The following is a 69,212-nucleotide window of genomic DNA, read 5'->3' as shown; positions in this document are numbered from 1 at the left end:
TGAGCCCCGGGTGGCCCCCACCCCGCCGCGCTCCTACCTGCGCCACCCGCGCGGCGCCCCGGGAGGCGGCGCGGGCCCTGGGAGCGCGGCGCCGGGTAGACGGCGCACGGCCGGGCACTGTCTCCTCCCGGCGCCGCGGCCGCGCCCCCCCCCCGACCGCGGGCGCCCCCTCTCCCCGCGGGCACCTCCGAGCCGGGCCGGGGGCGCGCATAGGCCGGCCGGACCGGCGACCCGGCCCCGACCCGGTTCCCGGCTGCTCCCCCGCAGGAGCCGCGAGCGCCCCGCCCCCTGCAGCCGTAACCCTCCCCTCCCCAGCACCCGCACCCAGGGATGCTCCCCCTCCTCCCCCTCCCCTCCTCCTGGCCCCCTCCCCGCCCAGTGGGACCGGGAAGGGGGGAAGGATGCAGTCACGGAGGGGACCCGGGCAGACGCCGCCTGGCACCCTGTGCCGTGGGGGTGGGGGTGGGGGTGGGGCGGGGGTGAGGTGGCGGCCCGGGGTCACCCGGAGGGGACGCGTCGAAGAGGGCCGGGCGGAACCAGCGCCCTGCGGGTCCCAGGGGGGTGGGGTGTGCGCTGCGGGACTTGATGTGGCCCAGAATACGTCCTTAAATTTTTAAAAACAGTCTCGCTGTATAGAGAACACTGGAACCTTTAAGTTCCCATCCCCTTGCCTGAGTCCAGAGTGAAACTCCAAACATACTTATTAAGAAACTGTTGCTTTATTTTGACTCGTTTACATAAATTTTCCACTTTGGGGGGGATGGTGGTGGGCTTGTGGAATCCCTAAAATAACTTTTAATGGAGCGAAGCCTTCCATTATGGGAAGCGCCTAGACGCAGGAGGCGTCTGGAGGCCTAGGTTCCCGTCACAGCCCTGCCACCAACTGGCTGAGTGACTGAGGCACATCCCCGCCCCTCCCGGCCAGTGTTAGGAAAGCGGATGCCACCCCCCCACACACACACACCTCCACCCCAAAGGAGAGACCAGAGAGCTGTCTGAACCATGAAGAGACTGGGGTTTCCTTCCTCAAAATGTTCTGGTACTATAGAGAGCCACCGTGGAGCTGAGAGTAAAAATAAAAGAAGTGAAGGCAGTTTGCTTTTGTCAACGGTGCCCTCGGTGCCTAACTCTGGTTATAGTAGTGGCTCGGTCAGGGTCACCTTCAGGATCTGTGCAGGTCCATTAATTATATACTGTCCTATCACCATGGGGGAACATCCCATCACTTCAGAACCTTCAGACCTTTGTACAGTTCTCCCGCAGCAGGACATGTGGGGAGGGGCACCAAGGGCCTGGCAGGAGGGACTTTTGCTAGAGGCAAAGAAGAATGAAGGTGGACAGGTGATGTCAGCTTGATGTGTCACATTTCAGGGAGCCATAACAGACCTGACCACGGAGGCCCTACCCACCCAACCACCAGGGCTCGGAGAGGCTGAGTAATGTGGAATGTGGACACCCGAGTGAAGCAGCCATGAAGCTTTACTACCTGGTCAGTCAGTGCTCTGGTAACCTGTCTGGCCCCTTTCCTCCTCTCCTCTGTTCTGCAGGTGTGGGGTTGGGGAGGCGCCAGTGAGAGAAAGCCCACAGTGATTCCATGTCCCCTTTGCCGCCGTCCCCCCCCCCCCCCCCCCAGTGACAAACACATGCATTTCTGTGATGGGCCAGATGTGGCAGTGGGAGAGAAGCAGAGTTTAATCTAAAATGGTGGAATGGAAAAAAAATAAAAATAAAATATAAATAAAATGGTAGAATGGTGGGAAGAATGAAGAGAAGGTGATTAGTGCTCAACTCAGAGAAGACAGGGGAACAATTACTTTAAAAGGTTTTAATTGGTCTTGTTCTGAAGAACTCACTTGTCCTGTGCTAAAATCCCAGGCCAGCTCAGACCTGCAGCTCCGGATTGCCCAAGTGCCTCCCTGTTTTCCCCTTTGAACACTAGCTCTCAGAGCAAATGCCTCTATCACCCGACCTCTGATGTTTTCTCCCTTTTGAGGTGTGTGTGTGTGTGTGTGTGTGTGTGCGCGTGTGTAGTTAGCTGGCTGCTTATCTATCTTTATATAGCAGGTCTCCAGGCTGGCAGGTCAGAGGCTTGGCCAGAGCAGGACCTCTCTAATTTACTCTCCCAGCCCTGCAGCCTGACTCACTTGGGGCGGGTCTACATCACAGTCTAAGTATACTGAATGAGGAAGGTGGCTTCAAGCAAACTGGAAACCATTTCGAAGACGAGAGTAGGCACACAAGTGAACACATAGCTACTCAAACCACAGCAGCCAACCAATGGGGGTTGGGGGGGTGTCCTCCACCAAACCCCAAACTAGTTTTAAAGTTGTTTACAGATGATTGGTTTGCACTAGGTAATAAAGCTAGGCTACTTCCCACCACGTGGACTGCTTGCATCTCGAAGGGAGAAGATGGGTTAGATCGACTCTTTGAACAAATGGCCAATTCTAGGGCTGGGGCAGGAAATACTGGAGCCTAGAGCATTTTGTAGTGCCAGGAATTAGGGAAGTGCTCCAAGATCACAAGGATGGGGATGGAAGAGGAACCAACCTGAAACAGCTCCTGGTAGCCAAAGCTGCAACAGTGTGAGCAAAAGTAAATAAATAATATATTGGGTTTTCATCCAAAGTATAATAAAATAAGTATCCATGAAGGAATTCATACTGATACCAAGAAATGATTGAGGCATAAATAAGTAAGTGAGGGAGAAGAGTCAAATCTCCTGTATTCCCTCAAGGAAGTGGAGCTTTATTCTCCGCCCCCCTGGAGTGTGGGCTGCACTTAGTGACTTCCTTCCAGAGCATACAGCAGAGAAAGGGTGGTAGGAGAGAATACCTGTGCAGTGGGGAGACCTGGTAAACACTACCCCAGTGAGGCCGCCCAGCGAGGAGGCCAAGGTCAACATCGTTGCGGGTAAGTCATACTATTAGCATGCCTCCCTGATCTGATGTGATGAGACCAGCACGTCACCCCTCCCCGAACCCTACTCTAACCGTGAGGAAAATCATCAGACACACCCAACTGAGGGACATCCTATCATTCATCTGACCGGTACTTCACAAAACCTTTAAGATGATCAAAAACAAGGAGAATTTGAGAAGTCATCATAGCCCAGCAGAGCCTAAGGAGACATGAAGATTAAATAGAAGCTGGTACCCTTGGTGGATCCTGGAAGAGGGAAGGATGTTAGGGAAAACTAGTGGAATCGGAATGAAGTATCAAGTTTAGTGAAAGGTAGTATACTGTTGCAAGTCCTGAGTTCTGGTGACAAATGGCACCATAGTAATATAAAATGTTAACAATAGGGGAGGGTGGCCCGCGTGGCTCAGCGGTTTAGCGCCGCCTTCAGCCCAGGGCGTGATCCTGGAGGCCCAGGATCGAGTCCCACGTCTTCGGGCTCCCTGCACAGAGCCTGCTTCTCCCTCAGCCTGTGTCTCTGCCTCTCTCTCTCTCTTTCTCTCTCTCTCTCTGTGTCTCTCATGAATGAAAAAGTAAAATCTTAAAAAAAAAAATAGGGGAAATTGAGTGCAGGATATATATATATATATATATATAAAATCTTTAAGAAAAAAATAAAAATTAAATTAAAAGAAAAATAAAAATTAAATTAAAAGAAAAAATAAAAAAATATTTTAAAAGAAAAAGTAAAACAAACAAATGGGTCTGGCATGGGTTTTGATACCACAGGACTTAGGGGTCCTAAGGAGAAGGAGATGGGCTGACAATGGAGCCCAGAGAACCTGAGGGAGACTTCGGAAACTCTGTGAGTTGACCAGGCAGGGTAAAATAACTTGGCTTTTAAATCATTTTGTGTGTTGTGTTTTTTTATTTATTCATGAGAGACACAGAGAGAGAGAGAGAGGCAGAGACACAGGCAGAGGGAGAAGCAGGCTCCATGCAGGGAGCCCGATACAGGACTCGATCCTGGGACTCCAGGATCATGCCCTGGGCCGAAGGCAGGCACTAAACCACTAAGCCACCCAGGGATCCCCCATTTTGTGGTTTTAAAGCAGCTTGCTGCATGTTGCCGAAACCAAAACATAATGCCATCTTGAAATTCTTCTACATGTAAACTTAAATTTTTAGTTGCTTAAAAAGAAAGTACATTAGGGGCACCTGGGAGGTGCAGTGGGTGGAGCTTGGGAATGGATCTCGGGGTTGTGGCTTATAGCTCCACGTTGGGTATAGAGGTTACTTGAAAATAAAATCTTGAAAAAATACATACATATATATAAAGTTCAAAGGCAAGCAAAAGTAATCTCAGGCGTGAGGTGTCAGAAAAGTGGTTATTGGTATTGGGGGTGGCTGGCCAGAAATGAATGACGGAGCTTTGAGGTATTAGTGATATTATGGGTTTTGACCTGGGAGCTGGTTATATGGATGTATTTAGTTTGTGAAAATTCATGAAGATGTTTGCTTATGGTCCATGCACTTTTCTGTGTGCAAGTTAGATATCAATAAAAGGATCATAAATGATAAAATCAACTTCTTATCAAACATTAAACTTTAGAGCTGGGAAAGACCACCGTCCCTCTCCCCCAGGAGGCAAAACCTAGAGTGGTCGCTAGTTGTGCCTGTCCCTGCTGACCGGGGTTTCCCACTGGACGCCTCTGTGGAGCAGTGGGAACCCTGCAGCCCGCCACCAGGTGGGGGAGAGGACCGTGGGGAGAGCAGCACCACCCCACCCCCGGGGGCGACCTTACACCATACTCCCACTCATCTCTGCCTCAGCTTGCCCCTGGTAAAGAGGATCCCCAACTACTGTGCTGTATCTGTAGATCCCCCAAAAATATCTCCCTGCCATTGATCAGACTAGTCTTTGTCTTTCGGACTCCTCAGATTTTTTAAAAAAGATTTTATTTATTTATTCATGAGATACACAGACAGGCAGAGACACAGGCAGAAGGAAGAGCAGGCTCCCTGCAGGGAGCCCAATGTGGGACTCCATCCCAGGACTCCAGGATCACCCCTGAGCCGAGGGCAGATGCTCAGCCGCTGAGCCCCCCAGAAGCCCCAGGAACTTCTCAGATTGTATTGTGTGCAATAGGTCCCTGGAAGTTTTACACCTGGAAAATCAGGGGTGAGGGAAATGTTGGTGACTCCAGCTCTACTACTGAGTGATGAAGGCTGACCTGGGGCTAAAAGGATGGAGTCTGACCCCAGCTCTGTCTTATCCAACTCTGACCTCCAGGGTTCTTCAGAGGACTGACTTGGGATCCAGCAAAGGGGACACAACTGACCCAGCATCACCAGGCTAATGCTCCCTCACTGTGCTTATCTCTGTAATGTCCTCTTAAGGGTCTGGCTAAACAGGCTGCTGCTGTGACCAGGAGTTTAATTGTTTCCTTAAATAAAGGTTTTTGTTTCCATAATTTCTTTTATTGAAGAAAAAAAAAATCTAGAAAAGTGAAGAGGCACGACACCCAGAATTTACTTGTCATTCCAGCACTCAAAAATGCAGCTACCTGAAAGTTTTCACATTTTGAAGGATCACCTATCATGGCACTACATTCTTGTGTTTTTTTTGTTTTGTTTTGTTTGTTTTTTTGTTCTTATATTTAATTTTTGTAGCTAAGTTAAGCAGGAGAATGGGAATTCTTGGTTTGCCATTGTTGGGAGTTGAATGGTTCTCCAGAGACTTCTCCGGAGGTCTGGAAGATGGGTGGAGTAGAGTCATGGGTAGGGTGGAGGAATGGGGGACAGGGCCTACACCCGGGACATCCCATGGAGGCTTTTAGAAGGGTTTTTCTCTCCCCGGATTATACTATCCAACTCACAAACCAATCCTTTGGGAACTGGGTTTGGCTGTAAGGTTGGGTTACCTTTTTTTTCTTTAAGTATTTTTATTCTTTTTTTTTTTTTTTAAGTAAACTCTACCCTCAACTTGGGGTTGAACTCACATCCCCAAGACCAAGAGTTGCACACGCTACCAAAGTCGCATGTTTTATAGACTTAGCCAGCCAGACACTCCCTAACTTTTTTTTTTTTTTTTTTTAGAGCAATGTAGGTTCACCTGCAGCTGAAAGAAGCGCTGTGGAGAGATCCTGCAGACTCTTCACTCAGTTTCCCCCAATGAGAACATCTTTCATTAAGTTTGTCTTTTGGGGGCACGTGGCTGGCTCAGTTGGTATAGGGTGCAACTCTTGATCTCAGGGTTGTGAGTTCTAGCCCCCCATTTGATAGAGTTTATTTAAAAATACAATCTTGTTAAAAATATCTTCTTTTGTGATCTGATGGACTTAAGAAGCTTAGCCCAAGGTCATCGAGCTAAATCATTCCCCTTCTTTTACTGGTAAGAAAACTGAGGGCAGCCCGGGTTTTAGCGCTGCTTTCAGCCCAGGGTGTGATCCTGGATTTCCAGGATGGAGTCCCGCGTTGGGCTCCCTGCATGGGGTCTGATTCTCCCTCTCCCTGTGTCTCTGCCTCAGTCTCTCTCTCTGTGTGTCTCATGAATTAAAAAAAAAAAAAAAAAAAAAGAAAGAAAAGAAACAAAGAAACTGAGGCCCAGGGTAGGCAAGTGACTTTCCTAGGCTCACAGCTGGGAATGGCAGGCTCTAGGCCCTCGCCCCTGGGCCTCTGGGGCTTTGTGCACAGGGGGTTTCATTTTCTGTTCTCCAGACTGCCTGAGCTGAGTCTGGCCTGGCAAGTAGAAGTTCTTCTTGCCCAGTGGTAAAGCTGTAAAGGTTTATTTTTCACCTGTACTCTGCATCCAGGATGGGCTGGCTGGAGCAGAGTGGGGGAGGGGGGCTCTGCTCTGCGAGGTCCCCACTAAGAGGGTTCCGTCTCTGTGTGTGCATGATTGCCCAAGTCCAGAAAGCAGGAGCACGGCGCCTGTAGGCTGGATCGGCCGCTCGCTTTGCACTCTCAGGTGGAGTGGCTGCAGGTGCTTTAAGGGGGCGAGGAGGGGCAGCCCGGGTGGCTCAGCGGTTTAACGCTGCCTTCAGCCCAGGGCGTGATCCTGGAGACCCGGAATCGAGTCCCACGTCAGGCTCCCTGCATGGAGCCTGCTTCTCCCTCTGCCTCTGTGTGTGTGTGTGTGTGTGTGTGTCTCCCTTTTTGTGTCTCTCATAAATAAATAAATAAAATTTTAAAAAGGGGGGGGCAAGGAAATGTGTTTCTTTCGCTTTTTTTTTAAGATTTTATTTATTTATTCATGAGAGATGCAGAGAGAGAGAGGCAGAGATACAAGCAGAGGGAGAGAGGCAGGTTCCCTGTGGGGAGCTGGATGCAGGACTCGATCCCAGGACCCCGGGATCACACCCTGGGCGAAAGGCAGACACTCAACCACTGAGACACCCAGGTGTCCCAAGGAAATGTGTTTCAATCTTTGTGAATGGAACCAGAAATATTTGTTGAGCACCACGAATGAATGGCCCAATAACCCTCCGTCTATCAGGAGAGACAGGCTTTTTGAATTGGTCACTGGCAGGCTTCTTTGCGATTAGAATGCTTCTTTTCTTTTTTCTTTTTTTAATTTTTATTTATTTATGATAGTCACAGAGAGAGAGAGAGAGAGAGAGGCAGAGACACAGGCAGAGGGAGAAGCAGGCTCCATGCACCGGGAGCCTGAAGTGGGATTTGATCCCGGGTCTCCAGGATCGCGCCCTGGGCCAAAGGCAGGCGCCAAACTGCTGCGCCACCCAGGGATCCTGTAGAATGCTTATTTTCTGATTTCACGTTTTTTGATTGTTGTACTGCCTTCTGAGGCCATCTCCCACAGGCCTGGGCCACAGTCCGTTGGTCCTACAGCTGTATGTCTCCGGGGAGAGAAAGCCTGGGGAGACATGCCTGCATCCCCCAGCCAATGAACTCTGGAAGCTTCTCTCTAAAATGCTAATATAATCTGAGGCTGTGTTAATAAAAGGGAGATGACGGTTCTGGAATATCATGTTAATACTTGGACTACTTTCTTTCTTTATTCATTTGACACTCGGGCCTAGGATACTCCAGACCCAAATCACTGCGATCTGGGTACCTTCCAACTTGCAGCTGGAGTGCTGACTAGGTGAGGATCCCCAGAGCAGGGTGACCTTGACGATGAGGGACCTGGGACAATCACCTGACGGAGTGGGCGTGCTCAGTTCCTACTTGGGGACTTGGAGGACATCAGTAAAGTCTTCAAGAGCTGACAGGTGGAAGTACATTATTTTTGCTGTGTGGCTGCTGAAGGCAGAAGGTCGGTGAATGGACGCGAGTGGTAAGCAGGCAAACTTCAGCTCCCTGTGGGGTCCTCCTTTTGACTAGAAAGTCCACCAAGGGAAGAGCAGTTTTCCTTGAAATGCAGGGAATTCACAGTCCCTGAAAGTCTTCAAACAGGCTGGATGATCCCTCTTATGGATCATTTTGAAAGATCTTCCCGATTCTGAGTCCATAATTCCCAAGGAAAAAGTTCCTCCCAGCATCTCTTTCAGGATCTAAAATCTCATCTTTAACTACAAATGAAGTCATCTCCCTCTTAGCCTAGAGTTGGGATTTTTCAGATACAGTTCAATTTAAATAATAATCAGATAGATGAGCCTTACCCCACAGCTAACACTCACAGAGCACAGACTATGTGTCAGGCACTTCTAAGTACTTTACATATATTAGTAAAATTATTAACCTCTTAAATCTCAGAACAACCCTACGAGGAAGGAGCCAGTCTTGTCAACCCAGTTGACAGATGTGAGTATGAGGCATGTCGCTAGTAAGGAGCAGAGCCAATATTGGAATCCAGGTAGTCTGACTCCAGAGCTTGTGCTTCTAACCACTGCTTCTCATAACACCCCTTTTTGATGGCTGAGGAGTGGAGGCCCATGGGGATTTAGGGATGTGTCTGTGGTCATGGGCTGGTTAAGTGGTGGCACCTAAATCTGGATGGAACCCAACCTCCTAGCTACCTGAATATGCTCAGTCTTCCCCCACCTATGACCCACACATCCAGTTCCAGGCCTGGACAATTTACTGCATTAATTTTTTTTTCTAAAAGATTTTATTTATGTATTCATTAGAAACAGAGACAGAGAGAGAGGCAGAGACACAGGCAGAGGGAGAAGCAGGCCCCATGCAGGGACCCTGATGTGGGACTTGATTGGGAGACTCCAGGATCACACCTTGAGCCGAAGGCAGGCACCTAACCCGCTGAGCCACCCAGGCGCCCCTTACTGCATTAATTGAGATGTCTGTGTCGGGAAGACCAAAGCACATGCTCCAGATCTCCCAGCAAGCTGGGGACAGTTATGATGATCCATATGCTTTTCCTTTTTTGTTTTTGTTTTTGTTTTTCATATGTTTGTTTGTTTGTTTAAAGATTTTACTTGGGCAGCCCGGGTGGCTCAGCGGTTTAGCGCCGCCTTTAGCCCAGGGTGTGATCCTGGAGACCCGGGATCGAATCCCACGTCGGGCTCCCTGCATGGAGCCCACTTCTCCCTCTGCCTGTGTCTCTGCCTCTCTCTCTCTCTCTGTCTCTCTCTCTGTATCACATGAATAAATAAATAAAATCTTAAAAAAAAAAAAGAGAAAACTGTTAAAAAATATAAAGATTTTACTTATTTATTTGAGAGAGAGACAGAGAGAAAGAGAGAAAGAGCTCATGAGCAGGGGTGAGGGGCAGAGGGAGAAGCAGGCTCCCTGTAGCGAGCCCCATGCAGGACTCTATCCCGGGCCCCCAGGATCACGACCTGAGCCTAAGGCAGATGCTTAACCACTAAGGCACACAGGTGCCTCTAAAATTTTTTTCTTAATTAAATAGAATAACCTGCAGCCAAATGGAAAGTAGAAAATATTTTTAATGAAATGACAATGAAAACCTAAACTGTCAAAACTTGTGGCTACAGCTAATGTCATTCTGAAAGACATGCATAGTCTTATGTATATGCTACAAAAGAAGAACAATGAAAAAACAGTGATCAAAGTATCCATTTCAATTAGTAAGGGGGAAAAAGAGCATATTAAGCACAAAGGAAAAAAGGAAGAAAACACTAAAAAAGGGTGAAAATTAACAAAATAGAAAATAGATTATCAAAGATGTAAGGGTTTTTTTAAAAAAAACTACATAGTTTTTTCAAAAGTTTTGAGAAATAATTGACTAAAACCACATACATATATATATTTTAAATATTTTATTTATTTGTTCATGAGAGTCACAGAGAGAGAAGCAGAGACACAGGCAGAGGGAAAAGCAGGCTCCCTGCGGGAAGTCGACTGACCCGGAGGCAGACGCTCAACTGCTGAGCCACGCAGGCGTCCCTGAAACCACATATATTTAAACCAATTTCTGCCCTCTCAATTCTGTCTCATGGATCACTCTGTTCATGCTGGTGTCAATAAAACATTATTTTAATTACTAAAGCTTTATAGGGTTTAAAAAAGTTTTTTAATTTAAATTCAATTTTGTTAACATATAGTGTATTATTAGATTCAGGAGTAGAATTTAGTGATTCATCAGTTGCTTGCAATACTCAGGCTTGGGACACCTGAGTGGCTCAGTGGTTGAGCATCTGCCTTCACCTCAGCATGTGATCTGGGGTCCCGGGATCGAGTCCCACATCAGGCTCTCCGCAAGGAGCCTGCTTCTCCCTCTGCCTGTGGTTCTGCCTCTCTCTCTGTGTCTTTCATGAATAAATAAGTAAAATTAAAAAAAAAATACTCTGCTCATTCCATCACGTGCCCTCCTTAATGCCCATCACCCAGTTACCCCATCCCCCCCACCAACCTCCCCTCCTACAACCCTCAGTTTGTTTCCTACAGTTAAGAGTCTCTTATGGTTTGCCTCCCTCTCTGTCTTTATCTCATTTTATTTTTCCTTCCCTTCCTCTATGTTCATCTTCTTGTTTCTTAAATTCCATATATGAGTGAGATCACAGGGTATTTGTCTTTCTCTGACTGACTTATTTCACTTAGCATGATACCCTCTAGTTCACGCACATCGTGGCAAATGGCAGCAATTGCACTACTAGGTATTTATCCAAAGGATACAAAAATAGTGATTTGAAGGGGCACCTGCATCCCCATGTTGAGAGCAGCAATGTGCACAATAGCCAAAATATGGAAAGAACCTAGATGTCCATGGATGGACGAAGAGATAAATGTGGTACACATATACAAGGGAATATTACTCACCTTTATGTTTTTTTTTAAAGATTTATTTATTTATTTTATGATAGACATAGAGAGAGAGAGAGAGGCAGAGACACAGGAAGAGAGAGAGGCAGGCTCCATGCCAGGAGCCTGACGTGGGACTTGATCCCGGGACTCCAGGATCGTGCCCTGGGCCAAAGGCAGGCGCTAAACCGCTGAGCCACCCAGGGATCCCCAGCTTTATGTTTTGTAACATTTGATTGGACTCCTCCCTGTCCCTCACTCTGCTTTTTCAATTTCTTTTTTAAAGGTTTATTTATTTATTTGAGAGAGAGAGAGAAAGAAAGAGACAGCACGACAGTGTGTATGTAAGAGGGCAGAGGGAGAGAAATTCAAGCAGACTCCCCGCTCAGTGCAGAGCCCGAGGTTAGGGGTGGGGTGCTGGATCTCACACCCATGAGGTCATGACCTGAGTGAAAACCAGGAGTCAGACACTCAACCGACTGAGCCACCGAGGCGCCCCTGCCTTTTCAATGTTTCCCTGGCATTTGTGTCTTGTTTAAACACTACACTTAGTCTACCAGCCTGGTCTGCTTCCCTGCACATCCCTTGCTTAAATCCTCCTGCATTTCCATTGGGATCCACTTAAATTATACATTAATTTGAGAAGGATTCACAACTTTATACCACTGAATCTTCCTATCCAATAACAGGATGTGTCTTTTCATTTACTCAAGACTTCTTTCGTGGGCAGCCCCAGTGGCGCAGTGGTTTAGCGCTGCCTGCAGCCCGGGGTGTGATCCTGGAAGCCCAGGATCGAGTCCCACATCAGGCTCCTTGCATGGAACCTGCTTCTCCCTCTGCCTGTGTCTCTGCCTCTCTGTGTGTGTGTGTCTCTCATGAATAAATAAATAAAATATTTAAAAAAAAAGACTTTTTTCATGTTTGAAAATTTTCTTCATATAGATCACACATATTTTTGGAATGGTTTCCCTAAGTATTTTATCTTTTTGGTTGCCATCGAAAATGGAAGCTTTTCTTCAAATATATTTTATAGTTTCAGTTGGTCAACTTCCAATACCTCTATTTAACATGTAACGAAGACTGTTTTGGACATTTTAGCTAAACCCGTATGAATCATACTTGTCAACCACATCCTCTTCAAGCATGAAATACACATCCGACCTTATGTTTCTTTCCTACTTCTGACAAATAATCTTTAGGCAATTGCTGATATAAATATCCCCAAGGCTGCAGCAAAACTGCCGCCGATGCCCCAAGGGCCAGTATGTAGGGCCACAGTTACCGAATCACAAATATTTATCACAAATACCCAACGTTGTGCCCTGGGTACTTTGCAGGCAGACAATGTACATCGTGGCTCTGATTCATCTGCAAGAGAGCTTGCTGGAATCATACCCTGTGCCTGCGCCAACCACTTCCTCAGCATATCCAGATCCAGCAGGGATCCAGAGACTCTCCCGTAGGCTCTCAAGTCTTTTTCATACTAATTTATCATTTTCCCCATGTAAAAGTAATTAACACATGCTCATCCCAGAACCTTAGGAAACATATAAAGAAGAACATAAAAATGCATCTCCACTCCCCACCACCCAGAGATAACCACTGGTTTGTTTTCTTATGATCTTTTTCCCATGCAAATATCCCAGTATGCGTAGTCCAAAATTGAGCTCACTCTGGGTAGATGGTTTTGAATCTTCTTTCTATGAATATTTTGCCATGTTGTCATACATTCTTCTAAAGCAAGCTTTTTAATGACTGCATGGTGTTTCCTAGCAGATATCCTATAATCTATTTACCCGTTCTACTATTATTTTGCTCTGAGGCTTCTAATTTTCCAAAAACAAGACTTAGATTGGTCTTGTACAATCATCTCTGCCGTCTTTTCTGATTATGTCCTTCAGATACATTCCTGGATGGATTACTGGGCCATAACTTAGGAAAATTTTTTAAAATTGTGGTGAAATATGGGAGGATTGGGTGGCTTAGTGGTTGAGCGTCTGCCTTGGGCTCAGGGCGTGACCCCAAGGTCCCGGGATCCAGTCCCTCATCGGGCTCCCTGCAGGGAGCCTGCCTCTCCCTCTGCCTGTGTCTCTGCCTCTCTGTGTGTCTCTCATAAATAAATAAAATCTTTTTAAAAATTGTGGTGAAATATATATAAAATAAAATTTACCATCTTGACCACGTTTAAGTGTATGGTTCAGTGACATCAAGTACATTCGCACTGTTGTGCAACCATTGTCACAGTCCACCTCCAGAACTTTTCTCATTTTGCAAAACTGAAACTCTGTACCCATTAAACACTAACTCCCCATATGCTTCTCTCCCCAGCCCCTGGTACTTCTGTTCGACTTTCCGTTTCTATGAATTTGACTACTCTGAGTACTTCAGATAAGTGAAGTCACAGAGTATTTGTACTTGTGTGACTGGCCGATTTCACATAGCGTATGTGTGCAAGGTTCATCAGCGTTGTAGCATGTGTCAGAAAATGTCCCCCCTTTTTATGGCTGAATAATATCTCATTGTGTGTATGGGCCACATTTTGTTTATTGATAGGAATATTTTTTTTAATTGTTAAAAGGATTTTACTTATTTATTTATTCATGAGAGACACACACACATAGAGGCAGAGACACAGGCAGGAGGGAGAAGCAGGCTCCATGCAGTGAGCCCAAAGTGGAACTCAATCCCAGGACCCCAGGGTCACGCCCTGACCCTGAGCCCAAGGCAGACAGTCAATCCTTGAGCCACCCAGGAGTCCTGATAGGAACATTTTTTTTTTAAGATTTTATTTATGTAGTTATTTATTTGAAGGGAGTGGGAGAGGGAGAATCCCAAGCTCCCCACGGAGCACAGAACCCGACGTGGGCCGATCACCCCGCCCCCCATCACCACCCAAGCCACCACCAAGAGTTGGATGCCCAACTGACTGAGCCACCCAGGCGCCCCTATTGATGGGAACATTTTTAAGGCTCTTGATTCGAATTATTTACTGCTGTCCAGAAAGATCATACCAATTTACAAGTCTGCCAGGATCATATGAAATTAAAATTCTGCAAAAAAAAAAAAAAAAAAAGAAATTAAAATTCTGAAGTTTGCACACCTAAGTCTGTACTATGGTAACTCATGGTATAATTTATTCATATTGTACCTACATGGAGTTTTCTGCATTTGCAGATATGTGGCATCCAGTTTTTGCAAAGGGACCTCCAAAGGACTCCCCTTCCTCCAAATGTGTGTGGTGGAGAGGGGGGTGTAATACACATATACATAAATATAACTGAAGATAAACATATTTAGTATTTTTCAAAGAATAAAGGAGTTCTTTCATACTTTGGATCAGAGCTTCAGCATCTAAGATGATGCCCAAACTGGCACTTGTGAGATTTTGATCCCTTTGGGTTCCATTCTTTTAAACCTGATTCAATCTTTGTGTCTACCCAGAAAGGCACGAAGGATTTTATTGGGGAGAAAACATCTGGAACTCATACAGAGTATTAAACTTTTCAAAAGTCATCACTTACATGATACCGCCTAGTTTCCACAAGATGCCTAGGATGGAGACAGGGTGATATGACCAATCACACTACCCGCTGAGTGTCCCATGGCTGGTTTGTGACCCGAGGACTTGAGCTCCTATCTCCTGACCTCTGTGCCCTGCTTCTGTCCCCTCGCTGACTCTCCACTCAGTTTCACTGTTGTTAGAGAGTGCCGCTCCTTTACTTGGCATGTCAACGTTCCTGGGTTGTCCCGGAATGTACTTTCTTGGAGAGGAAAGGAAATAGATATTTTAGTTACATACTGTGCTTGCCAGGCACCTAATAGGGACACTCAATAAATATTAATTAAAGAATGCGGCCACATTGGCTTATGTGCTGGCCAGATCCTTTAAAGTGTCAAGAATACTCCATGAGAGACTGAGTGTTGGGTTGGAAAGCTGTGTGGAGGCAGAGAGGACAGTGGAGTTCTGGAGTAATGGAGTGTATTCTCTTGAAAGATGAAAATACACCCCCCCCCCCCCCCCCGCCGGGGGGTCCCCATCCATCACTTGGAGAGAAGGAGAATGAGAATGCATATTTGTTGAATGCCTTCTGGGGCCTGGATTTTCCCAGCTGGGCTGGGGTTTAATCTGCTCTTCTACTTCTGCATTTCTCAAGCCAGTGGAGGATGTTGGGAGACAGCTGGCTAAGGGTTAAGGGTGAGTGGGATTCGTGGCAGGGTGGAGGGAGGTGGGTGGGAAATGGAATGGGTGTGCCCACCCTCCTCTGGCATCCTGGGGGATTTAGTGCTCAGAGAGTAGGTGCCTGTTCAGTGTCTCTGGCTTGACAGAGAACCAGCAGAAGACTGATGTGCCAGGAGGAGGTCTTCCTTGTCGGCCTGACAAGGGCCAGAAGAAGAGATGGGGGTCTCTAGCCCCACCCACTGCCCAAGACGTCCTCCCTTTGCATCAGGATCTGTTAGATGCAAAAGCACATGCAAGGAACATGGTGCTCCTCTGGAAAGGCCAAAACCCTGCCAACAGCTTAGGATCCTGGGGCTTTTACATGTGAGCCTGTGTCTCTTTTCCTAGGCCTCTTTGGTCAGTTTCTCTTTCTCTTTCCTTTTTTTTTTTTTTTTTTTAAAGTAAGATTTGCGTGTTTGCTCAATTTTAAACACAGGATCCATTTCGGATTATTTTGGGGTCAGAGAGTTTCTTTACCATCTTCATCATGAGATTGTACTTAATATGCTCTTGTTAGTTCAAGGGGGAAAAGAGGAAGGGACCTGAGCTGTACATTTGTATATACAGCCATGAAATAATAACAAATTTACTATACTCATGCATCCAGTAGCGATTCCACAAATGGGGCATTAACTGGTCAAGCAGCTTGTATAAGCAGATGCTATTCAAAGCCGGCCTTGGAAACACCCAATTGGAGTCTCTTCCTGATGTCATGATTCTGCAGCTCTGTCTCTACCATCTCTACATGCACTCACTTCTTTTTTTTTAAAGATGGTATGTATGTATGTATGTATTTATTTTTAAATTTTTATTTATTTATTCATGAGAGACACAGAGAGAGAGAGAGAGGGAGAGAGAGAGAGAGGCAGAGACACAGGCAGAGGGAGAAGCAGAGGGAGAAGCAGGCTCCATGCAGGGAGCTCGACCTGGGACTCAATCCCAGGACTCTAGGATCATGCCCTGAGCTGAAGGCGGCACTAAACAGATGAGCCACCCTGGCTGCCCTACGTGCACTCATTTAATCTCAAGACAATTCTGTGTTGGTACTATTAACTCCATTTCATCTACGGGGAAATTGAGGTCTTAGGTGACACAGCCAACGGTGACAACTCTGTGTCCTTGAACACAGCATTTGCGGCTCCAGGCTTGGGGTGCTTTGTGCCTCCCCTGATAGCATAATTGTCTCCTTTATCTTGGCTTGGCCAGAACATTCCATTTAACAAGCCTGATGTCTACCTGGGTGGCTCAGCATGAACCAGCCCCTCAAGAGCTCTATTTTCTGCAATTCCAATCTCTCCCCATGCTGTCACCCCCTGAACCACGCTGGCCCCCTCCCTGCTCCTCTGACATGTTGGCTCACCTGTCTCAGGGTCTGGGCCCATGCTGTAATCCTGTCCTAGAAGCACCTTACCCGATCTTTAGTCCTGCCTGGACATAGGTCTGAAGCAGCCACTCCCAGCCCCACACTAGCCCTCCTCCCTCAGTCTGATTCACGTTTTCTAGAACTCTCGTAACTGAGATTATGTTTTTTTTATGCATTCGTTTACTTATTATCAGTCTCCCCCAAAATTCCCCGAGGAAGAGACTGTGTGCCTGGACCAATGTTTGGCAACAGCTGGGATCCAGGAGAAGGGGGAGCCGTCTCTGCTCGTGTGGCCCATAGTGTAGCCAAGGCAACGGGATCCTGGGGACTGTGAAGTGTGATCCTGTGAACTATGGGGTACAGATCGTGAGTACCATTATAGCCCCTGAAGGGAAGCCAGAATAGCAATCACTCATTCCTTCATTCATTCACTCATAGAGCGCCTACTCTGTGCACAACGGCCAGGCTCTGCCAGCCAGGGACAGCTGAGCTCTTGTCGTTTTTTTTTTCCTGTTTCTTTTTACCTGTACATCAGGTATTGTAATTGCTACAAAATGGAGATGCCTGGGGCTCTGAAGGTGCATAGTGAGGGGGTGGGTGAGCTGATCTGAAAGCCTGGGAGAGAGGAAGAGCCTTAGGAGAGGAGAGCAGAGCATTTCAGGCTGAGAGACAGCATGTGCAGAGGCCCTGGGGTGGAAGGAAGGCACTGAAGTGAGGTGAGGGGAAGGAGGGCCACCGTGTCAAGGCTTGTAGGCCAAGGAAGAGAATTTTTCTTTGTTTCCAGGGTTGTAGGAAGACCGTTGCATGGTGGTGTGGTCAGGCCAGCACTGAGGCCCACCTCAGCAGTGGAGCTGAGGGAGGAGCGAAGTGAGGAGGTGCTGTGTGGGCCAGTCATTGGAGGATGTTGGTGGCCCTTGGCGCAGGTTGCTGTGGGAGGACCTGGGGAAGAGCTGGAGGGGTTAAGGGGCATCTCGAAGGTCAAATTGATGGGGCATTGAAGGCTGCTGTGGATATGAATTGAGGAAGATGGGCCCGCTCCCTCTCCTGGATGGAGGCTCTGCGGGGCTGTCTTCAAGGCACAGGTGAGTCTTGTCACCTGACTCTGTTTCTGCACCTTCGGCTGTAAGGAGGGCAGCCTCCCGAGCAAGGGGGCGTGTAGGAGGAGGCCTTACTCTTCTCTTTGTGCCCTTTGGAGCTCTCTGAATGGTGTCCATGCGGCCTACGCTGCCTACTCAGAGATCAATAAAATAGAAGAGAACTAAAAAATAGAGTAAGCATTTGAACAAACTGACTGCTTGATGCAAATTTGACTCCCGGCCACAAGAGCTGGTGTTCGGCCTGGGGACGAGGACTCTGGGCCTTGTCACCCTGAAGCCACTGCCAGCTCCCCCCTCACATTGCTGCAGCTTTCTGATCTTCATCATATCCCCCCCACACACACACACCTTGAAACCTTGGCAACAAACGTTCATGGGGTTCCTTGATGGATCAGGGACCCCCGCAGGGTGGCGTCCCTGCCCGCTGGGCGTCTCCTTGCCTGGGAAGGTGGCCCTTTTCTTATTTCCTCCTTGGCCATCATGATCACCAGCAAAGTTATTTCGAGGACATAGGAAAATATTTCTGACTCACAGTCTTGCTAGAAAAGGAGAAATGCTTTTTATTGTGTTCTCTCTCTCATTCTAGGAAAACGATTTCCCAGGCTTCTTCGGTTGGTTGTTTTTAAGCTCCGAGGTTGGCCCTTCCTTCTTTGACACTGTCCCAGCCGGGCCCAGGGAAACCCACACAAAGTCCTGACACTAGGAAAATGGCTTCCTTCTTCATGACCCTATCCCTAGGACACTTATCTCCAGTAAAACCTCATTTCCTACCGGGAAGGTTAGGCCAAACGAGCTTACTGGGCGGCCCCGACCTCAGGATCCATGATAATCGTGGTCATTAGCATCTGTATACGACTCCATTTACACAGGGCCCTTGCAGGTGGAGCGGCCCAGCCTTCCCCAGCCACCCCGCGGTGAGGGCTTTGTGCCTGGAGCCTCACACCAGGTCTGGCACACACAAGATGTTGTGAATTCGGTGTTTGTTGTATGGGGAAAGCAGACAGACTATGGAAACAGGCTTTCCTGAGGCCTCGAAGCTAGTCATGGCAGAAAAGTGTATTCAATCCTAGAACCAGACTGAGAATCCCAGTGGGCATGCCTTCACCATCACTCATGGGGCCGGGCTCCTTTGCTGGGTCCCACAACGTGCCAGGGCCAGCGTGTGTGGTCACCGTGACTCTTCTGCTTTACTACAGACATCATTCACCCCTCCTGCATGCTGCCGGTGCTGATTCACCATTACCAGATGTCTAGTTACTTGGCTCCTACCCACCACTTACGAGGCAGAAATGAGCATCAAATTCATCTCCTAGTGACTTCTGGAGTGGGAGAGATAAAAATGGGATGGGGGTGAGGGGGGAATCAGAGAACAGCTAAGGCTAATCTGGTAAAATCGCATTCGACCAGGATCTGAGAAATCTGGATTTTTTTTTTGTTCTTCGTTTCTGTGGTTTTTTTTTTTTTTTTTTTTTTGGTGAGAGAGGGAATTTGTTTCGAGTGTGGTTTTGTAGCCAGGGCACAGGGGTGCAAGAGGACCTGGCTCTGGGGATCCCAGACGGATCATGTTCAGCTACTCCCCACAGTCAAAAACCCAAAGGCAGAGACACGAGGGGTGAAACCCAGAGGCCAAACCTTCAAAGACAGCAGATGAGTATCTCAAAGACTATCTCCAAGGGGCTGAAAATACTTCCAGGTTTCTTCAAGGACAAGGTGGGGCTGAGGTGGGTGGGCCTGCAGGTAGGCAGGGAAGGTCAAATCCATCAAGGTCTTGGAGCCAGGTCTTGCTGGCCCAGGGCAGTCCTTACTGCTTGAGGGGGTAGTTTTGGCTCCCATCTGGGGATTCTTTGCCCTCAGGCCTGCCTGAGAGGAGACAGCGGCTGGAAAGAAGAACCCAGCTGGAAAGAAGGACCTAGCTAGAAAGTCCAAGGTCAAAATGGAGGCCGGAATGAACACCCCCATCTGAGGCACAGCCTCGAGGAATAACTCCAGGGCTCATCAGGGTGTGTCTGAGTTAGGCCCAATGTTTATTTCTCTACTCCGCTGTCTTTAAACTCAATTTTTGGGGGCACCTAGGTGGCTCAGTCCGTTAGGGATCTGCCTTTGACTCAGGTCATCATCGCAGTGTCCCAGGTTCGAGTCCTGGGTCCGGGTCCCTGCTCAGGGGGGCACCTCTTCCCCCTCTGCCCCGACCGCACTCATGCTCTTGCTCTCTCTCTCAAATAAATACAATCTCTAAAAAAATAGAATAAACCAATTTTTTTAGTGCCTGTGGGAATCATCCAGATCGCAGGTCTGCCTATACTGCAGTAGGGAATAGTAATTCTTGGCTTTGGCATTTGGGGTGCTTATCTAAGTACTGGGTCACTGAGCAGCCGGGGGGGGGGGGGGGGGGGGGGGGCCGCTTCACTGCGGAAGTTCCCTTCCCCCTGCCATTGAAACCCTCATCGTTTCCTGACGCCAGCAGCCCGACACACATGAGGCCCCACCATTGCTCTGAGGAGGGGGAATCAGGGATATTTTTCCAGTTATTTCAGGAGAAGCTCTTCTGTAACTACAGGCCCCTCCGTGTCGGTCCTGCACTTTCTTTCTATGAAGAAAGCTTTATTCTGAGGGAACCGATCCCAGCACCCGAGGCAGAGGCCTGGGCCTCACCTCCATCACGGACTTCCCGAGGCTCAGGGGTGTTTTCCTTATTTTTATTGTTTTATTTTTTAGAGATCTTCTTCTTTATTTATTTGAGAGAGAGAGTACAGGTGTGCATGCAAGAGAGCACAAGGGGGGCGGGCAGGCAGAGGGAGAAGCCGGCTCCCCGGTGAGCAGGGAGCCTGGCACAGGACTCGATCTGGGACCCTGGGCTCATGACCCCAGCTGAAGGCAGACGCCTAACCACTGAGCTCCCCAGGTGCCCCCAGATTATGCACCTCTTGAGGGCAGAGGCTCCTGGTGTCACCCTCCCGCTCCTGGTGCCGGCACTGCCTCCTGAATCCATGCTGCCTGAATGGACAGACAGGCCTGTGAACACATTCCTGTTCCAGAAGCAAAGCTCTCCTGTTCTCCATCGGGCAGGCTCCTTCCTGTGCCTCTGGTTGTCGCGACATCAGTATTTATGAGGCTGTCGTCCCGGGTTAGGACTTGCACCTGACCGATATCTAGAATGACTTTTGATTAGGACTGGCGTGCTTCCTGGCTGACTCTTGCCAGGGTCATGACGAGGCAGCCTCCACCCATGCCGTCTGGGATGACACATTGGCCTCTGTTGTCATCGGCCTTCCTGTAGTAACTGCCCCACAGAGAGAGAAGCTGTCTCCAGCCTCACTTCCACATGGGACCTTGCCAACTAGTCTTTTCTACAAGGACATCAGAACAGCAAATTTCAGGAAATGAGAAAAGCAGGCAGGGTTTTTTTTTTTTAATCATGAAATCTGTATATATATATATATATATATATATATTTTTTTTTTTTTTAAATAAGTAACACGTTCACAGGGTGTAACACTCATAAAGGCACAAAAAGTTCTATGCGATGGTCTCCCACACTGCTCTGTTCTTCGGCCATCCCGTGGCCCTCCCTGGAGGAGGCCGGATCCATATGTGACTGTGCATCTGGACATGGCTGGTGTCCCCCTCTGTCTTTACTTTTTCTGGACATCTCTCGGGTTCCTCCCTAACAATGTTCTTCTCACCCTGGGCCCTCCCCCCGGCACCCCACACTAAGTGGAGGGCCCTGGACAGCCACCTGGCACATGTTCTGAATCGGCTGACAGTGTGTCCGTGCTACCAGAATATTTGATGAGTCGGGCTTAATAGCATCTCTAGCCTCTCTATTCGATTGTGAATTAGATGCATTTTCATTCACTTGCATTCTCGTTCTTCTAAGATGAGCCAAGAAGTGCTGATTGTCGTCGCCTCGGCAGCACTCATGCGGTCTTCTGTTCCCGAACCACTGCTTCCATCTGTCCTGCTGCCAGCGCAGGATGGTTTAGAGCTCACTCACACATTTTTCAGGGGACAGTTGTACAAGAAACATTGATATTTTCCAATATACATATATATTTTTGGCCTCTTCAATGGTTTCTTCTTTCGGCTTCTGCCAGAAGAGAATCCTCATCCCTGCCTCACCCCTGCCCTCCGCCCTACCAGCACACACCCACCCACATGTGCTTTGGGGCCTCTCTGCCTCTCTCTTCCCAGAACCGCTGGAAAGGAGAAAAGAACTGGAAGGAAGAAGGTGGTCTTCCGCAGGCAGGAGTCTCCTGGCTTCATTTATTTATTTTTTACAAAAAGATTTATTTATTTATTTGAGAGAGACAGAGAGAGAGAGTGAGAGCACAAGCAGGAAGGAAGGGCAGAGGGAGAGGGAGAAGCAGGCTCCCCACCGGCACGGGGCTGCATCCTAGGACTCTGGGATCAGGACCCAAGCTGTAGGCAGACCCTTAACCGACTGAGCCCCCCAGGCGCCCCTGTCTGTCTTCTGGCTTTGGCGGAGGGTTGCTTGTAGGTGCGGAGTTCGCAGATCCTCTCTCGCTCTCTCTTTCCCTCCCTGACTGTTGCGGAAGGTTCACCTGTTTCTCCTCTGCGTCCTGGTGTCCTTGGTGGCGCTGGGCTGCTGTCCTGCACTGGGGAACCCCGGGGCGCTGGAGCAGTTTCCCCTCTGGCTTCTTCCCTTCGTGGAGATGCTTAGCCGGCTGTCAGGCAGGAGGCAGCCCCCACAGCCCTGGGGTGGGGGGGGCAGTAGCCAGTGATTAAGTAGCCAGGTCTTTAGCTGACTCCATCCTTGTTTGTCATAACTGTGCTGCAAGTTATTTTGGTCTCTGTGACTTGTGGCCGCACCATGATTAGGGTTTGATTACTATCACCAAAGTGACTAAAAGGCGAAAATAGAAGCCACAACAGGAAATAAACAACTGCAAATGAGAGCTTTTATTCCATATTCCCTGCCAGCAAATCATTAGAATCAAACTCATTCACAATACTTTGGTGAACTCCTAAAGTTTTTTTTTTTTTTTTTTTAAGGATCAGGATAGTTTGAAACGGGGTGCTTGTCAGTCTCATTTGCACCCGTGGAAGGGAAAGGAACTCCCTTTCTAGGCACATCAGCAGGCCAGGAGTTCTTCTGTCGCCTGCCTGGCTTCTTTCTTGGAAAGGAAAAGGAACAAGAATGCAGCAGGGTGGGGCTGGCTCTCAGGAAGGCTGGGGAGGTTAACTGATTCAGGGGATGCCAGGGAACCATAAAGCAGCACCAATCGTTGTAGCTACTTGCCCAGCATCCCACCCATCATCTACCTAGGGTAGTAAAATGGAGGAAAGCCGGGTACAGAGGGTAAGATAGAGGTGACGCCTGAATTAAAACACCCCAATTACACTATATGGGAACACAGCTCTGCAAGTATATGCATGTTCTCCTCAGACAAGCCGTGACGTCAGGTTCAGCTCCTGAAACACCCACTAACCTTACCTGCCATGTGTGTGCGCGTTCTGGCCTCTCATCACAGAGTATTAGCACCACTGGCCAGATTTCTAAAAGAGTTTTCAGATTCTCCATTTACCGGAGATGCTGAATTAGAATTATGAGATTTGTGTTCTCTGTTTATTTATGTCACTTTGCAGCTGTGTCTAACCTCTTGAAAAGCAAAGGTCTTCTAGCGAGGCCCAGAGCAGAGAGAGGGAATGGGACCCCAGGAGGGCAGGAGACTTGCCCAGAAAGCTTTCTCATCCCTGTCCAGTGAGCCTGCATCGGGTGAGGATCACCACTGGTGCAAGTTATTTAGCCAGCTTGTAGGTGGCTGTGGGAATCAGGTTTTCTGACTTCCAGTCTGGAATTCTTAAACAGCCTTTCTAAGGTGAGTATATTATCCATTTCCCAGAAATCCTATTTCCGTCTCCTTTGTCTTTCCCACCTGTGATGATGGGATCACCCACAGCCAAACCTCTCCTTCAACCATTTCCTCCTTCAGCCGTCTCCCTGTTGTCTTTGCAAGGTGCTTGGGTTACAAAGTTACTTGCACACACACACACACACACACACAGTCTCAATGCCATTTTCAATAGGCAACATATTTATTTACAATAAAATTATGACCTTGTACAATTGAAGGTACATGGCCTTACAAAGTAAATGTTTAGAACTTCCGCCCTGTCTTACCCACATTTCCGCATCACTTGGCACCCCGGGTCTTACCACCAATAAGCTAATGGGCTCCCGAGCCGGATTTTCTCTCTGTTTTACCTCCAAAGGTGCATTTGTTAGATTTGGGGGGAAGCGATCCAAGCGCCCCTTTGCCTCCTTGGCTGTTGCTTCCTAAATGTTTATTCAGCACCTATGGGCAAGTCAGACACCTCTGAAGTTGCGGGAGGGAAGGAGGCTGTAAAGCTAAGATTCATCCGTCCCTTTTCCTTCAAAGAATGCGTAATTTAGCCGGGATAATGAAAATAGCACATTTCGCCGTCGTTCATCTCATCCCCCAATGAGCTTCATTATTGTCCTGAGATCACAGTTGTCAATCACTTTAAAAATTTTTGTGAGTAATTTGTGAGGTTAGATCACCATGCCGACTAGTGGCCTCGTCAGGAGTGATGTGAATATATTTAAATCGTCTCGTTTCTTAGTACCACCAGCTTTCATGAAATAAACGCATTTTGGTCTTGTGCCCTGCGCAGGCCTGAGCCATTCCCTTGCAGGAGCCTGCCAGCTGGGTCTCCGCTTCTCTCGAACCCAGGGTCAGAGGATAAACTCCTCGACCCTACAAAGCACCTTGAAGCTACGGGGCCGAGAGGGCGCCCAAACAGGCCGCGCGTGCATATGCATGCCCTGGGCTGGGCAGGTCTGCTCGGAAAGGTACGCTCCCCGCGCCGGGAGGCGGGGTGCCGAGGTCTTCCGGGCTCGGGGCCGGAGAGCGCCCCCCGTCGCCCCCCGTCGCCCCCGCCCCTCCTCCCGCGGGGATGCTGCCCTCGCGGCTCGTCCGCCGGCCACAGGCATTCCAGGGCTGTGCACAGGACGCGCTTCTCCAGGCAGCCCTGGAAACCCGAGCCCGGAGCGGGAGGGGAGCGGGAGGGGAGCGGGAGGGGAGCGGGAGGGGAGCGGGAGGGGAGCCGGAGGGCGGGGGAGCGCGCGGCCGCCGCTGAGGTCACATTCGCGCCGCCCCCGCCCCGCGGCCCGGCTGTTCCTCCGGCGCACACTTCCCGGGCCCGGGTCCAGTCCGGTGTAAACGTCTTTCGGACGGAGACGGCGCTGTCCTCCCCCTTCCCTCCCGCGCCGCAGGGGATCCGCCGCCAGGGCCTGTAGGACCGAGCGAATGAATGAAGCGCCGGGCGAGCGCGCGGGCCGGGCCCCCCCCGCTGCGGGCGGCGTCTGAACCGGGCCGGGGCCGCCCGGGGCCTGCGGGGCTTCCCGTTCCTCCCCCGGCGCGGCCGGTCTCCGCCCCGCATCTCTGCCGCGCCCCCGCCGGGGGACCCCCCTGCAGACCCGGGCGGGGGCGCGGGCGCGCGGGGGCGCGGGGGGAGAAATAGCTTTTAGAAACCCGATCTGTTGTTTGCGAAACACAATCGCTTTTTTTTTTTTTTTAAAGCGACAGGGTGTCTAGACGGCCACGTGACGAGGCCGGAGCCGGGCGCGCCACTGCGCAGTGGAACCAGCCGAGCAGAGGGCCCGAGGGGGGAGCGGGGGGCGGGGAGGAGGCGGCGGCGGCGGCGGCGGCGGCGGCGGCCGGGGCGGGGGAGCGGAGGGGAGGGGAGGGGAGGGGAGGGGGCGGGGGCGGGAGGCCTTGCGGGAGGCGGCGAGCCGCGGGCACACTCGCTGCCCGGCTCGGCGCACGGAGCACCCTGCCCCCGAGCCGCGCCAGCCGCGCCAGCCGCGCCAGCCGGGCGCCCTGCTCGGTCCGCTCGCCCGCGGGAGAGAGCTGCGGACACCGAGCCAGCCCGCCGGCGCCGAGCGGCCGAGCTGCCGAGCTGCCGAGCTGCCGAGCGGCCGAGCTGCCGAGCGGCCGAGCTGCCGAGCGCCCGGCCCCGGAGACCCTGCGCGCGGCGCGGCGAGCCCCCGGCGGCGGCAGGAGGACCGAGCGCCAGGAGAGGGCGGCCGGGGGACAAGGAGGCTCCGGGCGCGACGAGGAGAGTCTCGAGGAGGAGGCGGCGCGAGGACACCGGGCCTGCTCGCGGCCGCAGCCGGGTGGCGGCGAGCAGCTCCTGGGGGGCGTCCCGGCGGCCAGCCGCGGCCGGGGGGGGGGCGCCGGCGGCCCCCGAGTTAGCGAGCAGCAGCCTGCGCCCAGGAGGGCGAGAGCGCGCGACCCGCCGGGGCCCGCCGCCGCCGCCGCCGCCGCCGCCGCCGCGCCGCCCTCCCCCGCGCTGTCAGCCCCGCCGGGCGCAGCCGCCGCCGCCGCCGCAGCATCTTCTGCCCCTGCGCCCCCGCCAGCCCCGAGGAAGTCCCCGCCGAGGACCGGGGCCCCCGGGAGCGCGGGAGGAAAGACCAGACTCCCCTAAGACACCCAGATGCCGAGGATCGAAGCCGCCCAGCCGGAGCTCTCTGTGGATTAAAAAATATATACGATTTTTTTTTTTTTTTCCCCCTTGGCAGAAGAAAAGGAGAGGAAGACCAGCGGGGCTCTGCGAGGAAAAAAAGGGGGATGTAACTCGTGGATACGTTTCTCTTCCCACCCCTCGAACGTCTTGTCCTACTTTGTAAACATTTTCTTTTTTTGAGCCCCAGCTCCAGCCGGACGCCCCCAGAGCTCCGGGGGCGCGAGGAGGCGGCGGCTTTTCCTTTCGGGCTTTGTACGTCTGGCTCGTAGACCTGGGAGAGCCGCCCCGTTCCGCCAGGCATCTCATGCGGGGTGAAGTCCGCGCGGCCCCCTCCCCCGAGTCTTCGTGTGCACGGAATCCGAGGAGATCCGGTTACTAAGGATATAGAGGAAAAAAATAAATCGCGTGCTTGCTCCTTTTTTTTTTTTTTTTTTTTTTTGTAATTGCCCGTTTCTCCCCACCCCCAAATTAAGTTGCTTAGCAAGGGGGAAAGCGGCTTTTTCCTCTCCCCAGCGGCCCGGGCGCACGCCTCTCGCGTCCTGCCCCCGCGGGTCTCCCATGTAGGAAGCCGAGGCTGGCGAGCCCGACACCCGGGAGCCGCCGCGGGGGGGCCCCTCTTCTGGGAGGCGCCGACCAGGGCAGGCCCCGCCGCCCGCAGGCAAGCGGCGGCCGCGCTCGTCCGGGGGGCGCCGGGGCCCGAGAGCCGCGCTCGGCGCGGGCCGCGCGGGGTGGGGCAGCCGGAGCGCGGGCCCCCGAGCCCCGGCGGGCGCCCCCGGGCCCCCGTGCGCGCCGCGGCCTCCGGGAGACTGGCGCATGCCACGGAGCGCCCCTCGGGCCGCCGCCGCTCCTGCCCGGGCCCCTGCTGCTGCTGCTGTCGCCTGCGCCTGCTGCCCCAACTCGGCGCCCGACTTCTTCATGGTGTGCGGAGGTCATGTTCGCTCCTTAGCCGCCAAACGACTTTTCTCCTCGCCTCCTCGCCCCGCATGTTCAGGACCAAACGATCTGCGCTCGTCCGGCGTCTCTGGAGGAGCCGTGCGCCCGGCGGCGAGGACGAGGAGGAGGGCGCGGGGGGCGGCGGAGGCGAGCTGCGGGGAGAGGGGGCGACGGACGGCCGGGCGCATGGGGCCGGCGGCGGCGGCGGGGGCGGCGGCGGCGGGGGCGCGGGCAGGGCTGGCTGCTGCCTGGGCAAGGCGGCCCGGGGCGCCAAAGGCCACCACCATCCCCACCCCGCGGCCGCGGGCGCCGGCGGGGCCGGGGGCGCCGAGGCGGATCTGAAGGCGCTCACGCACTCGGTGCTCAAGAAACTGAAGGAGCGGCAGTTGGAGCTGCTGCTCCAGGCCGTGGAGTCCCGCGGCGGGACGCGCACCGCGTGCCTCCTGCTGCCCGGCCGCCTGGACTGCAGGCTGGGCCCGGGGGCGCCCGCCGGCTCGCAGCCCGCGCAGCCGCCCTCGGCCTACTCGCTCCCCCTCCTGCTGTGCAAAGTGTTCAGGTGGCCGGATCTCAGGCATTCCTCGGAAGTCAAGAGGCTGTGTTGCTGTGAATCTTACGGGAAGATCAACCCGGAGCTGGTGTGCTGCAACCCCCATCACCTTAGCCGACTCTGCGAACTAGGTAAGAAGTTGCTCTGCGCCCACACTCTCCCTTCCCCTTCCCCTGGCGCTGGGGAGCTGCGACAACCCCCTCTGCACCCCCTCCCACCCCAGGCCGTGTGCGCGGCCTCCTCGAGGTGGGGTGGGGTGGGGTGGGGTGGGGTGAGGTGGGGGGGCTGTACATCCCCTCCTGGGAAGACGCTCTGGTGGCAAAAGTAGAGAAAGGACGAGGGGAAACTGCAAGGGCATTCCCTGGGGGTTCCCTTCCAGCCTCTTCTCCTCTGCTGCCCCTAGGTGGGCTGTGGGCACTGCTCAGGCACACACGCAACGCAGACACGGGGCTGAAAGTGAGATGCATTCGTTTCCACATCAGCTGGGGGGGGGGGTGCGGAGAGAAGCGGGGGGTCACGCCTCCTCTGCACCCGGAAAAGCGTTGAGGTGTGTGGCCGAGCTGGATTCGGTCCAAGCCCGCCGACGAAGGTTGGGAGGCACGAGTTGTGGAGGCTGGAAGTCTGTGTCTGGGTAAATAGGGAGAGCACGTCGGGATCCTCCCTGGCCCCGCGGCCCTGGGGTCTTGGGGCAGAGAGGGTTAGGATGGGGGGGGGGGTGTCCATCTGGCTGGCTGGGCCTCCTCAAGTCTGCAAGCCCGGGTGGGAGAAAGCCAGGGTCAGAGGCTGGGTGTCCCCAACGTAATTTCTTGCAGTGCAGTGAAGCACACAGCTGACTCCTGGATGGTCTGTGCCCTTGCCTTCGGTGCCTTGGGGGACCCCCGTCTCCCTGGGTTTATCGCCCCCTCTCAGCCCGCTCCCCGTCTGGGCACGGGGCGGGGGCACGGGTCCTCCCAAGTTCACCCGGCAGCTTGGGGCGCGTGTCCCGGGTGGGCTGGGGCAGGGGCTCCCTGGGGTGCTCGGCCGCGTGGCTCCCCGCCCCGTGAGCGGGTGCGCGGCCCGGGCCCAGCCGGTGCTTTCCAGCGGGGCTGGCGGAGCGCGGCGGCGGCGGCTGCAGACGTGGAGGAGCGCAGCGCCGAGCCTGGCGCCAGGCGGCCTCTTTTGTTTATCTGACAGCTAAATATCAAGGCAATCACCGCCTCGCGGCCCTGCCTCCAACCCCCACAGCTAAGACAAACAGTTGGGCTGAAAGAATGCCTCTGTTATCGTAAGTTTCTATCTCTCTTTCTCATGGCTCGGCCTTTATTTTGCTCTTACTTTTTTGATTCCAGAGTCTCCCCCTCCTCCTTACTCCAGATACCCGATGGATTTTCTCAAACCAACTGGTGAGTGGATGATTTTAAAAATATCCTTCCTATCTTGAAGTCAGAAATGGAGCCTCTAGAAGGAGGATCTTTTCCATCGAGGCAGCGAGCGGCCCCCTTCGGGCACCGGGCTTGCCTCGAGGTGCTTCCTCTGTGGGAAGTTTGGTGGATTTTTGTTGTTGTTGTGGCTGGAGACCGGGGTGTGTGTGCCTGCGTGGATCTACCTAGATTTTCTTTCTCTGCAGAGTTGTTTCCAGATACACTTTTCGTTTTGTTCCCTTGTGTGTGTGTGTGTGTGTGTGTGTGTGTTTCCACTCTGAACCCGAGTTGGCTCAGCTTTAACACGTGGAATTTGATCCACGCAGAGTGTCTCCAGCGCCAAATAGGACAGGTTGATGGGAAAATTCAAGAGACTTTGTGAGTGCCAGAAGAGTCAGTGAGGAGAATGGATAATTTGAGAGGGAAGGCAGTTCAGAAGGTGCAGAGAAGGCCTTGGTTTGAAGTTAAGAGGTCAGAAAGTTTTAACAAGTACAGGCCACAGGGCCCTGGCGAGGGTGGGAGGCCGAGGACACCTGCAGGTCTGCTCTGTCCTGGGTTTTCTCAGAATTCATGGTAGGGGCTATACAAGTTTTTAGCATAGCTGTGCCTGCCTGTTGCTTTGTCACTGGGTGGCATGGAGCCAGAGCAAAAGCCCATTTGAGACTGGCACCAGCCCTGTTGGCGGTTGTCTGCATTCAGCCTCTGGCTGGCAGTGCAAGGGCTCACCCTATGGAACAGACAGTGCCAGGGGGCAGAGGGTCAGCAGAACTGGGGCTTGGGAGTGCCAACAGGGATGGGCCCCGGTGTGCCAGAGCCCCTTCTCAAACGGTTGGGTTGGGATCCACCAGCTGCAAAGGACGGATTGCAACTTTGGTCTTCAGGCCTTTGGTCTTTCAGTACCTGAAAAATGCAACCCTTGTGACATTTTTGTTTTGCCAAGGTCCTGGGAGAAGTGAAGGGTTGGGCCCCATTTCTCTCCTGGAATTCCACAAGTCCTTCCGCCTCATGAGTTTTGGCTGTTGGGCCTTTCCCCCCACTAATTAAAAGTTTTGCTGGGGCGTTGTCATAAATTAAATACTTTAATGAACGGTGTAAACGAAGCCCATGCTCTGCAGCCAGCCCTCCCGGGACTCCACCGCTCCCTGAAGTCGGGAGGCGTTGCTGCCTGCCTGGTGCCTGTCTAATAAATGGCCTGCAAAGCATGTGATATTTTGCTTTCGATTTACAAAACACCAGATAAATGGTCATTAATGAGGAGATAACTGGCTCTCTGTATTTGTAACAAATACAGAACTGAAGTTACCAAGGTCTGTTTTCTCAAAGAATGTAACTTGACTGGGCTCTGGCATCGAAAACCAGAATTCTTTCAGGAGGTTCCTTCTACAAGGGGCCGTCTCTTGTCTGTCCTGTTCTTGTGTTTCCTTCTGTATCCTTCGCATTTGGAAGGATTCTGTAAAAGAAAGACCAGTCACCTTGGCCCCAGGAGCGAAAAGTGCTAGGAGTAAATAAATGCTCCCAGAAACCTCTTAAAAGCATAGAAAAGAAAGGGCCACGTTGTCTTGGGTTTCCTGCAGAGATACCAGGACAGATCTGTTCGCGGGAGTCAGGCAGTCTTTCTGCCAGGCCAGGACCTCATTTTCAGTGAGTGGAGTGATAGATTTATTCATTAGCAAGTGTTGACATTAGGTAGCAAAATGTGTGTAAACAGAGAAGCCACAAAGACAGGAATGTGCCATTTCCAAGGGGGAGAAAAGTTTTCCAGATCAGCCAATAGGAAGTGATTAACCTGCCAATCGGAAACTCAAACAGCTGGTTACTCACCCAAAACGTTTTGTTTAAAACAAAACAGAACAAAAAAAGGAATGAATAAAGTGCGCCACGGTGTCAGGACAGGAGGTGGTAACAGGCGAAGCCCCCTGTGGAGGGAGCTGTCCTGTGACGCCCTTGGAGGGCAGCCAGGTCTGGAAATGGTGGGGCTGGGGACCCGGCTGGGGGGGGGGGGGCGTTGAGGTCACACACACAGATGGGACGCTGCCCTGGGTTTTCATCTTCACCTCGCACGTGGGAGGAGAGGCCTTGGCTGGGGAACTTAGATCAGCTGCTCACATTCTTAAGTGTCTGAGCTGTAGGTTGGATTTTTGGTCTTGGGTGATTAGGTGAGAACCAGGAGTGAGGTTTTACAATGGGCAACTGTTAAAATCTTAACCAGTTGTACAACTAAGGGAATCCTTCCTTCCTTCCTTTCTTTTTCTTTCTTTCTTTCTTTCTTTCTTTCTTTCTTTCTTTCTTTTCTTTTCTTTTCTTTTCTTTTCTTTTCTTTTCTTTTCTTTTCTTTTCTCTTTTCTTTTCTTTTCTTTTCTTTTCTTTTCTTTTCTTTTCTTTTCTTTTCTTTTCTTTTCTTATCCTTTTTGCGGAGTCTCCGGCTCCCGAAGGGGGTTGGGGGCCTGGTACCCCTGCAGTCTTTGGAGGAACTCCAGGGCTTGTTTTGCTGTGGGTCAAGCCGTCCCGCTGCTGTAGCCTCTCGTCCCAAACCAGCAGCATCTTCCCGGAAGGATTTGAGACATAATTCAGCCTAGGGGCAACGTGGCTGTGACCTGTAGCTATCTGAAGTCAAGGAGACTCCCTCCCTTCCCATAAGGGACAAGGATGTGCTGTTGGGAAGTAGAAGTGCGTGTATGGAGTGGGGATGCTGAGAGGATCGCTCTGTGGGCTCTGCTCCCTGTGTCCTCCAGATCTGAAGGTGTCAGTTGAAGAATGACTGACTGGTGGAGGGGCATTGCTGGAGACACTGCTTGATTAGGCTGGGGACCCAGGTGACCAGTACCTATTTGGTGGATCAAGCCTCCAAAGTGTAGTTGAGAAGTCTGGGATCTAGCCCTGTTTTTACATCTTAACGCAGCCTCTTAACTTTTCTGCACCTCTTTAAATCTAGATGATCAAAGGGTTAAGAATTAGATGATTCATTCATTTGCTCACTAATTGGTTCTTTCTTTTCTTTTCTTTTCTTTTCTTTTCTTTTCTTTCTTTTCTTTTCTTTCTTTCTTTCTTTCCTTTCTTTCCTTTCTCCGGGCCTGATGATGTGCCTCCCTAAAAATGTGTGAAGGATTCCAGTGCAGTGGATTGTGCTGTACCCAGGGTTCCGAGTTGTGGTTGGGGGCAGACCTGGGAGGTGGAGAGGGGATGGCTGTGGTTGGGGGAGTGGGGAATTGGGCTCCTTCCTCCAGCCCTGGTGGCACTTAGGGAGCTCAGAACTAAGTTGACAAGAATATCCGAGCTTTCCTGGAACCATCCTCTTGGTGAGAGAAGACAGCTCCGTCACCTTTTCCCCCTCTCAACAGCTCATTCCTTGGCTGGTCCCCAGACTTGTGTCTTCAAGGACTGTCTTTTCCTCCCAGAGAACCCAGAACTTACTGGGTGCTTGGTATTATCTAACAATGGATGGGAGCCAGGAATGGCCTAGAACTTGGGAGCGTGTGCAGCCCGGGCTCTGGAGACCAGAGGCTGAGACACTAACTTTGGAGGTCTATCTTGCTGGAGCTTTTGAGTGGGTGAGGGATGGATGTGTGGCCTCTTTGACCTTTCCGAGGCTGGCGGTAGCCCGAGGCCAGTCTACTGCGATGATACTGCGATGACGGTCTGGGTCTGACTGCCTGTGGGGACGAGTGAGGACTGGGATGCCTGGGATGGGGCGGAGAGCTGTGGGGTGGGCAGGATGAGCGCCCAGTTCTTGGGCATGGCCCAGCTCACTGGGTGGCCCCTTGGGCTGTCAGTGACGCCTCAGTTTCCCCGGGTACGGGTCGAACAGGTATACTTTGCTACTTCACAGGGGTGGTAGAGAGGCCTAATTAATGTTTGTAAATCCCTCCTGAGATCAAAGGCTCTGCAGAAGGGCAGAGCACCATTTCATAAAAACGCTTGTGGTTGCCGGTGCGGAGCTGGCTTACCTTTGATCTGAGCCGGGCTGACACCCTGAATGTGGTCCCAGCTCTGCCCTGAGATGCTGGGCTCTTCCTTTGAAACACACTCTGCCCCTGGGATGCAGCCAGCCAGAGCTGGAGGAAGGTGGGGGTGGGGGCGGGGGGCTGCGGCCGTGGGATCCGTCGTCGTGTTGGGTGTAGGGGTGTCTTCCGCTTGTGGGTAGGTAAGGCCTATCTCTAGAACACGGTGAAGGCCATCAAAGTAGTTTAGAAAGTGCAGGGTATACACCACTGAACAAGTGGCTCCACTTCCTGCCCCCCCCCCCCCATTGTTTTGCATTTGATTAAGTGTATCCTGTAAAACTGTATATTCCTGTTAGGAGTTACACTTTATCCTGGTAAAATGAGATTACATACAGTTTTTTCTCTCTCCCCTGCCCACCCCTCCCTTGGCAAGAATCCTTGAAAAGTTGTTCTTCCAGGCTGAGAGGGAATGCCAGGGAATGCGGGATGGGGACGGGGACAGGGACGGCGAGGAGGCGGTGTTCTGGGATTAGGGAGAGGCAGCAGAAACCCAGAGGTGGTTTTGGGGTTCTGTGTAGGCCACGCTCAGACCCCCATCTCCTTTGGGCATGGGGGGCGATGGAGACTGCTGGTGCACTCCTTGCCTCTGGATTGCTCCTGCTTTTGGTTTCCTTTTTGCCAAGTGTGGCCAAGTGGTTCTAGTGGGAAACTGGCAGGACACACCCCAGGGAACATCCTGCTGGTGACCTGGGGTGGTTGGGGGATTGGAATTGCACTATTTTAACCTAGTGTGCTTGTGGTGGAGCCAGGGAGCCCCTTTCTCGATGGCTCTCTGGAAGTTTGGCATTGGCAATGGTGCGTGACGAGCTTACAGGGTCTTGTGTATTTTCGTTTCGTGGGACTAATTAGTTGTGGTTCACAGGCATTATTTTTTGGTTTAGTTGCTTGGAGGGAGGTTGTCAAGCCATTTCTCAGCTAGAATTGCCATTCTCATACACATCTGGGTCACCGTGCTGAGCACCCGAGGGTGACAAAGCTGTGGAAGAGAAACTTCTAGTTTAGTTAGGGCAGACAGGATCTGAAGGTAAAAGATCAGCAAAGACCACAGAAGGGAACCCCACTTGCTGGGTGCCAGAAAGATTTTATAGGAACCAAGGGCAGGGAGCCTGCAGGTCTGGGACTGCCCAGGAAGGTCTCCAGAGAGGAGTTTGGGCCAGGCCTGGAAGGAGGTAGAACATTTCCCCTCGGGCTGGGAGCCTTGCTGAGAATGTTCTCTGTCCTGGTCTGGTGGTGGCTTTACGCAGGTGTATACACGAGTAGGAGTCATTGGGTTCTCGAGATTTGTGTGCTTTGCCATACTGAGTGGATGTCAGTTAAAAGGGAGAAGGAAGGCCTTTCAGCCCAAGGGCAGTCTTGAGAACAGCCTAAAGAACTGGGAAGTCCGTCTTTAACAAGATGGGGAAGACACTGGCGGGTGGGAGTGGCAGAGAGGGGCCACTGGATCTGAGCAAGGAGGCTTCACCCTTGATCAATCTCTGGGACGACAGTAGGGAGACAGCAGTGGGGGCTGAGAGCAGAACCCAGGCGTCCTTTGACCCTGTGAGCTACTTGGTTTCCTCAATGGGGGACTTGGTTGCAATAAAAGAAATTCCAGCCAGTCTGTGATCGAGCCTGACTTGACTAATGATTAACTGGCTGCCCAGAGCCCAGACGGGTGACAAGGTGCTGCGGTCTGTCTTACGGTGGGCAGCGAAGCCTGAGCAGACCATTAATAATCAGCATCGTGGTGGGAGTCAGTTGGCTGTTTGGAATGTGTGGTTTCTCTTAAATGCTCTTTAGTGTGTGCTTAAAAATTACTCTTGGTGGATGTATGTATGTATGTATTTATTTGTGTCTTTATTTTTCTCTCCCTTTTTAAATCCACAGCAGACTGTCCAGATGCTGTGCCTTCCTCCGCTGAAACAGGGGGAACGAATTTTCTGGCCCCTGGGGGGCTTTCAGGTGAGACATTTTATCTTATTTTCCTGGCAATTTCGAGACCTCTTGAAGTGGCTGGAGACTGGAGGAATGGGGGTGGCCTCCTGCCGCCCCAGCTGGTCTGGAATGAATTCTCACTTTTATGTACTTGCCCTGGATGCATCCACAGCAACTCAGGCTCATTCTGTGGTCCTGGAGGCATCAGGACCAGGGGCCTGCTCTGCGGATGAGGAAGTGGGGGCCAGCTGCGGACTGGGGGGGTGCTGTGTTTCCTGGTTATTTTGGAAGCCGCTCCCGGCTCGAGGGGCTTCCACTTGCCTACTTTGGTGTCACAGGTTTAAATTCTTTTTTTTTTTTTTTTCCCCATTTGTCCTTAGTGCATCAAGTGCCTTGAAAGGGGATGGATCCACCTTTTGGGAACTTGAAGAAAGATCTTGAGTGTAGGGTGGAAGTTCTGCATAGATGTTCTGGATGCTTCTGGGCAGGTTTTTTTTTTTTTTTTTTTTTTTAAGATTTTATTTATTTATTCATAGAGATGCAGAGACACAGGCAGAGGGAGAAGCAGGCACCATGCAGAGAGCCCGACATGGGACTTGATCCAGGGTCTCCAGGATCACGCCCCGGGCTGCAGGCAGCGCTAAACCGCTGCGCCACCAGGGCTGCCCTGGGCAGGTTTTAATTCCCAGTCTAGCTTAGTGCAGGATTCTGTAGGGCACGTCTGGGGGCCCTACAGGATGGAGGTGGTGCTACCCCGGTGGGAAGGTTTGCCTGGGGGCGCACGGGCACTGGAATGCCAGTGCTGGAGGGTTATGGGATTGAGGGAGGGGCATCGGGTAGCCTGAGCATCATTGTCCCTGGGGGGGGCAGGAGAAGAGAGGCAGAAACTTGGAGAAACTCTAGCAACGTAAGAGTGGGAAGCATTTCCCCCTTTTTCAAAAGATGCCCTAATTCCCCCTGACCTTCCCACCCCGTGTTGGCATCAGTAGATTTTCTGAGAGCTAGCTAAAGCAAGAGGGAAAGTGAACCGAGGGAGGGGGTGCGGGCGAAATTGCACAGAATTCCCTGCGTTCGTTGTTCTCGCTTTGCGACGCTGCCTAGGATCCTGGCTGCTCAGATGGAAGCAGTAAAGTTATCGCATCGGGGAGGGGGTGCGGACTGTGGTGTGCCCACTTTTGCGAGGTGACCTCTGATGGGTCAGGCCCTCCATGCCTGGTCCGTCGTGCTCAGCTCATCCTGGGCAGCCCCTCCCAGGCTCCCCCCTCCAGGAACTGAGCTCCCCGAGAACCTCTAGGAAGACCCCTGTTTGTTTTTATTTCAGTGCACTATACACTCTGTTGTCTGCGGGGAGGGTATCGTTTACACAAAGATCCTAATGAGGAGTGAGCAGGAAGAAGAGGACCTGGAGAGGGGTGGGAGCTTCTGGGGGGGAGACTCCCGCAGTGGGGGAGGAAGGGGAACCTGCAAGAACGGGATGGGGGAACACACACGGGACTGCGTTTTTTTCTGCTTTCTAAGGCTGAGAAAGTTCCTGAAAGAAGCAAGGCCCAGGAGAGAAGAGGGGTCTGGGCCGAGCAACGCACTCAGGATGTTGTTAGATGGGTTTATTTTTTAAATCCTGAACGTGTAGGGAGGAGGCCCAGCCCCTTCGAACCACATGAAATAAGCAAGGGAAGTGGTAGCTTTTGAAAGGGGGCTTTTCGGAAGGGTTGTCTTATTGTTATTGATAACATCTCATCTGTCTCCTCTGCTGGGGGAAACGATGACGACACCGGCCCGAGCATCTCCTCCCTTGGCCTGAGGGTGGCCCGAGAGCCACCGCACGCCCCAGTCGACGCCTTTGGACTTGGAGATGGGTGGGCTTTGCGTTTCCCAAAGCTCTCCCGGTCCTAGAAAGACACCAGGTGGGGGGTGGTGGCGTCAAACAATGATTCACTGCTCCCCGTCATCCCCACCCCCTCAGGTAATTGCAACCATTTAGATTACGAAGGAGCTGCTAGGGAGGCGTGGTTGTCTCTGAAGGGATCGAATGCTTTAACAAAACTGCAAAAGGAAAAAGACCAGGGGGCCTCCACATGAAAGAGCATTTGTTTTGAATTTTAGCTCTTAATTTACTAATTCCCAAGGCTTCAAAGTTTGAGCTCTTTCTTCTTTCTGTTCAGAGTTGGAACAGTTTATTAATAATGTACTGTGGGGGGAAATTGAAGAAACTTAGATTTTTGGGTTGGTGCCCAGTGGCTTGGGGGTATCAGGAGGGGAGATGATGGGCGTGGACAAAATCCAGGGCTACACCCTTTGTAGCGAGAGTGCCCCCTAAAAGATGAGTTAGTGGCCCAGGGCCAGGACGGGGGTTTTTGCAAATGGAGTGAGTCCAAACCTCCTTCCCAAGTTGATCTTCCTGTGGGCAGGGGAGGGGGGTGGCCTGGGTGTGTCTGCCTCGGAGGATGAGGCCGGTGGGGGCTGCCCAGGGAAGGGGTCAGCAGAAGCTGGACGCTGGGAGCTGGCTTCAGGAAGTGGGAGGGCAAGTGGGCATCAAGGTGGGGAGTGGTGAAGGCGCCCTGGCCCGCAAGGATCTGTCCTCCTCCCCCTTGCAATAACCTCTCTGAGTATCTCTTTCACAGGCCCTGTGTTCTGTGTTCCTTCCTGTCCTGCCCTGGCTGAGAGCGGGCTTAATGAATGGGGCTCAGTTTAGGGTGGGAGGAAGGTCGGGAGTGGGAGCCAGGGCTTGATTCTCTTGGCAAAGGAAGAAGGGAAAGAAAAAACAGCCAAATGTGAAAATGTGGTGCCTCGGAGGTGGGGGTGGGGGTATGCTCAAAGGCATTCCCCTCCTGAACTGCCGGGGTGACTCCGTGACTCCGTGGCTGGCCCGTCCCTCCCCTGCAGGGAAGGGGAGTGGGCGGGTGGGAGTCCTGGGAGCAGGCCCTCCGGCTGCATTTGGAATCTAGCCTTGCAGCTTGGGTCTGGCCGGGAGGCAATGGCCCAGGCCTGCGGTACTTGCAGCGAAACATACCCCACCCCTGCAAGTTTCCTCAGTCTGGGAAGACGGCACATTTTTAGAAGGTTGGGACTCGGTTCCAGGAGATTGTACTTTCATTTCTGACAGCCGGCTCTCTGAGACAGATGGATTGCTTGGTGCATGGTGTGTGTGTGTGTGTGTGTGTGTGTGTGTGTGCGCGCGCGCGCGCGCGCGCGCATGTGCAGCGCGTGTGTGTTGCAGACGGACAGATAGACGATCCCGTGCACAGATGCGCGAGCAGGCAGGTGCCCACAGGCAGGCTGTGAGACAAGCCTGGGGTAGGTGGGCAGAAAGGGTATGCACTTTGGGGGTGGGGGGGTTAGTGTATGAGTTCTGAACTCTGATTTAGGCGCCCCCCACTTAGGCTCTGTGTGTGTAGTGCCCTTCGAAAGGCATGCAACTCCAGGGTAGGCCCTTGCTCCTGGAATGTGTCCTGGCCCAGGAATACCCACATTGAAGGGGTCTGGTACAGGGGGGAAGCTTCTAGGCATGGCTAGCTGGTACAAGGTGGAAGGTTTTGCTCTCAGAGCCTTCACTGTATCATGGGTAATCAAAAGCATGTGCTAGAAGCTGCTATCTTTGCAGCCTCCACCTGGAGTTCTGGTGGGGCTTTCACTGAGTTCATCTGCTCTCCTGGTTTGGGCAGGCTGAGGGACACTGTCTTTCATCTGCAGGTTCTGGGGTGTTTGGCTACAGACCCCTCCTTCATCCTCCTCCTGTACACGTTAGCGTCTGGAGCTGGCTGGGCCTTAGCAGTAAGTGCCTCCCTGGGTTGAGGCAGGGATTGGAGGCCAGCAATTTGTAGTTATTTAAACTTCAAGAGCGATGCCACCATGAAATTCAAGGAAGGGTGGGAGGGAGTGGTGACATAGGTACGGACTGGACGTGTCCTGTGGGGTCGGGGGTGGGGGAGGGAGAGCCTCAACTCTGGCCGTGCAGTCCTGCTTACTGGAGAGACACCCGCCCAAGGGAGGGTCTTAAGATCCATGTATAGCTTCTGATTCCCACTTGTGGGTGATGGAAGTGTCCTTAGGTCAGCGGGCACTCCTGGAACTTGTCTCCTCCTTCTCTCTCTTTGGTCCCTGCTGGCATCTGTGATAGCCGCAGAGAAAGAAGAGTCTACAGAATTACCTAGTTAATCTGGAAATGTGCTCTGACTCAGTCCCATGGTCAATTTAGGCCCAAACCAAGTAGCTTAGGAAAGGTCGCTCCATCTTGTTAAGCAAAGTTCATGAGCTCCATGGGAACAATTACTTATTGTCTGGCTTGTAATGGTGATGGCACCCTGGGAATCTGGACCCGGGTGCCTGTTGCTATTTTTCATGTCTCCTTCTGCCTGGGAACACGCAGCGTGTGGGCTCCCTGAGGTCTCTAATGCCAGGGGTGGCCGTCGTGGTGGTGGTGAATTGAGCTCATCCAAGTGGCCGAGAGCACATGGGCTTTGGGGGGAGTCCGATGGACCAGCACGTGTGACCACGAGTGAGCTCCTTACCTACGCACTCCCTTCCCCCACCAGATCCAGACAGTCTGGATCTCTAGGGACCCAGCCCACATCTCACTAAATGCCAGGGTAATGACTCGGGCCTGGGCCAGCTCACCTGGTGCACACCCACCCCTGGTGAAGACCAGTCCTGGACTGGTGTCTGCTCAGGTGTCTGCGATGCTTGCGGCCATGCTCTCGGCCCCAGATGAGGGCTCACTCATGAAACCCCTTTTGTCCTTCCAAGAATGAAGTAGTCGGGCAGGGGTTAAGTACAGGGAGACCGCACTGAAAGTCTCTGCAGCAGATCCAGGCTGCTCTCCTGGCCCGACCAGAGGGGCTTCTGCCTCCTGCGTCCTGTCGCAGAGACAGGCAGAACAGGGCCTCCCAGCAGAGGGGCGGGGGTGGGGGGCCAGGTGAAGGCCAGGTTCCGGCTCAGCTTCGGGCTAAGATCTAGCACCTTACGTCTCACTGCCCCCCTTGGGCCTCCTTAGCAGAGCCTGGCCGCAGCCGGGCGGACTCGTGGGCCTGTGGGGCGTCTGCGGCAAGCTCGAGCCAGTAGGGCAGTGGAAAGCGAAGAAATGCCAGAGTCGTGCTCAAGTTTGGCTTCCTTTGCATGTTTATTGTTGCTGTTACTGTATTGAAGTACTGCTCTTGCCAGTTTGCTGTGATTGCCCTGCTGCTGTTCACTTCGGTCTGGGCTTGGAACCTGGAGTGGCAACTTCAGAGCAGGTGGGGGAGACCAGCCTGGGGTGGTGGTCCCAGACTTGCCTGTGCATGTGAACCCCTGGGATCTCCCGAATCACGGTGTGCGGATGGGGGCCCAGCATCAGTATTTTTTGAACCTCCCCCCAGGTGACTGCAAGCGTGCTGACACATTGAGGAACCCCCGGTGGAATGTGTGGAGGGGTGTGTGTCCCTGCGGGGACTGTCTGGTGGCTTCTCTTGGTGGCCGGGCTGGTTTTCTGTGATCCTGTGTATTCTCTCTCGTAGCGAAGGATTTGACTATCTTGGCTTAAGGAGCCTCTTCTCAAATAAGATTTCTGCTTGATTGGAGAAACTTGACGAGGTGCATTGACTTTGCACCTTCCTCCTGTCGACTTAGCTGTTGTTAATGACATTGTAAAGGTGACGGCAGGACGGAGTTTCTCTGGCAGTGGTAGCAGTGTTCTGGAACTCTGTAGTGGTGGTGGTTACGCGGCTGTGTGAACGCACTCCACCTCACTGGTGCTCAGTGTTACGTGTATTTTACCTCAATTTTTAAAAGCAGTGACCTGCGCTGGCTTTTTGTAAATGCACGCAGATACTTGGATGATCAAGAATGGTGATTCCAGAGAATGTAAGTGGAGAGACTTGGGTTAGGTGCCTGGGATCTACTGTTGACAGACACTTCTTCCCAAAGTACCGCAGAGGTTTCCTAGGTTGGGGGGGGGGCTCCCCTTGATAGTCCGGGAGCCTGTCTTCTCTGAGTCTTTAACTCCCTGAAGAAGCCGGCAGAAGCTGACCCTTCTCGGTGTGATTTTTTTTTTTTTTTTTTTTCCAACCTTCCCTTTTCCTTGTGGGTTGCAGAAACCAGAGGCAGGAAAGTTCCCTGTGGTTCTTTCCGAGCTTGACCTTTCTGCAGGGGAAGTGAGTGCACTTGTTCCTTCTCTGCCCCACATGCTGTTCCCCTCCTGGGCTCCCCGGCCTGGTTGCCTGCTGCCTGGTCAGCCCAGGGATGAGAAAGCAAGACCCATGCAGGAGCTGTCCTCTGAAGCCTGGGGCCCCTGGCCTTCTGGCCCCCCGCCCCCCCTCTTGGTCACCCAGACCCCTCCCCCACCTCTGCCGGGGCCCCTGGGCCGTGGGACAGCCCCACGGAGGTTTATAGGGCCGCTGAGGGAGGCGGGTGGCTTGCCCGGGAGCCCTCCCTCCGCAGGAGCGTCGTGAAAGGTTACTGTACAGCACGGCCACTGGGAGGTCACCACTGGTCCTACCATCTTCCTCCTCGGTGTTGAATGGCTAACCCAGAGTCTGGCCGGGTGCCTACTGTCACAGAGAGGCTTCCTCTCTGGGCTATTTTCAGCAGGAAGATATTATTAACTGCTGAGGCACAGTTCTCAATTTAGTGGCTAACACACCAAGAAAGCAACATTGACTTTGTCGGCCACGGCTCTACCCAAACACGCTGGGCTGCCCCCGGCCCCTTCCATGTCTCCCCGTGGGGTGTCCTTGGGGACCTGGGGTGGGGGACTTACCATCCGGGATACTGTCTGCCACACGGAGATGGAGGCTTTTTATACTCAAGCCGGTTCTTTAAAGAACACGATCGCAATCGCATTTATACGCTAAGGTGGGGAGATCTTATGCTGGGAATGGGGCGCTGGATGGAGAAAGGAACTTTCTGCGGAGTGGAGGACAGTTGTTTAAAACAGAGTGATAACTTTCACCTTGTAAGAGAACAGGAAATATTGGGATGAGACAGGAAATTGCATCATGCCTTTTATAAGAAGAACTCCAGAAAAAAGTTGTCCGTGAAAGGTAGCAGCTATGAGGACGCCAGCCCTGGCGGGGGAGTGGGGGGAAAGGGGGGGTTGGGGTTGTTTTGTTGGGTTTTCTCCCTCCTCCTTCCCTTCCACTCCCACGAGAACTTTTAGGCCATTTTCTTTAAGAAAGGGGCTGTTTGAGAACTTTATGTTATTTTTATTATTTAAAAAAATATTTGACCAGAAAGGTCACCTTCAGTTGAAATGTTAACTGCAGCCTTATTTCCTGGTTGACTAAAGAATCTTTCATGACTTTTTCGGCGTCCTTCCCCAAATGGTGAGGCCAAGCAGCCCTTGGCTGGAAGTGAATTTTGGTTTGGCTGCGTGAGGTCCTCCACACGGAGCCCCACCCAATGTCATTTGCTCACTTTTAACTTGCAAAAGGGGGAAAAAAAACCCTCTTATTATTTTTTTGGTCAGGGGGATGGATAAGAACTTGCTCGTGCCCTCAGTGTTCCACCCCAGCCTTGACTCCCCACCTGCCCATGCCGGGCACCCACGTTAGGAAACCTGGAAAACCCCACCTTTTCCGGTCTTGGAGCCGAGTCCTCCCCCGCCACCCCCAGAAATTCCTTACCTTCTGAGACTGTTTCTAGGGCGCTTTCATGAGGCGATGAAGGGAAGCAGGCTTCAGGGCTCCCCTGGTACAGCTGTGCTCTGCCCCGGGGCAAGGGGATAGATGGTGTGGCTCACACCCAGAAGCTTCCGCAGAAGGAGGGCTCGCCGCAGCCCCACGCGGCCCGGAGAAGTAGGTGTATATTGTCCTGAGTGTAAAAACACAGGTTTCCATTTACTTATCTCTGGGCTCCTGAGGCCTCTCTTCGATGATGTCACTGTTCTGGGGACATGGGCCAGTGCCCGGGCCCGTGCTGCCGAGGGCCCCTCGAGGATGGAGACCAGAAAGCCACGTCTGTGTGTGGCTCTCGCTTGCTCCCCCCTCACTCCTGCCCCCCGCCCGTCCTAGCTGTTTTTACCCTTAGCGTGCATTGTTTTGTTTTCATAACCCAACAAGAGCCCTGGGGTGTGTAAGAGCATTGTTGAACACTCGGAGAGCGGAACTTGTCCAAACAGAGCAGGACGCCAAGCAGAATGCTGTGGGCAGGTGGTGTGCCCACGGAGGTTGCCGGGCCGGCGCCGGGCTTGGAAACACCTCTTTGGGTCTGCCGCAGCTAGGCTAGCGGGGAAGGAGGTGCACCTGGGGGACCTGGGCTGCGGCCTGGGCTTTGCTGGACCCCTGCCTGGAAGCCATGGTCCCCTCCCAGCAGCCTTTCCTTGTTCTGCACCCCCCCGGGGTGGGGGGCAGGTGCAAAGCTGGGTGGGCCGGCTGCTTGGGGAGAAGCCAGCATAGCATGTGTCTGTCTGGTTCATTGGTTCACCGATGATTTATTGAGCACCTACTGTGTGCCAGGCTCTGCAAGGTGTGGAGCATGCAGATTTGGGCCCCCCCCCCTCCAGGGAAGGACGAATAGGTACATCTGGAGGTGTCACCGGGTCAGCGAGGTAGAGGGCTCTTGTGCAGGCCGTGGCTCTGTGGGGAGTCCAGAAGGAGGGCAGCTTCTCAGGCAGTTTCTCTACAGGCCTGAAGGAGCCAGGGCCCCTGGGCTCGGAGCTGGGCCATGGGGTGAGGTGTTGTCAGACGCGCAGAGGTGTAGGGATGGGCCCCTGGGGTGATTGTCTGAGCACGCAGGGCAGGCAGGGCTTTCCTGTCATCGGCTTCTGCCTCTGCCTCTGCTTTGGTTGTGTGGTCTGTTGAGAGTGGAGATAAAACAAAGCTGTGGATATGCACAGGTCTGTCTCCTCCGGCTCCACCCCCACCCCGGGCCGCCTTGATTGTTAAGATAATAGCAGTGACATTACGAGGGAGACTTCAGAATCCAGGCCCTGGTTGTACCGGGAGCCCAGTACGGAGTGGAGGTGACCCGCCAGAGTGGAGGTGACCCGCCGTGCACTGGCTGTGCTGTGGGACGAGCGCCTAGGCCCGTGGAGGGTGCCTGCAGGTGGGGGGGGGGGCGGTGAGGTCAGCACAGACACAGGCTCTGGAAGGATGCTCTTAGGATGTCTTGGCAGCCACAGGGCAGGTGGGCCACCTTTGAAGCCCTGGATCTTGACTTTCCTTTAGAACCCCAGAGGGCTTGATTCTCACGAAGACCCATTCTTGCTTTTTAACTTCCAGTGTGCTGGACAGGCCCACGTCTGCGGTGCCAGTGAGGTGAGGGAGGCCCCCGGCCCGTGGGCGGTTTTGGGCGAGGCCATCTAACCAGCAGCGACTGAAGTGTGTTCATTTCCACGCTCACCCTGCCCCCTGCACCGCCCCCCGTTCGTGGAGGTCACTGATTCAATGTGTCTTCTCGCCCTGCTGTGGTCCCCACCGGCCAGAACCACCAGGGAACTGGCCGGGCGTGGGGTTTGATCTGGGCAGAGAGGAGCGAACTCATGCCCGCTGCAGTTTCATCCTGTCAGGCCAGGAGTTGGTGTCGGAAGGCAGCTCGCATCGCTGGCTCCCTGGCCAGGGCCTGTGAGCGGCCCCCGGGTTTGTTCGTTTTCACTTTGAACTTGGGATGGTCGCTCAACAGGAACAGAAACCTTATGACGCGGGGCTGTGCTGCCCTGTGGACTCTCGCCTCTCCGCGTTTGCCACTGCGGGGGGGAGCGGTGGTCCCTGGCACCCTGTCCCTCTGCTTCCACGGCTCTCAAGCACCTGGTGACCTGGAAGCATCTCCTTCCCTAGGAGGCTAAGTGACCTTGTGGGGTGGGGGCAGGGGAAGGGTCTTGAGAGGGCACGGGGGAGAGACCCGGGCAGCCTCTCAGCCAGCACAGCCCCTCCCCCTCGTTAATCAGTAACCCAGAGCCGAGAGAACTGGGTCTTCCTGCAAGCTGGGTGCCCTGTACAGCCCTTCGAAGTAGATTGGCCCCATGGCCAGCTCCAGCTCAGGGGGACCACAGTTAAAACCCCATGGCGGGGGTGTTTCCTGGAGAAGAAGCCTGGGGTTGGGGGGCCTGCCTAGATTCAGAATCCAGTCCCTCCCCTCCCCAACTCCTGGGCTCTCTGGGGAGAGGACCCAGAGAATGACCGCCGAGGGGAGCACCCCCTACCAGCTGTCTCTCCCGAGGGGCTAGCCCACTTCTCTTGGGTGAAGGCCAGGCTTTTTGCCTTTCGCCGACCTGCTGGGCCTTACCTGCCCTAAAGCTCAGTTTCCTCATCCGCAGAATAAGAGGTTGGACCTGGTCCCACCTCAGACCCCTTGCGGTAATCTTGCAAGGCATCCTGTGACCTGTGCTCTTTGGTTCTTGGATTTGAGGGCGGATAGAAATGAGACCCCCTGTTGCTGAGGTGGTGGGTAGCTGATGGCCTCTTGCATTCTCGAATAAAAAGATTATAGTTCTTTGCATTTTTGGCTCACAGACTCTCCCAAGAATGAGTGAAAGTCGTGGAATCTTTCCCCATAAAAATACATATGCATACCAAAAATTTGCATACATTTCCAGGGGGCCTTTATCCTTGTGATGGGCGGAAGCCTTCCGGGTGGGTCTCCTGTACTGAAGGCCAGTAGGTTCAGGGGAGCACAGGAAAACATGAGGGAGAGGCAGGGCCTTCTCTTTACTGTTTTGTCTCTTTTTCCTTTCTCCCTTTCCACCTCCTTTCTTTTCCCTTCCAACTTCTTTCTGGGCAAAATATGCCCAACATTTCCCATCGGGTCCCATTTTGAGGCAGACAGCTCAGTGGCATAGGTCCATCACGTCGCCATGCAGCCTTCCTACCATCCCTCTCCAGGACCTCTTCGCTTTCCCAAAATGAGACTCTGTCCCCACAAAACCCTAACTGCCCCCCGCAGCCCGGGCTCCTGGCAGCCCCCGGTTTCCTTTCCATCTCTGAATTTGGCTGCTTTAGGTAGGTACCGCATAGGATGGTATGCGGTGGAATCATCCCGTATTTGACCTTCTGGGGCTGGCTTATTCACTCTGCGCAGTGGCCTCGCGGTTTATCCGTGTCATAGCCGCACCAGAGTGTCATTTCTTCCTGTGTGTGTGTCTGTCTTTATTCCTTCATCCTTCAGTGGACGCACTTGGGCTGCTTTCACTTTTTAGCTGTTGGTGAACGATGTTGCTGTGGCCATGGGTATGTAAATAATCTATTCCAGACTCTTCCTGGATATACATCCAGAAGTGGAATTTCTGGGTCACATGGTATCTCTAGGTTGAGTTTTTGAGGCCGCATCAGAGGGCAGAGCCATCTTGTCTTGTGTGTCTGTGGGCTGGTGGCCCAGGGCAGCACGGGGTGGGGGACTCAGACTGGCCATCCTACTTGTGGGTTGGAGGGGGAGCCCTGGCGGGGAGGGGTGTGGGGGCCGGGGTGCCCTGACTCTCTTACAAGCCCTACAAGCCAGATTGGAACCCAAATTGATGAGGCTCCCAGAGTCCTCTAAAATGTGGGGCACAGAGCAGCTGGCGATTTATGGTAGACTCCAGGGGCCTTCCCATGTAGTCCAGGGTGGGGGAGACTTCATTCTTCCTTCACAGGGAGGGCCCAGGGCGGGCCCGGGGCCTGGGAGGCCCTGGGTGCTTTGGGGGTGAAAGGGCTGAGATGGCTGAACAGCAAGTGTGTCAAAGCCAGAGAGATTAGATTACAGAGGTAGACAGAAGTAATGATTAACTTTTCCAGTCTGCACACTGTCTCCAGTCTGTCGTAGTGTTGTTTTTCCCTGAGTACAGTGTGGGCCTGGCCTGGCCAGGCCCTGGTGTTGGGTTGTAAAGAAAGAGAAGGAATGACGGGCTCTGGGAGCGAGCAGGGAGGGGGGTGGGGGAGCCAGGAGCTGGTCAGAGGAGGCTTTTCCATCAGATCCTGCACTGGAATGTATGGGCCCGGAATGCAGTAAATGTTCAAAATGCCATCCCATCCAACAGTTTTCATAATTGTTATGGAACAAGGGGAGCTGGGGGAGGGGAGGGATGAAAAGGACTTTTGTTTCTCCCTGTGTTTTTCCACGTCTTTGCCGGTTTTCCTACCCTCTAGAAAAGCTGGAGTGGAGCTGGAGCTGTGGGGGGGGGGGGGGGGCGGCAGGGGGGAAGGCAGGACTGGGCCTGTGTCTGGGTCCTGGAATATTGTCCTGCCAGTCAGGGCACTGGAGGTCAGTGTGCACAGGGTGTTATTAGAGCGGGGCCCACAGCCCGCTGCAGAGCCCCCAGACCGGCCCGACCAGGCGAGAACTGGTCTTTCTGTACCTCTGGGGGTCGCGTCCTTGACATTTGCATCCATTTTTATTAAGATTCTTACTGAGCTTGAACATGCAGTAGCCACATACCCAGAGAGGGTCAACACAGGTGAAAATGAGGGACCTTTGGGTGGCTTAAGAGATTTTTTTGTTGAATTTGTGTGTGCATTCCCCCTTGGGAGTCCACATGTGGAATTTGCAGGAGGAGTGGGGGTCGGTGTCTCCCCAGAAGGGAGGTGAGTGGGGGAGTTTCAGGCTTGGTCTTGGACATCTTCCTGTGGTGCGGTGGTCCCACCTCTTGTTGGGTCTTCCTGGGAGTGGCTAGGATCCTACCCAGTGGGGCAGATGCCGCCATGCAGGTCTGGGGGGCTGTATACGTATGCAGGTGTGTGAACCCCCTTTCTGAAGAGAGTTGCTGAGTTATTTCGGCGGGGGGCGGGGAGGTAACGGTGGGAACTTTATGATGCGTAATGGAGGGGAAGTGTCTTGAAATTCAAACTTGAAATGATGAGGCTGGGTGCACACCACCAACAGCCAGAGAGGCCCATTTACTGTAAATATTATGAATGGAGTTGGCCGGGCCGGGAGTCCCCACCCTTCCTCTGAGTCCTCTTGGAGCCGGGCAGAGCTGGCCTCCTCAGAAGGCAGGCAGCCGGGTACACGCTATAATTTGCATGGCGGAAGGCTGGGGCACAGGAAGCCGTGTCAGCCCGGCTGGCGAGACAGACGGGAGCTTTTGATTTGTGTGGCTTCCCTCCCCTGCCCGCCACTACCCTCAATTATATTCTCTGCTGGCCAAATACTGCTCTTAGGAGGGACCCCCTGGCGGGGAGCCATAGCCTTGGACATTTGAAGGGTCTTGGGAGCCGGGTGGGGCCCGTTTGGGGAGCAAGGGGGGTCCACTGTAGCTTTAGTAACCGATTACTCATCATAATTTGTCTGTAAGGCACAGTCACGAATCAGTCTTCTAGACCAGCAGGATCTGCCAAATCGGTAAGCTCCAGAGAGCTCGCGGGAGGCAGGGCGGTGATGGGGGAGAAGCTTGAGGGCGCCAGGCCTGGGTGGACTCTGGAAGCATGGTGGTGATGAGCAGACCGTCGCCTGGGGAATCCACCTTCTCCCCAGGGCTGGGAACGACGGGACAAAAAGAACACGGTTTTGGAACTCCCAAAGTTTAAAAAAGAAATCAATTGGTCTGTAGGTGGGTGCAGCAAAATCTGACTCAAATCTCTTTTCCCCTCTGGGTTTTTTTTTTTTTTTTTTTTTTTTTTTGCCTTATCGTTGCAAATCAAATGCAAAAATGTGCCCTGGCTCCCCAGAGCGATTTTCTTATTCTCCTGGAGGCAGTAAAAACAAATGGAACGAGTGTTAATACTGATTGGGCACTTCTGGGAATCCCAGAGGGTAACCTGAGAGTGTAGAGCTCAAAGGGCGCCTGTGGTGCCCCGGCCTCCTTCCTAATAGTTAGGGACAGGTCACACAGAGCCCCCAGGAGGGCAGGCCACTCGGCCAAGATAGTCCAGTGCTTGCTGGCAAAGAAACCAGTCCATTCCCCACTAGGCGCAGGGGATCTGGACCCTACGCTCAGCCCTAACGTAGGCATCACGTTTCCAAAGCGTGTTCTGAAGGACACTGATTTTTTCACCCTCTAGTATTCGGAGAGGGCCAGTAGCCTGAGAGGTCTGAGCTGGCTGCCCACTGTGGCTCAGACCGGCCCGTGTTCTGGCCTTGGGTTCCAGCTCTGGCTAGTGCTCTGTGCCCCTTTCCCCTTCCTTAGCATGAAGACAGTAGTAGGAAGCCACCTCATGGGGTTCTCAGGATGAACCCCTTCCACCTGGGCCTGTTACATAGTAAACGCTTCTTAGGTTTGGGCATGGGCCAGACTGTTCTCTTCCCTGTGGGGTTGGGGGCAGAGGGGGTGGGTAGCATTTTCTAAGCAGCCAGAGAACCTAAGACAAGATGTCTGAGAGATGAGACCAGCATGTACAGGCACAAGCCAGGTCCTGGCCCCTGGCCACTTTGGGTCAGGTTGTCCTAAGAGCCCTAGGCTGGCAGTGGGAGCTCTGTTTTAGGGAAAAGCCTAAGCCCCCACCAAGGCACCATGGAGTTTGGCCTGCATGGGGTGTCTGGCTCCATAGCTGGGGGGCAGTGGGTATTGCACAACACCAGAGTTCCCTGGGGGTGGGTCTGGGGGGAGCTCGGCTGGTTGGGCCACGGGGACCCAAGCAAGTACCCCGGCCTTTGAAGCAGGCCGTGTACGCCCCAGTCCGGCCACCTCCCTGGAGGTGATGTTGTTGCAGAGCCCTGAAAACAACCCCACTTTCTCAGTCCTGCCTTGGGCCAGCCAGAATCCACCACCTCCTGTCCTCGGTGGAGGCACTTGGGGGAGAGCTGATGGTTGTCTGAGTGTGTGCAGGGTAAACCGGAAAGGTCTCGGGTTTGTTTCAACCCTGCCGCCTGGTAACTGTCTCCAAACCCCAGGGTCGCCCGGGCTGCCCTCCGGGGGAATCGAGGGGACCTTGGCAGAATCTTTGGTGCTGCCGGGTGAGGTTGTAGATAGGGACTCACCCCAGACCGCGAATCGGGCCCAGACCCCTGAGCTGGTTTTGAGGCGTCTATTCTAGCGCTGGGTCATTGGCGTCCCGGACCAGGGGCGCGCGGGCTCCCCCGGGACTGGGGCTGAGAGCCGACGGGACAGATGGGCACTGGGTCGCCCTGTTATCTCGGTCCTTGTCCCAGGAGTGGGCCTGCGGCTGCCCGAGCAACCAGTTTCCTGAGCTGGGTGGGGAACAGGGCCGACGGGAGCTGTTAACCTTTGAGATGTCTGAGGTGGGGGGAGGATGAGGCAACCGCTGGTGGCGCCTGAGTCCTGCAGAGGGAGGACCCTGGACCCGCGGCGGGCGAGGCGGGGCCGTGTTTGCGTTCTGGGGTTGCCAGGCTCACCTTGTGCGTCTCCCACTCACTGATGCCCTTTGCTTGCCCTCACCCACCCACCTGCCTGCGGGCGGCCGGCCCTGCCCCGCGTCCCCGTGCCCTGCGTCCAGGTGTGGGGCCAGCGGGGGTGTGTGTGTGTGTGTGTGTGTGCAGGCCGAGTCCCATTGGCAGATTCCAGGGGAGACCCAGTGCCTCACAGAGGTCGGGATGGGTCAGAGCCCCCTTTGCACCCCTTTTACTCCCAGCCCTGGGGCACTTCTAACCCAGAGGCCCCAGCCCTGGGGCTGCCCGAAGTGGCCTGCTCCCCACTGTGTTCCCATCCCCAGAGGCCAGGATCGCGGGGATCCCTCTTTGGCCTCGCTCCCGTGCACGCCCTGCCCTCACAGTCCCCCTGGGTGCTTTGGCAGCAGGTCAGCCTCTCTGGCCCCCGTAATCAGCTCCGTAAGCTGGAGACCAGAAGTGGTATGACTGAGGCACTGAGCTGGGTCTCTCCTCCAGCCTCCTGCCGTTTTTCTCTTCATGCCCCCAGCACCTTCAAGTGAAAACGTAAAATCCCAAGGGCTGGTCACCCGGTGCCATTGAGAACCCTGGGCCACGAGAGTCCTTCATGAGCCTCCCGTCCTCGAAAAGGGTCAGGTCTGTTCATTCATGACCAGGGTAATTAAATAACTCTTTGTAAGAGGCAGGGAGCTCCTTGTTAAAGTGGTCTTCCCTCGTGCAAGTGCAAACACAAGCAAAATCCGTTCCCTCTCGACACCCACCCCCCTTCCTTTTAAAGGGGAGGTTTTTATGCTTTAAGGGAAATGAGGAATGGGGGGGGGAACAACCTTTAAAGGAATTTTAGGCAGATTCAACATTTTTCTGGGGTTGCTCCAAAAATTCCCTCAACTGTAATAAAAAAGAAAAAGTTGTGAGCAGGCATCTGATTAGTTGGCTTTTTACAACACAGCTTTTCTTTTGGATGCTTTAAAATGCACAAATAGTTTTAAAACAAGCCCCTGTATAGTTTTCTGAGGAGGGAGAGAAGTTGCTGAAAATACCGGAAAAGGTTGTAAAGCTGGGGAGAGTTAACAAGGGCCTGTGAGTCTTGCCTTTGGAGGTTCTGTATCAGCAACCGGGAGGAGAAGCCAACGTCAGGCTCCTGAGCCGCTTCCTTAGTCCTTGGAGGGAAGGAGACTTCTGGGCAGGAGCCTCTCAGCCCCTCAGCTCCTCGCCCCAGGCCAGGGAAGCCCCCTGAGGAGCACAGCATGGACCTTTGTGGGGAGCCGCCTGTGAGCTGTGGCCCAGTTCAGGGAACTATGCTTCTCTGAAGGTGATGCTGAGTGTTTCCCAGAAAGGAGCCCAAATGGTGGGAAATTTGGGGGTGAGGCCCTGAGCCGGCCACATAGCAGCTGTCCCGGGCCCCCAGAAGTGTGCTGCGCAGAGGAGGCCCCCGCTGGTGCCATGGTCTTGCCGGGGAGCATGTTTTTGTGGCATAGATAGTCCAGGAGCAGTGAGGAGGAAGGGGTAGCGGGCGCCGGGGCACGGCCGGGGCGCGGGGGTGACGTGGGGGTGACAGCAGACAGGCCTGCAGGAGGAGGGAGCCCGGCAGGGTCCTGCGGTGGCAGCTCGTCTCCCCGTGGCCTTATGGGGGTCGCTGTCGCACACGGGGACACCCAGTACACCGCTGTTTATCTGGGCTGGGCCATTAAGCTCAACAGAAAAAGGCTTTTTCCAGGGATGTCTGGCAGGCTGCACAGATGAAAGAGAACCGCCAAGAACACTCCCCCTCCCCCCCCAGGGCTCAGGCCAGTCCTCCAACCTCAGGTCCAGCCCCCCTGCACCCTGTCCCCCTCCCCTTCTCTTCCTGGGGCCTGCGGGGGGCCAGGTTTCAGGGGGACCGTGCCCCTGGCGAAGCTCCACCGAGGGTCTCCTGAACCTCCTGCCCCGCGACTCCCCCAGTCCTCTTTCCAGACCAGCTTTGTTGCCCTGTGAGGGGATCATGAGCCAGAGCTTCTTACGTTTCAAAACACCCTCCTCCCCAAAACAGCAGGGCGGTCTCCCCGGCCCTCCAGAAGAGGGCTTTCTCCGTTCAAGCAAACTCAAGCAAACTCGCCAGAGTATTATTTACATGGATATTATGGGTCTTTGGTGTAGCCTTCAGAGCTGAACTCCCTCGACAAGAGTTCAAAGATTGCCAGCACTCACGAGTTTATTAGCAGTTGATGGATACTTTGCAGAAACAAGTTAATGCCTGATGAGTCACCTCTGCTTGGAGCCCATGTCCTTCTCTTGTTTTTCCATATGTTCCAGAGTACGCACGCAAACACACACATGCTCACATAACACACACGTGTGTTCACGCTCGTTGGACACACTTGTGCTTTACAGAGACCCATGTTTTGGGGGTGATGGGCCAGGGTTCCGGGGTGGATTTTCAGAGGGAGGGGATGGAGGGAGAGCAGTGAGCCCTGGGCTTCCCCGTTTTGGGTGGCTGTCCCGGTAGGCCTTTGAGGAGGCCGGTGGCATCTGCCTCCGTGGTCACAGTGCATGCTTGTACTAACTCACAGAACAGACTTTACAGAACACCTCCGGAGGTGCGAGGCTGGCTGCTGCTCCCCTCCGCAAAAAAAAAAAAAAAAAAAAAAAAAATGGAGCTGCCTAGTTCCCAGGTCCTAACATGCCTGTAAAGGTTGGAAGCAGTTGTGTGCTGAGCTGCCCTGGCTCTACCCAGCCTCCTGGGGCAGCAGAAAATGGGTCCCTGAGGCCGCCTGCACCCCTCTGCTGCCAGGCTATACGGTGGAGCCACCAGCATCCACCCTCTGTTGTTCCAAAATCAGAGGCCAAACAAACCAAAAAAACCCCACCCCCTCTCACGGCCAACCCCCACCTTTGGGCCCCGAACCCCCAGTGAGTGAGAAGCTAGGGCTGCAGGGGAAGGCAGGAGGCCTCTGCCGCCTGCCTTTCCCCATTTTTGTTAACAAATACAAGACTTCCGGTCCCCACCCTGCCACCACAAACCACAGCGTTCCTGCAGCCTGGCCCGGCTGGGGAGATTTATGGTTCCCAGTCTGAGGCCTGCCCTGCTGGCTCCAGCTTAAGGAGGAGTTGGAATGCCAGCCACTGGGGCTCCCTCTACCTCTGTATCCCCCCCCCCTTAAAGCTCCCAGCGCCTGTTTAGGAAAGTCACCTTCCCAGAATCACCCCAGCCTGCTGGCTGCCTGCGGGGAGAACCGAGTCTAGGGAGACTGGGAGGGGCCCCCGGTGTCGGGGGGATGTGGAGCAGGGCAAGGTGTCTCCTGGTTCTGGGTGGGGGGACGGGGCGGGGGGAGAGGAGGTACAGGCAGGGAAGGTCAGCCCCTTTCAGACACATAATCTGTCTGGGCTGGAGGAAGCTTCGTCAAAGTAGTCTGGGTTAACACCAGTCTGCGTGCTGTGATTTGGCGTTTCCAGTGAATTCACCCTTTGTGTCCAAGGCTGCTGCTCACAGACACACTGAGAGCTGATTTTCTTCTATTAGAAAGATAGACGCTTTTGCCCCAAACCACCTGCAGTTTCATTTTTACCAGATAGCGCTCCTTCACGGGCGAGGTGCTCATCTGAGAAGTTGGGGACGCATGCAGAGACCGCCCCGTAGGTGGCCCTGGAGACTCGGGTTCCGGGTCTGGCTGTGTCTGTCATCTGGGGACCCGCCCAACAGGCTTTCTGGACCCTGGTTTTCTCCTGAGGACAAGGACCAGGGACAAGAGCAGCGAGCCTTTCCCGTTGCGTTGACTTTTGAAGTCCGTGACTCTAGGCCATCTGGAAGGCCTTCTCTTGTCCCGGAACCAGGGCCAGTGAAGCTAGACTGAAGTTCCCTGGCTCCTGGGTTCTACAGGGATGGGCTTCCTTTGGCCCCACAGGCAAACGGGCTGGCTTCCTGGGTCCCTGACCCGATGAAGGCGGGGGTGGAGGGAGGTGGAGCCCCCAGTGAGCCCTGTGTTGAAGTGCGGGTTCTTCCGTCACTGGGCCCCGGTACCAGGCGGTATCAGGACTGCAGGGCTGGCAGCCCCACCACCCCCGCCCCTCAGGAGAGCCTGGGTGGTGTGGGGCTACGTGTGGGTGTCCCCGTGCCTTGATGGGTGGAGGAAGTGTCCCCCCAGCCAGTGCTGCCATCACCACCAACCGCGTCCACCATCGTGTCTTACAGATTCCCAACTTCTTCTGGAGCCTGGGGATCGGTCACACTGGTGCGTGGTGGCATACTGGGAGGAGAAGACGAGAGTGGGGAGGCTCTACTGCGTCCAGGAGCCCTCCCTGGATATCTTCTATGATCTACCTCAGGGGAATGGCTTTTGCCTCGGACAGCTCAACTCGGACAACAAGAGTCAGCTGGTGCAAAAGGTGCGGAGCAAGATCGGCTGCGGCATCCAGCTGACGCGGGAGGTGGACGGCGTGTGGGTATACAACCGCAGCAGTTACCCCATCTTCATCAAGTCGGCCACACTGGACAACCCGGACTCCAGGACGCTGTTGGTGCACAAAGTGTTCCCCGGTTTCTCCATCAAGGCTTTTGACTACGAGAAGGCGTACAGCCTGCGGCGGCCCAATGACCACGAGTTCACGCAGCAGCCGTGGACTGGCTTCACCGTGCAGATCAGCTTCGTGAAGGGCTGGGGCCAGTGCTACACGCGCCAGTTCATCAGCAGCTGCCCGTGCTGGCTGGAGGTCATCTTCAACAGCCGGTAGCCGTGGGCACAGCCGGCCCGGCCCAAACTACTTTGCTGCTAATACTTCCTCCCGAGTGCTTGCTTTTCATGCAAACTCTTTGGTCGGTCAGTGTGTTGTTTTTATGCCCGCCCCCCCCCCCCCGCCCCTCCTTGTCGTTCCTGTTTATGTTCTGTTTTGTTCTTTGAGAAATAGCTTATGAAAAGAATTGTCCGTGGAGGGAGGCTCTGGGGGGGGGGGGGGGGGGGCTTGGCTGGCAGGACACCCCGGGAAGAAAAGGGGAAGCAGCCATCCGCACCACCACACACAGCATCAGAATGGGCAGCAGGCCCTCACTTTGGGGGGCGGGGGTCCCTGGATTCCTGTGTCTGGGCGAGTATGCATGCGTCGGGCGTCTCCTTCAGGTGTCTGTGCCAGTAGCTTGTGGTCCCCCATGCTGTGTCCCTCCCTCCTGCCTCTGGACAGGCTCGGGGGACAGAGGCAGGACCCCGGGTAAGCTGGCGGCTGAGGTTCCAGACAGCCAGAAGCCGGGCTCCGTCCCCCACTCTCCAGGGAATCCCCGCTTCTCCCCTTCTAGGACATGGGTCTGTCTGCGGGCTTCTTAGAAGCAGCCCCACAAGAGGCTGAACCAGAACCAGTTGTTTCCTCCTTGTCCGACTCCCCTCCAGCCGCCCTGCTGTCCTTGTTGCGTCTCTCCTTTTTGGCCATCTGTTCCTGGGTATATCTGAGATGGGCTTCCTGAGGGCTGCCCGGCCGCCCCGCCGCACTGGTGCCCACCCAGGGCCCTCTGCAGCCCCTCAGCCTCTCCCCTGCTCTGGTCACATCAGATCCCCCCCCCCCCCCCCCCCCCGCCCCCGAAAACCAGCTCAGCACTTTCCTCCCCTCTGCCGCCCACGTGTTGAGCTCTGCTGTTAGACCAGCCAGGGGAGCAGCCCTGGGAGGGGAGACTTCTCAGCAGCAACCCCTTCCCACCAAGAAGGATTCGGTCCATCATAACCCAAGGTACCGCCCTGGGCTGACACCTAACTCTTTCATTTCTCCTACAACTCATACACTCGTATGATACGTTGACACTGCTCTTAGCTCAATGAGCATGTTTAGACTTTAACATAAGCTATTTTTCTAACTACAAAGGTTTAAATGAACAAGAGAAGCATTCTCATTGGAAATTTAGCATTGTAGTGCTTTGAGAGAGAAAGGACTCCTGGAAAAAAAAAACCCTGAGATTTATTAAAGAAAAAAATGTATTTTATGTTATATATAAATATATTATTACTTGTAAATATAAAGACGTTTTATAAGCATCATTATTTATGTATTGTGCAATGTGTATAAACAAGAAAAATAAAGAAAAGATGCACTTTGCTTTAATATAAATGCAAATAACAAATGCCAAATTAAAAAAGATAAACACGAGATTGGTGTTTTTTTCTATGGGTGTTATCACCTGGCTGAATGTTTTTCTAAAGGAGTTTATGTTCCATTAAACAATTTTTAAAATGTATCCTTGATTCCATGTCCTTCTGGTGGGAGGGGAGTCGGGAGGGGTGCATGGGAGTCCGGGACAGTGGGGTGGGTCTCCTCTCTTGGGGAGGAAGGGGAGGGGCCACAGAGGAGACACCCAGCGCAGCCTGCTGTCCCAGCCTCTGTTCTGTAGCCACAGGGCCGCCTCCTGTTAGCACCAGCGACTCTAGGGTGCAGCTGGCAGGTGTCCTTAATTTGTTGACCTCAGGGACCCCTGACCAATAGGGTGGTTTTTCCTACTCATGAGAGAGACACAGGCAGAGGAAGAAGGCTCCATGCAGGGAGCCTGTTGCAGGATGTGATCCCAGGGCCCCAGGATCACATCCTGGACTAAAAGGAGACGCTCAATCACTGAGCCACCAGGTGCCCCAAGCAGGTAATCCTTCACCTCTCAGAGTTGGGAGGGAATGCCATCTCAGCTGATTGGGAAGGAGGTTGCACTGGGATATGGGGCGGGAGTGGGGTTATTGTGATCCCAGGAACCTGGGTCCATCCAGTTAAATCCTGAACCCCACTGCGCCTTTCACAGAGGGGGTCCCTGCCACCCTGCCACCCTGGATTTTGAAACCGCTTCCCCGAAGGCTGACGACCTGGAGGGAAGGTTGCTGGGGGTTGGGTGTTGGTGGTGGGCAGAGGGACCAGGCGGGTCCAGAAGGTGGAGCAGGCCTCTGGGAACAGTCCAGGTCCTACTCTATGACCTCTCCCCATTCTGCCTGAGCTCTTCGTGACCAGTCCCTGTCTGCTGGTGAATCCCTCCCAGCCCTGCCCCTGGGATTTCTGCTTGATCTGAACTAGGTTTTGGATTCAAGGCCTTTGGCGGAAGCAGTGGGCACCAAACAGGGTTGTGTGGGTGTCTGTGTTGGTGTCTTGAACCCAAGATCCAGGGAGGAGGTCTCAGAGGTGGGGGTTAAGATTTTGTACATCACAGGGGCGCCTGGGGGGCTCAGTCGGTGAAGCCTCTGCCTTCTGCTCAGGTTATGATCTCAGGGTCCTGGGATCCAGCCCTGCTCAACCACGAATGGGTTTCTCCCTCTGCCCCTCCCTGTGCTCGTGCTCCCTCTGTCTCTCAAATAAAATACTAAAAAAGACTATGTATATCACAAACCGGTACAATTTCAAAAAACCTTTCTGGAGGGTCAAAGTAGGATTATCAATATTTTATTTTGCCAAGTAATGACACAAAGCCATGCGGCCTCCCGGCACCGCCATCTCAGTCAAAAGGGCTACAACAGAGTTGCATAGTGAGAAATATTAGTACATGTTCATTTATGTGGGAGCGTTAGTGCCAAATGGTCTGGGCCAGCCTTATTCACATGAGGTGACGGGGAGCTCACTACCTCTCAGAGCAGCTTTTTGCTTTTTATCAGTTGAAGTGAAACCCGCCTCCATTCTAGTTCTGCAACCCAGAATAAGTGTAAAATCCCATGTCTGGAAAACACCCAAGGAGGGTTTTAATTAACTCCAGGGTGGTAGTGGTGGAGGAGGGGTGGGTGGGGGTGGGAGGTGTTACATTAGGGAGCCGGCAAAGCCATTTTAGTTTGCTCCAACCTGCATTGGCCTGCAGGAAGCACTTTAATAATAATAGTAACTGCTACTTACTGGATGCGTAACCGGGTGCCAGGCACTATGCTAAGCTAAGCGTCTGAGGGAGTTACTTAATCCTCACAAGGACCCTCTGCACACGTGTGGGGCTTTGAGAAGTTAAAAGACTTGCCCACCGTCACTCAGGGAGGAAGCCCTAGGAGAGACCAGGATCTGACTCCAGTGCTGAGTGGTCTTTGTCATTGGTCCCTACGGGGATGTTGATTTGATGGGATCCTGCGTGGTGATTGCCCTGGAACTCAAAATTGGGAAGGTGGCTACCCCACTGGCACCCGGTCCCACTGTTGGGCAGGGCCTCCGATTCCGGAAGCAGGAAGCTGCCCCTCTGTTCCAGCCCCAGGAGGCTGGAATTGGGGTGGGGGCACATGGCCCCCGGTGGTATGGCCGGCTGTGGGTGGGCAGGGAAGGAGGTACATTTGGGGGAAGCCAGGGGGTTCGCTAGTAGCCGACACTCCTCCCCTGGCTGCAGGTGAGTGTGGCCAGGACCCAGGACCAGCCGAGGGGAGGGAAGGTGCCCCCACTGGGAGGAAGCTTTCCCGCTGCCTGGCTCTTCTCCTGTGTCTCAGCTCACCTTCCAGCTTTGGGGTGGCTTGCTGGGTTCTGCACTCTCACTGGGCAGCCGCGTCACTGTCTCCACGCCTTGTGGATACCCCTTGGCCGCAACCAGAAGCCCCGGTTCCCTCATCTCCCTGGCCCTGTCTGCCATTGCCGAATAAACAATCAAGCCCTGCCCTCCCCACCTCATTCAATCTGTAATCATAAAATGCAAATATCTCTCACCCACGTTCCCTTCTTGGACTCCACTTGGATGATTCAATTCAGAGCTTTTGGCGCCTCCGTGGCCTTCTTTCATCTCCTCCGAGTGGCTGGGCCTTTCAGCATCTTCCCTGTAGACCTCACCTTTTAACCTCCTCACCCCAGACCCCAGGCGTTGAGGGCACTTGATATTCCTGCACTCTTCCAAGCAAGTGCTTTCCAGCTTCTTCAATGGGCTGTCTGACCCTTTTCCTTCAGGATGGAACCCAGGCCACACCTCCTCCAGGAAGCCTCCCTCCCTTTGAAAAATATCTGCCCTACATAGACATCTGAGGTGTAGGAATCTGTCTCCCCTACTGAACCATACACTCCTGGCACTTCGGAGCCTTGGTTGGGGCCCCACTTAGGATCTGCTATCCTGACAATTCCTGGCATGAGGCTCAGGCAGGGCTTGTCCCATGAACCAGGGAAGGGGAGGCAGACCCGTGGGATCAGCCTGGGCTGGGAATGGTCAGAACTGTCTGCATTGTGTCCTGGTGTCCTGATCATGCGCTGGGCAGCATTCGGCGCATTCCCGGCGCTTGGGGAAGATCCCAAGTAATCCTCACCACTGCCCTAAACACAGCTGCCAGTGTTAGGCCCATTCTGCAGATGAAGAAACCAAGGTTTGGAGAGCTGCCCAAGGCCCCTAGCTGGTAAGTGGCCAACTTGTGCCTCTCTCTACTATCTCATCTCTGGGTATCTCATGCCCTGGGTCATGGGGTGACTGCATGGGGCAGAGTGGTTTTTTCTTTTTCTTTTTCTTTTTTTTTTTTTGAAGATTTTATTTATTCATGAGAGACAGAGACAGAGAGAGAGAGAGAGAGAGGCAGAGACACAGGCAGAGGGAGAAGCAGGCTCCATGCAGGGAGCCTGATGTGGGACTCAATCCCAGGACTCCAAGGTCATGCCCTGGGCCAAAGGCAGACGCTCAACCCCTGAGCCACCCAAGGGCCCCATGTTTTTCTTTTTCCTAAAACAAGTTCTGGTTTGAATGGACCAAGCTGATCTGATCGCCAAATAGTAGAAGCGACAAGGTGTGTGCGTCTTGGTTGTGCTCAGAGGGTCTTGGTCGTGCTCGGAGGACCTGCGGGTGTTGTGCCCCCTGGGCCCCTGCACGGCAGCCTTGCAGGCAGGCCCGAGAATAGCAGGAGCAAGGCTGGCATCACAGGCTCCCAAGGCCTGCACACGCGCACAGCCTGCGCAGGAGCTCCCCCGCAAGCTTGTGGGCAGGGTGAGGCCCGAAAGCATAGCTGGAGGCTGCATGAGGCTGGGGGCAAGTGGGGCAGGGGGGCTCGGGCTTGGGAGGCCAGGGTTGGAGGACTCACTGAGGCAAGTCACTTAACCTCTCTGAACCTCATTTTCTGAAACAAAATGGACATACTGCCTGCCTCAGGGGGCTGAGAGAGGGATTAGTGAGTAAATACGTCTGAGGAGCTGGCCGGAGGGTGCTGAGCTGAGCCACGCAGGCCTGCTCGTGTCTGACTCCGGGGACCTACCAGGATGGCAGTTTCGTACTGTTTAATCTGCTAGATGCTTGATTCGAGAAGCTGCAGGCAGGGGCCAGAGGGCCGCCAAGCCCGTCACTGAGGTCGGGGAGCAATACTGGGGTGACCCCCTTCTTGTGGCCAGGGCAAGAGGTCAAGGCCGGCATCAGGCAGGAGGCCTGGGGTGTCCCGGCTGCGGGGTGGGGGCCCGAGCCACAGGCCACCGGCAGAGTCGGGGTTCCCGGTGCTTAGGCTGCCAGCTCAGCACTCTCCCAACCCTAAGTGCCCCCCTCTCTTTCTGAAAGTAATGATTTTCTAAAAGTGGAGTCCCTCCCCTCCCCCAGCCGCAATTAATCTACTGAGCACCAAGTGGAGGTGCCCTGAGTACGTTTGGACCCACGCGAGCACCTTAATGAATTTGGGGACGACTTACTGGCGGTCGGGGTGGGCGGGGGGACGCAGGCTGCGGGAGGGCTGGGCCACCAGGCTGGACTCGCCATCCGGTGCCCGGAGCCACAGCAACGGGAGCGCGGAGGGCTTCCTCCTGGGGCGCCCACACAGTGGGCCTTCCCCAGGATTTTGAAGCTGCAGGACCTCAGTCTCCAGCCCCAGGTCACCCCAGGGACACGTGCTGCCCTGGGCCAGGCGAGGCTGGTGGATAAACCCGGGGCGCTTCCCTGGCCTTGCTGGTTAGCGGGGTCTTCAGGGAAGAAAGGCTGCGAGTGTGTTTTGTCCGGGACAAGCCCGCGCCGTGGAGCGCACACTGGACACGAGCTGCTGAAAGAAGAGCCAGACGCTTTGCTCCCCGTGCGGCTTCTCGTGCGGGCACCCGGGGGAAAGTAGCGCCTCGGGGTCTGGGGTCTGGGCCTCGGGCCTGCGGGCAGGACAGGTGCAGCGGTGCAGAGAGCCCCTTGTGTGCCCTGTCGGGGAGACAGGCTCCGACTGTGCCCATTAAGAAGGAGAAACTGAGGACCACAGGTGTCCGTGGCTTCGTGGTGTCCCAGCCAGGGGTGACCCAGCCCCTCCGGGTGGCTCCAAAGGCCCTCCCGGGGCTCTTTTCCCAAAGCACAGCACTTGCCTCCTCTGTGCGAGGACGCCCCTCTTGGCCGCCCTGAAGGAGGACGGGCCACTCAGGGAGCCCCGTGGCTCGCGTGGGCTGGGGGCTGAGGCCCCTTCTGGGCTGAAGCGCCCCGGGGCTGCTCAGCCGAGCCCCGCGTGCTCCCTCTGCCCTCCCTCTGCTGCAGGCACCTGGCAGGTGCACCGGACTGATGGAGGCCCCTGGTGGAGCCACCGCCCGGATTGGGAATACCACTGAAGAGTCTTGAGTGCCACACAGGAGCACCCCCACAGGTCTTTGGTTCACTGGCCCAATACCCCCAATGGCTCCAAGGTCAGACGTTCTGCTAAGGTCCCTCCTGACAGCTGCTCTTGAGTCTGGGGTTGTGGGAGTCCCAGAGTTCCTTCCAAGAGGGCCACGCAGCCGCGGGGATGCTACCTGGCTGAGGGCCCCTGGCCCGCGCCGCACACTCAGGCACTTCCCCCCAATCTGTGCTGCTTCCCTCTGTTCACCAAGTTTGGTCCTGTCCCTGCGGCATGAAGGGGGCCTATGGAGGTCAGGCACCAGCTCTGTCTCTACTCGAATCTTTTGGAGCCCCAACCCAGCCGGAGCTTGCAGTAGGGGCATAGGAAACACCCACCAGCACCCACCGTAGTGGCCGTGGGCCCCAGGTCACCTCCAGGGCGGCCCCGGGACGGATGGCTGGGTGCCCTCCGAGGGCCCGCTCTGTACCTCCTGCAGGCACCCACAGCCCCTCTCCCCCTCAAGCCACCTGTCTCCCTGGGACAAGCCACTTACACCATTTGAGCCCAGGCCCGTGCCCACCTGGGCTTCCTCACTCAGCCAAAGAGAGAGAAAGTTCCAGAGCCGAGGCCTGGCTCAACGGAGCACACGAGGTGACTCACCAGGTAGCATTCCCAGGAGAGCCCCCACCCAGCCCCCTCCCCCGTTGGCCTGCACAGCGCTGTTGGGCAGCGAGGCGCGTCCTGTGTCTCCGCTGTCTAACCCTGTGGGAGGTCTCTGTTGGTGGGTTTGGCCGATTCCCCCACAGAGAGAGACGACGCTGGGGACGCAGGGGCTCCACGCTGCCGGCTGCTGGCCCCCGATCTCTGGACCAGTGCCTCGCGCACGCGGTGGGCGCTCCACGGATAGTCCCTGGGCAAGCCGTGTAGCACGGCGGCGCACCTTCAACTAAAATGTGCCCGCGCAAGTTCCAGGCAGATTCCGTCTTCCCCAAGAAAAGGGAGTTTACTTGCTTTATGTTTGTAAAGAGAAAGAGTGCGTTCTTGTATTTTTCCCCAAAAAAGGTGAACACAAAAGTCTGCCTCCTGGAGTGACAGTGACATCCACTGCCCCTCCTAGCCGGCCCAGCGGGCTGCGGTTCCCCGGGCGCCCTCCAGGTAAGGGCTGTCAGCACCCCATTTTACAGGTGAAGAGATGGAGGCCAAAGGAGGGCCTCACAGTTAGCGAGTGGCCCAAGAGACGTCAGGTCTGCCCAACGCTACACCCCTGAGGCCCGAGCCCCGAGCCCCCACGGGAGGGCGAAAGCTTTGAAAGTGCAATTTTCATGGTTTCTTTGCCTTAAAATAAGGATACATCCTGAAGCCCACGTCCGTCCCACTCAGGCAGCTAAAGACTCCAGGGGTGTCTCTGGCAGGAGGCTTCTGCTCCGTGGCCAAGTGGTCCTGTCCCATCAGGGCCTGGAATCTTTCCTGCATCTGGGCTTTGTGTCATCAGCACCGGAGTTTTTAATGACACACTGCAGCCAGGGAAATTACAGTGCCCGGGAGACTCGTCCCAGAGGCCCTGCCCAGGGTAATTCCAGAGCGGGAGAGGATGCTTGGAATAACAAGAAAGACAGGGTCAGGCTGCCAGCCTTAGGTAATGGAACGGTGTGTACTGGTAATGGGGCATGGGGGGGTGGATAGTTTTATTTTATTTATACAGACTTTTGTTTTCAAATTTTAAAAAAACTAACCCCCCCCAATCAAAAGTAAAAGACATCTTCGATGTCATCATTTAAAATCATGCCTTCAGGAGCCACTCCCAGAGGTCATGGAGGCTTTAATACATCCCCTTTCTAAACTTGGCCTCTGCTTCTATAGACACACATACACAATTTTCATAAATGAAGCTATGTATACGTATTGGCCTGCAATCTGCTTATGTCACTTAATAACACATCCCAGACAAGTCTGTAGACCATTCATTTTCATGTCTAGTATTGGAGCTGAGTTTAAAGGATGCTGGTGTTCATTTAAAAGACGTACCACTTGATGCTGAATGGGAGTGAAGGTGTGGGGCGACTGGAACCTTCTGAGGATGGCACATAAAATGGTTTAATGATTTTTTAAAAAATATTTTATTTATTTATTCATAAGAGGGGCAGAGACACAGGCAGAGGGAGAAGCGGGTTCCTTGCCGGGACCCCAATGTGGGACTCGATCCTGGGACCCCAGGATCATGACCTGAGTCAAAGGCAGATGCTCAACCACTGAGCCACCCAGGTGCCCTCATTTTGACCCTTTTAATGCCTCTGTGGGTGGTTGTTAGCATCCCAGGTGCACACCAGAGGCTTGCACACAGAGAATAAGCCCCCTGCCTATAGTATCCCACCCACCCCTTAATTTTGATGGTTCAGTTTGTTAATTTGAGGCCCTCCTATGTGCTAGATCCTGTTGTGCACTGAGGTAAATGACTGGAGTGTCATACAGTCTTTAACAGGTTCATAATTGGGTGCTTAGCCAAACCGATATTCGTTGTTTTAAGTCTTATTTTGGGGGTGCTCAAAAATAGATGAATGTATAAATAAAATTCTGTTCGTTTTGCTGTTTATTTATTTATTATTGCCAAAAGCATTTTATTTACTTATTTACTTTGAGTGAGTTAAGGAAGGTTTTATTTCTATTTTTAAAAAATATTTTATTTAGGGATCCCTGGGTGGCTCAGTGGTGGAGTGTCTGCCTTCAGCTCAGGGCATGACCACGGGGTCCTGGAATCTAGTCCCACATCAGGCTCCCTGCATGGCGCCTGCTTCTCCCTCTGCCTGTGTCTCAGCCTCTCTCTCTGTGTCTTTCATGAATAAAGTCTTAAAAAATTTTTTAAAGTTTACTCATTATTATTATTTTTTTTAGTATTCTCCACACACAAGGTGGGGCTTGAACCCATGACCCCGAGATCAGGAGTAGCATGTTCCTCCGACGGGGCCAGCCAGGTGCCCCTATGCCCCCATATTTTGCGATAATACTCTTATTCTGGTATTTCTCGATGCACCGATTTTGGATATTATCTATTAAGTTGCTAGTCCCTTTCTAGCTGGGGGTTGGCTCTTGTGAACCTTCACACTCTGCCCTTCTCATCAGTGCTCAGTCCCTGTGTCGGACCCTGCCAGTACTGTTCACCGTTGAACCTTGGAGTGTACTCCAATTGCATTTATTTTCTTACACGACTCCTTGATATCCCTGGAGTTAAGACATGCCAGGTTCTTCTCATGTTCTTAGAGTTCATTGTACTTTCTTTGCCAGTGCTTTCCATGGATCCCAGGCCCTCCTCCACACGGTTTTGTTCAAGGTCCAACCCATCAGACAGCGTGGTTCTCTCCTCAAGCCTTGATCCTTCTGCTCTTGCCACCCGGACTGGTTGCCCTGCTGGCCTGGCGCCCAGCATCCCCCTACTTCTCTGTTGTTTTCGGTTCCTTGTTCCTAGAGCTTGTGAGTTGACCCATCCTGGCTGAGTCTGTCATTTTGGTGCCCATCATTTTTAGTTATTGAAATTTTTTCTTAAAGATTTTATTTATTCATGAGAGACACACAGAGAGAGGCAGAGACACAGGCAGAGGGAGAAGCAGGCTCCATGCAGGGAGCCTGATGTGGGACTAGATTCCAGGACCCCAGGATCATGCCCTGAGCCAAAGGCAGACGCTCAACCCCTGAGCCATCCAGGACCCCCAGTGCCCACCATTTTAAAATACTGTTTGGACTACGTCTTCCCTGCTCCATCCCGCTCCCTCTCACCTGCCTGAAGGCTGCGTGGTACAGGGGGAGAGGGAAGGAGCCACTGGCAGCCTCAGCCCCTGTTCCACCGTCTCTGGCGATTCTGTGGTAGCCCTGGGCTTGCAGAGCCCACGCAGCACAAGTGAAGCCCTGTTGACACCTAGGCCCTCCGTTGTCACTGGAGCTCCCCCTCTGGGAGTCACCCCTGACCCCATACAACTTGCATTCCTGACAAAACTGCACGGAGAGCCCTCGGCAGCGGAATGCCCTCTCCTGTTGCTTTCTCAGGGATTTTGGTGCCTGTCATATAAAGGGGCCTCCATCCAGCACTTCAGATCCATCGGCCCTGGAAAATGGAGTCACCTTCCTCCTTTACCCCTCACACCATGTGCTTTTCTCTTACCCTGGACTGGGAGTTTCTGAGTAGCACATCGTTTTTGTTTCCCTGCCACAGCCTGAGCTTAGGCACGCCTGGCCTCTGGCCTGAGCACCCCAGAGACCCCCTGGCCCTTCTCCTGGTGCCCATGCTGTCACCCTGCTGATCCACACCCCTGGCTATGGCAGAGGGCTTTTCCTAAAACCCAGCTGTGAGTTGTTTTGTTCCTAAAAGCGATGAACTTCCCCGGCCTGGAATGCATCCCTCTACCCTGTCCCATCTGACGCAACTCATTTCTTCTCTCAAGGTTCAGCCAAATATCCATCTATTCCTCGAAGAAGCCTTCTTGTCTGTCCGGGCCACATCCTGTCACCAGCGAGCTGGGCCACAGGTCGCCTTCCCCCTGCTCTTCCGTCTGCACGCACTCCTCACAGACAAGAACCTTTGTTCGACTGCCGTTGTGCGCCAAGCCCTAGGCTCAGAACTCGACCTATGTGATGCGGTTCCGGGCTGAACCCCAAAGCCCATCAGCGACAGCCTCCTGTGCGTGTGCACTTTTGGTAGCGTGGGCAGGGCATGGGAAACAGGTACCCGGGAGTGGGGGGAGCGCAGTCCAGAGGGTGTCTGTGACTGGTGACTTGCTGTATGTCCCCCGGCTCTCTACCTGGCTCGGGGGAGGATAAGGGGCAAGACGCCTGTTTTCCCAGCTTCCCTAGCGGCCAAGTACGGGCACGTGAGCAGAATGGCCAATCGGGTGCCCCCGCTCCGGTCTTAGCAGCAGGATCTGGGAACATAGAAGCAGGGATGCTGCAGAGTCATTCAAGAGGTGGGAAACAGCCACATCCTGTTTCTGGGGAACAGCAGTGTCTGCAGGGCCAACCGCGCGGTCCAGGGCTTGGTGTCCAGCACTGATGTCAGTGGGGAGAGGAGTCATCTGGAGCTCCGTGGCGGGGCCAGTGGGTTCTCCAGAGGCTAGCTTGATGGTGTGGTTTTGGCAGCCACCCCTGCTATGGAGACGTTCTCCGGCCTCCTGTTGATTCTGTGACCTCCCTGGGATCCTGTCGTGACTTTTCCTTTGCGTTGAACTCAGCCAGGATAATCTTCTGCAGTTTGCAGCTCTGAAGACGGACCATGGATAAAAGCCTAGAGAGGCAGAGGGCATGGTTGGCCGCGGGTGTCCCACCGGAACCGGAGGGCTGGGAGGCTCTGCCCTCCTGGGGGTGATGCTGCTCATGGTCTCCTTCCCACCTGATGGTTTCTTGGGCCCTAAGCAGGCAGAGGCCACTCAGCCGGGGCAGAGTTGTAAAGTGAACAAAAGCCCTGGGGCGTGCTCTTAGGAGGACCCAGCCTCGAAACAGAGATGTCCTGGGCTGTGTCCCTCCATCATAAGAGCCATGCAGTTTTAAAACCAAGACCATCCTGGGACACCTGGCAGGCTCAGGGGTTGAGCGTCAGCCTTCAGCTCAGGCTGTGACCCCAGGGTCCCGGGATCAAGTCCCGCATCAGGCCCCCTTCAGGGAGCCTGCTTCTCCCTCTGCTGTGTCTCTGCCTCTCTCTGTGTGTGTCTCATGAATAAATAAATAAAATCTTAAAAAATAAAAATAAAATAAAGCCAAGGCCATCCTTCAGAGCAGCAGGGGCCGCCCCCTCTCTCCTCATGCTCAGGTGGCCTGGGTTCTTGTCTTGCTGCAGTTAATTCACTGTGTGGCTTGGGCAAGTCACTCTTTCCCTGGGTCTCAGAGTCCTCACCTGGAGCCCTGGGGCGCAGGCAGATAAACGTGAGGCCTCCTCTAGGACTAGTGCTTCCAGTGTGAGCACGGAGCCTCTACTCCTCTCCTGCCCTCTACCTAAGCCCTGAACTCCCAGGAAGCCTCTATCAGCACATAGTAGGTGCTCAAAAAGTGTGGATTGACAGTCCGGGCAGTGACAGGCTCTGTTAAGGGGTGTGGGTGGGTGGCTGGCTCCTGGGCCGTGACTGAGGATTTTTTTCTGGAAACTCAAGATCTCTCCGTCCTCCTTGGTCTCTACAGAGGACAAGAAGGAGAAGGGGGCATGGCAAGCGGGGTGCTGGCCCTGAAGCAGCCACAGCAGGCACTTTCTGGGAAGCCGCCCCCAGAACCTAGCCCAGTGCAGGCCGAGGAGGCCCCATCTCCAGCCCGTTTCCCTTGAACTGGAGCCAGGCGGTCCTCACGCATTACTCACTGGCGGGGCGGCCCTGGCCCGTGGCCAAGGCAAACAGGCCTCCAGCCTGCCTGGGGCTGGTCGGCCCCAGCTCGGGAGGGGAGGGAGGCGCCCACGCCTGGCCCCTGCTGTGGCCAGCATGCCTGCGTCCCCCTGCCAGCCCAGCCCTTGCCTGGCTGAGGGGTCAGGTTTTGGCCCAGCCTCCACCAGGGTTGGGCCTAGCAGACTCCGTGGAGCTGGTACTGCTGAGGGCCTTGCTCCTACCAGTGCCTGGGTCCTCCCCCTCTGCCAAGAGAGAAGCCATGACTTCTACGCATGTGGCTGATGTGATGGTTTCACATCAGTGCCTGCCACTGACCAGCCCCTGGGACAGCAGAGGAGGAGGGAGCCAAGGCCTGTGCCCTCCCCAAGTTCCATATCTGAATCTCAGGACAGGATCATCTGTTAGAAGTAATGGATGATGATGTCCATCAAATATGGCACATTAGAAGAAGTACAGGGAAGGGACAGACGGCACAGCCTGGGCCGACCATGCAGGAAGTGAGGCCTGGTAGGATGGGGCAAGTTCGAATAGCCATCATGGAGGAAGGGAGGAGGGGCCATGCAGGGAGGGTGGGTCTCAGGGTGTGATGGGCCTGAAGGCCAGGACAGGAAGGAGGTAGGAGTAGGAGAGGGAAGGAAGCTAGGTGAGAAGGATGAGTACTGGACGGGCCCGGTCTGCCTTGGTCCAGAACCTACCTCTTCACCCTTCCATCCACCCATCCATCCACCCATCCATCCACCCACTCATCCAGCCACCCAGCCACCCACCTGCCCACTCACCCATCCATCTAGCCCTTCAAACTACAGATATCTACTGAGTACCCACTATGAGCCAGGATCTGCACTAGAGATTTTCATGGGCTCTTTTATTTTTTCAAAGCTATTTTTTTTTGTTAAGATGTAATTAATTAACTAATTAATTAATTAATTAGAGAGAGAGTATGGGAAGAGCAAAATGAGAGACCCTCCAAGCAGAATCCCTGCTGAAGGAGAAGCCCGATGCAGGCCTTAATCCTACGATCCTTGAAATCATGACCTGAGTTGAAACCAAGTCAGACACTTAACCAACTGAGCCATCCAGGTGCCCCCATAATGTCATTTTCTTACCAGCTTTATTGTGATAGAGCTCATATACCATAGAATTTACCCATTTGAAGTGTATAATTAGATGGTTTTTAGTATATTCACGTATGTGTGACCATTGGCACCATGAATTTTAGAACATTTCAATCGCCCTCAAA

At 53.8% G+C, this 69,212-nt stretch overlaps 1 protein-coding gene and 1 long non-coding RNA gene across 15 annotated transcripts in view; both read left to right on the top strand.

Moving 5' to 3' along the window:
• The window catches only part of LOC144315377 (uncharacterized), a 12,275-nt gene extending 4,417 nt beyond the window's left edge, over window positions 1-7,858 (top strand). For 2 of the 9 annotated variants that reach the window (XR_013381061.1, XR_013381068.1), the window contains exons 3-4: window positions 1,372-1,489; window positions 2,738-3,419. This is a non-coding gene — a long non-coding RNA (uncharacterized LOC144315377). The other 7 variants (XR_013381060.1, XR_013381063.1, XR_013381065.1 and 4 more) reach the window with 6 other exon arrangements.
• Window positions 7,859-27,034: 19,176 nt separating this feature from the next.
• On the top strand, window positions 27,035-56,419 carry SMAD7 (SMAD family member 7). Of its 6 annotated transcripts, none has more exons than XM_077899786.1 (6): window positions 27,035-27,883; window positions 29,081-29,134; window positions 35,023-35,094; window positions 48,242-48,288; window positions 54,398-54,437; window positions 54,532-54,899. In XM_077899786.1, exons 1-6 carry the CDS (start codon window positions 27,256-27,258, stop codon window positions 54,762-54,764), a joined length of 1,074 nt encoding a protein of 357 aa, XP_077755912.1. In that variant the 5' UTR covers window positions 27,035-27,255; the 3' UTR covers window positions 54,765-54,899. The 6 variants fall into 6 exon arrangements, with proteins under 6 accessions (XP_077755912.1, XP_077755911.1, XP_077755908.1 ...); XM_077899785.1 differs by having other exon boundaries at window positions 27,036-27,883; window positions 35,020-35,094; XM_077899782.1 differs by lacking the exon at window positions 48,242-48,288 and adding an exon at window positions 38,758-38,838 and having other exon boundaries at window positions 27,037-27,883; window positions 54,398-56,419.
• The last annotated feature ends 12,793 nt before the right edge of the window (window positions 56,420-69,212 follow it).

Source organism: Canis aureus, chromosome 6 (genome assembly GCF_053574225.1).
Source record: "Canis aureus isolate CA01 chromosome 6, VMU_Caureus_v.1.0, whole genome shotgun sequence".
Lineage (NCBI taxonomy): Eukaryota > Metazoa > Chordata > Mammalia > Carnivora > Canidae > Canis > Canis aureus.
Note: the sequence above shows the minus strand (reverse complement) of the source record. Positions and strands in the feature narration are given on the sequence as shown.

What these genes read in the sequence shown, in the direction of transcription:
- SMAD7 (XM_077899781.1), top strand. Translation starts at nt 27,256, where the DNA reads ATGTTCAGGACCAAACGATCTGCGCTCGTCCGGCGTCTCTGGAGGAGC. An exon ending in TAGCCGACTCTGCGAACTAG is followed by an intron (nt 27,884 to 29,080) that starts GTAAGAAGTTGC and finishes TTTTGATTCCAG; the next exon opens with AGTCTCCCCCTCCTCCTTAC. An exon ending in GGCCCCTGGGGGGCTTTCAG is followed by an intron (nt 35,095 to 38,757) that starts GTGAGACATTTT and finishes TTTCATCTGCAG; the next exon opens with GTTCTGGGGTGTTTGGCTAC.